Source organism: Bidens hawaiensis, unplaced genomic scaffold, assembly GCF_021521415.1.
Source record: "Bidens hawaiensis isolate Kalapana, Puna unplaced genomic scaffold, B.hawaiensis_p1.1 tig00007641_1, whole genome shotgun sequence".
Taxonomy (NCBI): Eukaryota; Viridiplantae; Streptophyta; class Magnoliopsida; order Asterales; family Asteraceae; genus Bidens; species Bidens hawaiensis.
The window spans coordinates 980,859-1,052,947 of NW_027491532.1; the positions used below are offsets into that span (position 1 = coordinate 980,859).

A 72,089-nucleotide genomic window follows, 5' to 3' on the forward strand; every position below is an offset into this window, starting at 1 on the left:
TTGATGGACATAAATTTGGTTGGTGGAAGATGCAGATTGAAGCATTAGTTTGTCAGAAAGACTTAGATGTAGTGCTTGAGGATGAAAAACCAGAAAAGTTGTCAGATGAAGATTGGAAGAAGTTAGATAAGAAAGCTAGGGCTTGTATTACTCTGTTGTTGTCGGAAGATATGGCGTTTAATATCATGAAAGAACCCACAGCGAGTGGTATGACGTAGGCACTATCCAAAATGTATGAGAAGCCTTCGGCAACAAATAAGGTCTATCTTATCCGAGAGCTAGTGACAACAAGAATGAAAGAGGGTGGATCAGTTACAACGCATATCAATAATCTTAATTCGATCATGTCCCGCTTAGTTTCCGTTGACATTAAGATTGATGATAAAGTTCAAGGCCTATTGTTATTATCCTCTTTGCCCGACAGTTGGTCGCAAACAGTGACTGCGGTTTGTAGTTCGTCAAAAAAAATTACTTTTGATGGGATTCGGGACCTGATTCTGGGAGAAGATTCAAGACGCGGAAGTTCAGGTGAATCATCAGGTAATATGTTAGTCACAGAAGGTAAAGGTAGGGGAAAACAGCGAGGCAGTGGGAGCAGGAAGAGGAGTCAGTCTAAGACTCGTAAAGATATTGAATGTTGGGGTTGTAAAGAGAAATGACACTTCAGGAATCAGTGTCCCAATGGTAAGAAAGAGGTGAACGTTACAGAAGATGACACAGATGACGGGGTCAGTAGATGAGGCTTTGGTTTGCAGTGTTGAGAGTAACGTTAATGCTTGGGTGATGGATTCTGGTGCATCGTTTCATGCCACTCACTGTAGTGAAACAATGAAGAATCTAACGTTTGGGGATTTTGAAAAGGTTCGACTTGCGAACGATGATATTTTAGAGGTTACGGGTATGGGAGATGTTGATTTAATAACTTCAGCTGGTAGTTCTTGGACTTTGAAAGACGTGAGGGTTATTCCAAGTTTGAAGAAACATTTGATTTCTGTTGGGCAGTTGGATGACCAGGGGCACGAAGTTAAGTTAGGGAATGGGCAGTGGAAGGTAGTCAAAGGGAATCTCGTGGTTGCTCGTGGCAAGAAAATGGGTTCGTTGTATATGGTCGATATGTCACCGGAAGGAGTTGATCCAGTTCCGATGAAAGACAGAGTCCGGTTCACAGAATCTCGTGGGCAGAAGAAGGTTCGTTTTGCAAGTAACAAACCGAGAGCCAAAGTGAAGATTCAGAATGAACGACCTAGGAAGGTTAAATCAGTTGGGGGACATCGTGATAGTGGGAGCACAGGTCGTGTTTCAGTTACAGTTCCAGGTCGATAGTGGATTAAGAAAACCAGTATTCCAACTGTGAAAGTCTCTCCGGTGAATTACTTGCTGAATATGGAGAGTGTTTATTCTCAGGTTATCTCGGGATCCGGTAGTTTGTTACAGTGGGAGCCAGTAGGGACAGAGAACGAGTCAGGGGCAGTTTTAGCCGTGACTGACGTGTTGGAGCTTCGGGAAGCTTCAACGAGCCTTCAGGTTAATTGATGAGAATGCGGTGGCAACTAGAAGAAGTTTAATGTTTAGATTGCGGAAGTACAATCTGGAGTGCAGACGAGAGTACTCAAGGCCTCCGAGTGAGAGAATGTTGGGTTCGTAGGCCTTGTTGGCTAGGTTTTATTATTTGAAGTCAAAGAGGAGACGGGTGCGGGCGGTTGGGCCCAAGCCTAGCCTAGTTGAGATTTCTTGTTTAATAATTTATAAACCCTAGTTCAGTCTCTATTTAAACAATGCTATGTACTTGTAATCATTTGTCACTCAATAAAGAATACCTAATTGCCACTCGTGGACGTAGGTCAGTTTAGACCGAACCACGTTAAATCCTCGTGTTCGTTTATTGCTTTCGCGTGTGTGTTCAGTTTCGTGTGTGAGTTTAATCCTAACAGTAAAGGCTAGGAAAGAACCGTAGTTGAGACCATTTTCCAAAACAAAAAATTAGCCATTGGCTACCAAGATTAAGAAAAAAAAAATTAAGTATTTTAAGTTCCATAGATAAGCAAAATTTTATCATTTTTTATCTGCACCATTCTCCGTCTTCATCTTTCTATCAAACACAGACTAAGGAAAAGGAGTTGAAAGGTGGTCAAGTCGCAAGCCAATCAATAAACGAACAAAGAAATATATCGAACCTCACTTATTATTATATCAAGGAAACTATCTCAAAACCTTAATCCAACTACTTCATTAATGCCCAACTACTTGACATTATGTCCAACTATCAACTAGCCTCTTAACTCCATACACCATAATGAAATACATAGGCCCGAACCTAATAGGTCCGACTCGGTTGGTCGAATGAAGAAGAACAAGCATGGCACGTGCTTGGATCGATGCTACCGAGAATCCAAAGAAGGATAATTTGTTTAGTTTTGGGTTACAATATTTTTTTATATTTCATAATCTCTTAAATAATGATGCTAATTATTTATTCTAAATAGGAGATAGCCTAAAGGGTGAGAAATCTGAACATCAGGGTCGTGAAAAATTTTACACTGTAATGGTCCAAGGAGAATAACAGAACGCCAACAAAATATCGAGCAAATGAACAGCAATGCGTCAAAATTTGGACCATTTAACTCTATTTTCAACCGGCTTTAAAATAAACACGTAAGAACAAGTGGTTAAAATGGCGTAGATGCTTTAGCTGAGGCGCATCAAATATAAAATAAGAGTTAAATGATTATGCATGTATCATCTCAAAACCTATCGGATGCACATTCTCATATCAATCTTACTGACACAGACGACGAGTTTGATCTCCTGAAGGAATCCTTCTTTTAATCAGGAGAGAGAAGCAAAGCAAAAAAAAAAAAAACCCTCATCTTCTTCTTCAGTAAATCTGGAGGCCGAAGTACATATTGAAAGTTTAGAGTCGAAAATTAATTTCCTTGTTAGAGGCATCTCCTATTTATTTGTGTTAGCACACTAACTTTTTCATTTTTTAATTTTGGTCCCTCTTAGTACATACAGGAAAGGAAACATCCTTTGCACCAACATTCGGCTCATGCTTTTGTTTTAAGTTGGTAAAACTGACTTTTGAGTTTGAATTTTGATGTGTAAACCGGAGGATTTTGTCTTTATTGATTTTCGTTTATATATTAAATTCTTTTCGTCTATGGGACTTGAAGGCAAGATCACCCCCTCTTAATCCAGATGTTTAAAGGCTTTGTCTTTATCAATGAATCAATGTTACTATTTATTATCTGTATATACACACAGCATAAAATTTGTCTTTTTTTTTAATAATATAGTGTGTTTCGATTAGAAATGATTGGGTAGCTTCAAAATTCACAGTTTTGCATTCGATTGAAAATGAATTTGTAACAGTTCGGATGAGGATCCATTTCAAAAAATTTGATCAACCAAAAACCGAGTTCTTTATTTAACTTTGGCTTGGTTTGAATATTTGTAAATAAAAAACCAGATGTCAGTATAAAATCTTTTGTAAAGTGCCAAAAAAAAGATGGTTAAATGCAAACCTACTGTTTAACTAAGCAAAGCAGGCTAATGCACAACAACATAACAGCTCTATGTGTAAACAAGAGCCCGTTTAGATTCGTGAGCCTAGTCAAACTCGGTATACAAGATTGTTGATTATATTAACAACTTTTTAAGCTTGAGTTCGTCTAAGTTGGTTTGGTTCGAGCTTTTAACAAGACGATCTAAAATAGCTCATGAGCGGATAGCCTCGTTTACACCCTAACCCACACGCATACCTTAGCCAACTTAGGTTCTTAGTGAAAGTCACAATTGAGAACGACAAAAGACGCAGTTTCAACCATCTCTTTTTTGCCCCCCGTTCCCTTCTGTTCCCTTCTGAAGTATTGTCAGTCAAACCTTCTTCGTTTGCTTGGCATGGCTGAAACGCATTAAAATATTGAAAAGGTCGAATCTTCTATCATAGGTATGCTGAAATGATCATCTTCACAAGGCTGCGGTGTATAACCATTGTTGTCAAACTCAATGCCGCCATCATAATCATCAGATGTCAAAGAGCTTGAATGTTGAGAGGTGGATGTAACGTGCTACAAAACATATATACACCAATTTAGACACAATAAGTTTGTTAAAAAGCTTGTTAAACAACAAATAGGATATATATAACATTATACGTTGAAACATTTGTTAATGTACATTGATCGATCGATAAGTGAGACATTTGATGATAAGTCTATTTGCATTGTCAAACTTTTAAAAGTACACAGATTTTCCATATTTGACCTGTAACAAATTTTGATCAAATGTCTCACTTATCATCAAATGTTAAGTTGTAACAAACAATCTATTTACCAACTTGTAACAAACAATCTATTTACCAACTTTAGACCCATAAAAATCAAATTTAATTTCCACAAAAAAAACCCGAAACAATCCAAGATAAAAATACTAAGAAATAAAACATGATAAACTTTGTTATGTCTGAAAGTGATTGGTATATACTATCTTTACGTTTTAACATATATATAGTTTACTAAATTAACCGAAAAATAAATGAATAGATTCAAAGCATAGATTTATAATTTATAAATTTATATAACAATTTATAACAATAATAATATCAATCAATCAATCAATCAATCATACCCAGTATAACAATAATAATAATAATAATAGATAAATTGATTGATTTAAAAAAAGATCGAATTTTAAGCATATATTTATAATTTAATGATTAAAAAAATTAATTTATAAAATGAAAGCATATTCGAGTTTTTTTTTCTTTACAACCTTCTACAATATACATAATATATTATGTTAATAATAATATTTGAAATTATATTCTTTTCAATCTTTGACAAACATAGTTTGTTGTTGACTTTTAGATTTCACCAATTATTTTGGAATATATAGTAAATAATATGTTAATATTTATTTTTATAAAAAATTATAGATATAATATAAATAGAGTATAAAAAGAAGTGAATAATTATTGATTTACTACATATATTAGAGTCAATTAAGATCTTAGTTTTAGAGGGAAAATAATTGTAACAATTAACCAAAAGATGATAAGTGTCCACAATTATTTTTACTTTATTAGAATATATAGATATGTTTCCTACTTAATTAGGGTTTCTAAAAGAAAACTTATAGAAGAAAATAACGAATTAACCACGTAATTTCCTGGAACATTTCAGCCGCCAACACACCCACAAGATTTTCACACCAAAATAAAAAATTCAAAGAAAAAAAATAATAACGGCTAACAATTAACATATTTTTTTAGGCAAATTAGAAATAAATAACCCCCCCCCCCCCTATTTTGTCTTTTATTGATAATTATCTCACATTCAAAAATCTCGGTCAACGGTCTAACCTTTCGACTATTTTTCTCTAGATAGACCTCCGTTAAAAAACACTTAACGTCGTTAAGTTTTTTTTTCGAATCTCAAACCAATGTTTTAGGACTTTTGATCTGAATAAGGATACGAGTCGACTAATGTAAAATTATCTAGTGGGTATCTAAATGACGAAACAGTGTTTCAATTCGCGTGTTTGAATTTCCAATTAACAAAAATAAGTCATTTGAATCACCGTTTCGATATAAGTTTTACATTTTTCGACTCGTATCTTTCTTCCAATAAAAAGCCCTAAGAAATTCGGAAAAACACTTAACGACGTTAGGTGTTTTTTAACGGATGTCCATTAAGAGATAAACAGTCGAAAGGTCGGACCATTGGCAAAAAATTTTAAAGATAAAATTATTATTGACCGATACTCAAAATTATGTATTTCTAATTTGTCCTTTTTTTACACCTACTTACACCGCATTTAAATATGTAATATATGATTGAGATAGAAAGAGTAATCAAATGAATGGTTTTTTACAAAATGATACATGTAGATTTTTTTTTTTTTTTTAATAAAAGGATATGTACACATAAAATTAACATCATTAAGCTCAAACCATATTTGGGCAAAACATCATTAGCATCCATCTATGGTCATTATAACTAAGTACTGCGCCACTTGTAATTTTTTTTATGCATCTTTACACCTATATATATATATATATATATATATATATATATATATATATATATAAAGAGAGGATCAAGAGAGAACTTTTTAAAGAGAACTAACAAAGAAATATTTTTAATTTAATTAAAAAATATTTTAAAATTTTTTTTTCTTTCAGCCTTCTTATTTGAATTATTCTTCACTAGAAAAAAAAAAAAAAAAAAAAAAAAAAAACTCGATGTAGTGCACATATACAATACATCGACTTTTTTTTATTGCATATGTGCACTAGTATGTATTTTGATATGTGTAGTATTATTGAATAACATATATGCAATTCTTTGTATCGTATGCATGCAATAGTGTTATATTGTATAAAAAAATATATCGATATATATAGTTCATATGTGCATTAATGTTGTATTACGTATATGCCTAACGTGTGTTGCATATAATTATTAGTGTTATATTTGCATATATTCGATAGTTTGTATTGTATAATGTAATTGTGTCGTATTATATGCAATAAAACACTATTGTATATATGCAATACACATTAGTGCACATATGCACTACATCGACATTCTTTTTTAAGAACAATATCATTTTATTAGAAAGAGGAAAGAAAAAATTTTCACAAAATATTTTTTTTTTTAAAGTTAAAAATATTTTTTTGTTAGTTCTTTAGTTCTCTCTAGATCCCACCCCTATATATATATATATACACATCTTAAATATATATAAACGAAACCTTTAAAAGCTCTCTGGTTGCTTCTTACATTTCCTCAAGTCACCATATTGCTTTATTTGTAAATGAAGACTTCTCATGCATTTGATCCGAATTTACGGGTATGGGTCTCACCAAACCCACATAACCCTTAAACAGGTTATAACATCTTATTTAATTAAAAATTAATCTCACCAAATATTTGATATTAAAATCCTTTAAAATAGGGATATATTAAAAATTAATATCATTATAGTTAAGAAAAAAATTTATAGTAAAAAAATAAGCAGGTCCTAGGTCTCACCAAACCCAAATAGCTTTTATACCGAGTTACAGCATCTCATTTATTTGTAAAACGCTTTCATCATCAAATCCTAAGTATATTATTAATTTCCTTACAATAAATAAAATTAAATCTAAAAAAGATATAAATATTATAAACAAATAATGTAAAGAAACCCCGTAACATGGGAGATAAAAGCCAGTGTATATATATATATAATATGGGAGGGATAATTTGAGAACTTTGTTGAGTTTTAAGAACTAACTTCATTCTTAATCACACATTTAATTAAATAGATTAGATTATGTGGTTAAAATTAAATGTGACTAAAAAAATAAAATATGAGAGAGAATATATATATAAGTGAATACACTTATTTAAACGTTTGTTACGCCTATGTAATGAGTCGACTCGGTACATAAATTTTTTTACATACCTGTAACTTACATATATTACGTATATGTAAAAAAAATGTTACATTGAGTTCTTTCGAGTTCTTAAAACTCAAAAGTGGTTCTCAAAAGAAATCTCCAATATATATATATATATATATTGGTATATTGGTTTTTATTAATCCTAGTTATTTCCTTTTGGTCGCTTTCAGTCCCAACTAACGAATTGGCTGTTGACGCTCCCAACTTTTAACGTATTTGTACCCAACGGTCTGCGACTAACGAAATCCTAACACTGTTAGTTGCGGGTCGCCGGAAAAACATTTTTGTCGAAAAAGTCACATTTTTTTTTCCAGAAAACACCACCCGAACACCGCCACCACCAACACTCACCACCAACGATGGAACAACCGATTACAACGATGGTTCTAGGGTTCCGGCGACCTCAATAATTGGGACTTTTACTAAGAAAAGGTTCCGAAAGGTCCTATACAAAATTACAAAGATGATTGGGACAAAAATGTTGAGTTTTTGGAAAAAAATGTGAGTTTTTCGGCCAAAAACGCTTTTATGGTGACCTGCAACTAACGGTGTTAGGATTATGTTAGTCGTGGACTGTTGGAAACAAATACGTTAAAAGTTGGGATCGTCAGCAGTCAATTCGTTAGTTAAAACTGACAGTGACCAAAAAGCGATAGTTAGGATTAATAAAAACCAATATACCAAATATATACGAATTCTCATGTGGAGCATTCACAATCTTGAAGACGGCCATGGTCATTCTTTATTCTTTGCACACATATCATGCTCTTGTGAAATAATTTCATAAGTATGTTCTACTATTTAAGACTTTAAGCTTTAGTTAGCATAAAAATATTAGTTTTATAAATAATTAACTCGCCGTGGAGCTTTAAATCTAATTTTTCATTAAAGGGAAGCAAGGAGCAGGTCAAAAGGTAAATACATTGAAATTGTCAAGAGACAAAGTTGATCTTCTTGCTCAGATTCTTTGTGGGCTATAACATGTTTTGTTCTTTTTCTTTACGCCTTTTTTTCTGGCCTACGTCAAGGTATCAGAAAAGGTAAAAATAATTAGACTTCCTTTGTGTTCTTGTTTTGAGTCATGGTACCAATTTAGCTGCATTTTCATTATGAACACATATATCATTATATCATTTTGATTAGGGAGAGGCATATAATTTAGAACTAAATCGATAAACGGATGGTTCGAGTACTTCTGTTTTGTTTATTTAGATAATTAATTTTCTCGAGGATACTACCACAGGTTATTTTGTGACTAGACCTGCCAAACATGAAAAGAGAATAAACATGGACATAAACTTTTGGAAACGAAGTTAAAAGCATATCGACAGATTTCTCACAATTTTTCCAACAATATTTTTTGGATCTTAATATTGGTTCAGTTTGACAATAGCGGTTCCTGGTTGGCGATTTCTATAATAAAATTTTAATGGATTTGAATAAGTCCTCATGATACGATATGTATTAACAGATTTTATCTGTGAAATGATTTAAGAAACCATAGTCATGTTTCACAGTTGAATACTTACAAAATTATATGTTTTTAAGAAACACTAGGTTAACCCTGGTAGGCTTAACGTAATGTCTCGAACGATGGAGGACTAATATTAACCTAACCTCTGGTGGGCTTAGCTTAATAACCTCTGGTGAGTCGACACAGGGACTGTTATGAATTTTGGCTGTCGTAACCTGCAAAACCAAACACCGTGAGCTCGTTACGAGAAGAGGAATAGGGGGGGTCTTCTCGTAACCAACCTCCAGCATGAGAATCAGTATGGTAAGTGATGAGTAATTCTTAGAGAGAATGAGATTGTCGATCCTTTATCTCTTGTATTTATAGCCGAAGGCAAGGAGAAAGATTGGGTCAGCTGTCCCACTCAATGAAGCCTTCTAGTCTTATGGTTGGGCATGGTAGTGGCTCTTGATTGGTGGGCTAGCTGGCACATGAAGATCTCTATTGTGGGCAGGTACAACGCTGGCCTTCTGTGATTGGTCCATCGGCAATCCTGAGCATTATAGGGAACTCGGCCCGTGATTGGTTTTTCCTTTCTCTGTCACGCGTTGTCCTCCCTTTTTTCACGACATGTCTTCCACTAAACTCCTTGAGTCGTTAAGTGTTTATTCCGCAGGAAGCATTCTGCATGCATATGGTTATCCTTGATAATATCCCCTCCGTGTGGAATATATATATATATATATATGTATGTATATATATATATATGTATGTATATATATATATATGTATGGTTTTCTACAAAGGTCTTTCGTGCCTACGGAGGATTTATCTTTGGGTCAGGTTATTGGTACCCTACTGTTAGCCAATAATATCAAACTGATATTATTGGCTTATACATGGCATATATATTTTGTTACTTCCTCCGTCTCATTAAAAGTGTTCATATTTCCTTTTTATTTGTCTCATTAGAAATGTCCACTTTCAAAATTTATTAGCCAATTTTCATATTTACCCTTAAGCACACACAACTAGCATTAATAAACAATATGGTGGACCCATTTTCCAAGGCATTATTGTCATTTGGTTAGCAAAAAAAATAATCATTCAATCCACCTTAAACTTTGTGTTTTTCAAACTAAGACACTTTGACCGGGATTACGTAATTAGGAATGATTGCTTTTACTTTGTTAGCTCCCTAATTGTAGCTTTCTAAGTAAGTTTTGTATTATATATAGACGTATGTAATATTGTAATGATCAAGCAAAATATATTACTTTCATGGTATCATTCCAAGGCTGATCTCGATCAACGCCTCCATCTGCTTTCCTCTAGCCTTCATTACCATATTCAAATACCAACATGGGTGACAAATCTGAACCTAAACTATAAGCTCTGCATCCCATGTACATCGTAACCAACATCCAAAACAAGGTCCGGCCACTAGATGGATCTGAGGTTACCAACCCTACATGGGTCAAACTGTTTAAGCTTCATGCCGTCGGGTACGATGTGCTTCACCACATTGACAGTTCACGGCCACCTGATAGAGCCTCTGCTGATTACCTGTCATGGAAGAAGATCAATGCGGTCATTTTGCAATGGATATATGGAACCCTCACCCATGGATTTCTCGTTCGGGTTCTTGAAGACCAATCCACCGTATATGAAGCATGGGAACGGGTCAAAATTCTGTTCTTGAATAGCAAAGGTTCTCGAGCCGTGTCTGTTTAACACGAACTCACAATCTTGACACTTGCTTCTATGCCTAATCTTGAATAGCGGATCAGCTTACTGCTGTCGATATTTCCAGTGAATAATACTCAGCTAATTCTCCATCTTGTCAATGTATTACCCCGTTGAACAACTCCAGTCAGACGCACGTCGCATCGTGGCTCGTGATAAGCTTTCCCCCACCCCACTGGTTGCTGCCACCATTATCTCCCAACCTGAAAAACCTCGTGAGAACAACCCACCATCCAACCGAGATTATCAATCTCACCGTCCTCACAACCGAGAATACCAACCTCACCGGGAATTTCACAACAATAACAGAGGTGGGCGTTATGGAAACCGTGCCCATGGTCAGAGTCAGACACAACAGAGGCGTCCCATGACTCAACCCCCTGTTTCCTCATTATTGGGCTTCACAACACCCTTACCCCCCATATTGGGCTCCACCACCTTGCCCATTTCCATCTCAAGCCTGGGCTCAACCATGGGTTCCAAGGCCCAATTCTCATTCCAACAATAACACTTCAACCCAGTCCAGCAACCAAACAGCCCAAGCCAACCTCACAGAAGTTAACCCACTAGAACCAACTCAATTAGCAGCAGCAGTTCAGGCACTCTCTATGGATCCCGGCACGGATTAGTGGCATATGGATGCGGGTGCATCTTCTCACGTGACATACAACCCATGTAAACTCAATACATTTTCTTCGTATTCACCAATATCGTCTATAATTGTAGGTAATGGCAATTGTACTCCAGTTTTGGGTTCGGGATCCACTAATATTCCTACATTCTCCAAACAATTACACCTTAAATCAGTTCTTTATAACCCCGCCTTTTTTCTGTACGTAAATTCAATATGATAATTGGACCTCTCTTGAATTTGATCCTTATGGTTTTTCTGTGAAGGATTTCAAGGATGGCATGATCCTAAGTCGTCACAACATTACGAGTGATCTTTATCCAATCACTTCCATCACTTCCACTACCGCTTGCTTTGTTTCCACTCGAGACTCTTCGTTTTGGCATGACCAACTTAAACATCCGGGTCAACCCGTCATGGAATTTCTTAGTTCTAAACATTTTATATCTTGCAATAAACATAAGTTATCATTTGTTTGTCAATTGTGTCAATTATCTAAACACAAATGGTAACCATTTTCAGATTCTACAACCTGTACTTTATTACCTTTTTTTATGTTACATTGTGATTTGTGGACATCCCTTATTTTAAGTCATGTCAAATATAATTATTATATGGTCTTAACTGCTGACTTCACTCAATATACATGGTTTACCCGTTAAAATTTAAATCTGAGACATTTTCCAAATTTATCCATTTTCATCAATTTGTTTAGACACAATTTCATTTACCTATCCATCCATTCAATGTGATATGGGTGGTGAGTTTAATAACACCAACTTTAAAAATTTTGCCACCCAACATGGCATATAATTTCGATTTTCTTGCCCACATACCTCAAAAAAAAAAAAACCGGGAAATCCGAGTTCATGATTCGCAGATAAATGAAATCATGTTTGCCCTCCTCACACACGCCAAATTACCGTCTTCATTTTGGGTTGAAGCCCTCCACACAGCCTCTTACCTTCACAACATTATTCCCACAAAAATACATAAATATCAAACTCCCACTTCTCTAGTTTACCTTCACCAACCCGACTACAGCCATCTCCGTGTGTTTGGGTGCCTATGTTATCCAAATATTTCATCCACTCGCCCTCATAAATTAGCTCCATGGTCCACATCGTGTGTCTTTCTTGGATACCCGGCTAACTTTCACGATAACGATGTCTCGTGATCTCAGCTGGAAAAACAATCTTCTCACGACATGTTACCTTTGATGAAACACAGTTCCCATTTTCCTACCAATCCAATCCCCCACCCAACCACTCCTTTCTTGATCCAGCTCCTCTAATATTCACACAACCCTTCACTACTACCAACTCAAATTAGAGGTGCAGAAAAAACCTGAACCTGGAACCGGACTCGAAAAAAATACCCGGAAGCGGTTTTTTTTATACCCGGGTTTTTAATACCCGAACCCGTACCCGACCCTACCCGTAGGGTACGGATAGGGTATGCATTTCAGTACCAAAACCTGTACCCGGAACCGGACCCGATTTATACCCGGTAATACCCGAAAACCGGAACTGGTTCCATACCCAGAACCGGGTTTTTCCAATACCCGAAACCGGGTTTTTCAAATACCCGATCTATACCCGAAATTACCCTAAAAATACCTGAAAATTACCCTAAAATACCCCTAAAAATTGTAACCCCTTAAAAATTCAATCTATACCTGAAAAAAAACCCCAAAAAAGCCCCGAAAAAACCCAAAAATAGGTTTTTTCAATACCCGAAAATAGGGTATTCAAATACCCGGTTTTAGAATACCCGGTTCGGTACCCGACCCGAACACGATGCATAGGGTATGGTTTTTAGAGAGAATACCCGGACCCGAACCCGACCCGGGTATTGCCAATACCCGATTTTCCAATACCTGGTTATACCCGAACCCGGTCACAATTCTTAGGGGTATTTCGATAATGAAATGAACCAGGTCCATTCCGATAAGTGTTGATTGAACATGTTTACGCCAACTAGAGAAGTTATCAGTGGTGAGGTAGATGTTGAAATGGGTGGAGGCAGTAATCTGAATGACAGTTTGTGGTGCCATGGTGGTAGCCGGAATTGTGATACCAAGCCCGTGGGGCCTGTTTCAAGCCCTAAAGAGATTTGTTAAGCTTGCATACAAATTTAGGATGCGGAGGCGAAATGAATCAACACTTATCGGAATGGACCTGGTTCATTTCATTACTGGAAACAAACCGGTGCCGGCAGAATTTCTCGATGCGGAGCGAACGACATCAAACCCAGATTTCTTTACTTGGTATCGACAAGACCAAATGATTTTAGCTGCTCTTATTGGTAGCTTCTCAACCGCAATCCAGCCCTTGATTGCATCTGCTGAAACATCCCGACAGGCTTGGGAACTGCTCGTAACGAACTATGCAAACTCGTCTCGGTCAAGAGTCATATCACTGAAAACTAAACTTGCCTTTAACCCGAAAGGAAGTCGTTCTGTTGCTGAGTATCTTCGTGATATGAAGATGCTTGCTGACAAACTCACTTCGGTTCAAGAATCTGTAAAGGATGAAGACCTCATGGTCCATATTCTCTGTCAATTAGGTGAAGAATTCAAACCTATTGCAACCTCTATCCACTACCTTGGTTCAAAAATTACCTTTCCAGAATTGTTTGAGAAACTCGTTGACTATGAACGAGAACTTAATCTGCCAGTTGTCCCGTCTCAACCAGCCATGACTATGGTTAACTACACCACTCGCCAAAACCTTAACTTCAACCGATCTACCTCCGACCGCCGCAATAATCAAGGACAATCCACCAACAGGAACTCTCGCTCTCGGTGGACTTCCAATGAAGGCGCTCGTGAGACTTGCTCTAATATTTATTGTCAGTTTTGTCATTTTGCAGGTCATGAAGCAAAGGAGTGTAGGAAACTCGCGAGGTTTCTTCGTGAAAATCATGTCCAAACAAAAATTCCTTTGAACTCCAACAAGTCCTCACCAACCGCTAATGTTGCTACTTCGTCATACATGTTTGATACCGGCGCATCAAATCATGTTGATCTCGACCGTGCTTCTCTCTATTCCGTCTCCGATTATGGCGAACCCGAGGAGATTGTTCTTGGCAATGGTAATACCCTTACCATCGCTCACATTGGTCAATCCTATCTTCCAATGTCACATGGTTCTCTTTCTTTAAAAGATGTCTTATGCGTCCCTCATTTCAAAACAAACTTATTTCCGTTGCTAAATTACGTAAGACTAACCATGTTTCGGTGGAATTTTTCCCCACTCATTTTTTTGTCAAGGACCTTCACATGGGGGCACGTCTAATGCGGGGAGAGAATTACCTTGATGTCTATTATGCCAATCTTCCTTCTTTGCCTCAAATAAATGCCGTTTCCACCACTTCACTTCAAGATTGGCATCACAAGCTTAAACACCCATCTATTCGGATTTTCAAAAAGATAGCCAAATGCTTAGATTTAGATTTAAACTTTCATAATTTTCACTGTAACTCATGCTCTATTAATAAAAGTCATAAAACCTCATTCGGCTTGAACTCGTTTACCACTACCAAACCTTTGCAATTGATATATTCGGATGTTTGGGGATCGATAGAAAAATCCATTGATGGTTTTACACTATGTGATTTTTGTTGATTTTCATACTAAGTTTATTTGGCTATATCCAATAAAGCATAAATCCGATGTATCTATCTTGTTTCCCCAATTCAAATCACTTGTCGAAAAAAATTTTCAAACACCTCTAATATCTCTCTTTACCGACAATGGTGGTGAATACATTGGTCTCACCACCTATCTCCAGTCTCAAGGAATCTCTCACTTCACTACTCCACCTCATACTCCGGAACAAAATGTTGTTGCGGAATGTCGTCATCGGCACATCGTGGAAACCGGATTATCTCTTCTTCACCATGCCCGACTTCCTCTTTCTTTTTGGTCACATCACTCACATGCTTTCCAGACAGCGGTTTATCTAATAAATCGGTTACCCACTCCCATCCTTGATTTCAAAACCCCTTACACTCTCCTCTTCCAAAAACAACCAACCTACACCAAACTCAAACCCTTTGGGAGCCTATGCTACCCGTGGCTTCGCCCGTATGCAAAGTCCAAGCTTCACCCATGCTCCGAGCAATGCATTTTCTTAGGCTATTCACCTTCTAAATCCGCTTATAAATGTTATGCCCCTACCACCCGTCGCCTTTATCACTCTCGCCATGTTGAGTTTGTAGAAAATCACTTTCCTTTTCGTACTCAACAAACCTCTTCTTCTCCTATTCCTACGGTGGATTCCTTCTTTGGCATACCTCCTGTTACACCCTCTGCAAACACATAAAACCTTGCACCTTACCTATCCCAACAGCCCACTTCACATGAAAACCCGTTTCACTCAGCAGCCTAGCACTCCAATTCACTCAGCAACCCACTTCACCCACCTTCTGGGCTTGACCCTGAGCCTAACAACTCAACCCCATATCCCCTACCTCAATCCTCCTCAAGTCCATCTCTTTCTACACCTCCCTCGCCACCTCAAATCCCACCCTCACCCGAGCCGATTGCCGCCTCCTCATCACCTTCTTCCGCTACCTGTGCATCATCCACCTCCACCTCCTCCTCACCAAATGTGTCCCATACCTTACCAACTCAATCTCGTCGCCAACGCAAACCAAACCCAAAATACTTCAACTCCAGCCTTGTCAACACCACTACACTTCACCCAATTCCACCATCCGTCGAACCCATCACTCACACTCAAGCCTTAAAAGATCCAGAGTGGCATAAAGCTATGGATTGTGAATTCAACGCACTTCTCAAAAATGCCACGTGGAACTAGTTCCTCCCATACATCACAAATCGATTGGATGCAAGTGGCTCTTTCGTATCAAACGTTGTCCGGATGGTTCCATAGACAAATATAAAGCACGTCTTGTTGCAAAAGGTTTTCTCCAAGAACATGGCAAAGACTACTTTGAAACTTTTAGTTCGGTTTCAAAACCCGTTACTATTCGTACAGTCCTTAGCATTGCCTTATCTCAAAATTGGTCTCTTCGCCAACTAGACGTAAATAATGCTTTTTTACATGGTACTCTGGATGAGGATGTCTACATGTCCCAACCACCCGGTTACGTTCATTCGGACTTTCCCAGACACATTTGTCGTCTTCGTAAGTCTCTTTACGGACTCAAACAAGCACCTCGTGCTTGGTATTTGGAACTCACTAAGTTCCTTTTACACCTTGGTTTCAAAAAATCTCTTGCTGATCCGTCATTGTTCATTTACAGTCACGGGGGCACCATATGTTATTTTCTAGTATATGTCGATGACATTGTTATCACTGGTAACACCGATTCCTTTGTTGAGCAAGTCGTCCGTTCCTTATCCGACAAGTTCTCCATTAAGGATCTTGGCATGCTACATCATTTTCTTGGGATTGAGGTCATCTCTATTGTTAATGGCCTTTTCCTATCTCAACATGCCTGCATTCAAAATCTGCTTACAAAGTTCCACATGGATGATGCTAAGTCTGTTGCTACACCTCTTTGCTCCACCGAAACACTTGCCCTTGTTGATGGGTCGTCCAAAATTGATCCTACACCATACCGACAACTTGTTGGTTCCCGCCAATACCTTGCCTTTACACGGCCTGATGTGTCATTTGCCATAAATCGACTTTCTCAATAAATGCATGCTCCTACTGAACGGCATTGGCAAGCCCTAAAACGGGTCCTTCGGTATCTCAAGGGTACTATATACCATGGTCTATTCCTCAACCGTGATTCTCGGCTTGATCTTCAAGCATTCACCGACTCGGATTGGGGTGGTACTATGGATAGGGGCCGCTCCACCACAGCTTACATCCTCTATCTCGGTTCCAATATCATCTCGTGGCGTTCCTCACGCCAAAAATCCGTCTCTCGTTCTTCCACCGAAGCCGAGTACAAAGCATTAGCAAATGGTACCGCCGAACTAGCGTGGCTTCAAGACCTACTGTTGGAACTTGGTTTCTCAAAGACAACCTCATCACCTACACTCTTTTGTGACAATGCGGGAGCAACTTATTTATGTGTGAATCCTGTCTACCACTCACGCATGAAGCATGTGGCGTTAAAATATCATTTTGTTCGAGAAAAAATTGCAAATAGATCACTACGTGTTCAACACATCCATTCTGAAGACCAACTGGCTGATGTGCTCACGAAACCACTAGGTCGTGGACCATTTCTTCATTTACGGTCCAAGATTGGAGTATCCGATGGCTCCTCCATCTTGCGGGGGCATATTAATGAGAATAACATTGCAAAATAATTTCCAGATTTTCAGCATCAATCCTAATAATCTTTATATATTTTTAGATAAGATTAAAGGTATATTTGACTAGCTTATTCTTTGCCTACAGATCCTCATTCTCATTTAATGAGTTGTTGTAACCTTGGCTTATTTAAGCCTTTGTATTTTTAGTGTAAATAAAGCTTTTTATTCATACAAATATGTGTTTATACTGGTATGTCTTTTCGTGCATGCCCCTCATGAACCACACTTTCAATTACTCAAGCGGATCCTTAGGTACATAAAGGGTACACTCTCTCTAGGCCTGCTCATATCATCCTCCCAGTCTACTAAATTGACCGCATATTCGGATGCGGATTGGGGTGGGGATCCTAACTCTCGTCGGTCAACTTTCGGTTATTGTGTTTACATGGGCGACAATTTAATTTCTCGGTCCTGTAAGCGTCAACCAACATTTTCAAAATCTACTGCCGAAGCCGAATATTGAGGTGTCACCAACACCGTAACTGAAATTAGCTGGATCCATAATCTCATGCTCAAACTTCACGTTTCGGTTAGACACGACACGATTATTTACTGTGATAACCTATCCGCAGTTTTTCTAGTCGAAAATCCTGTGCAACATCAACGAACCAAACACATAGAACTGGATATACACTTTGTTCGAGAAAAGGTCCGCCTTGGCACTATTAAAGTTTTACACATTCCAGCTGACTATCAATATGCTGACGTCTTCACCAAAGGGTTACCGAAACACCTATTTCAACGACTTCAATCAAGTTTATGTCTCCACTCTTCTACGGCTTAAATTGCAGGGGGCTGTTAGCCGATAATATCAAACTGATATTATTGGCAATTATATTTTGTTATTAAATATAATCTTTACGTAGTAGTTAGGAATGATTGTTTTTCCTTTGTTAGGTCCCTAATTGTAGCTTTCTAAGTATAACCTTTGTATTATATATAGACGATTGTAATATTGTAATGATCAAGCAAAATATATCCACAGTTTTATATAATAATTTTTTAAATAATCAGGCTACCACGAATGCAAACCCCACCGTCAATAACGGTAGAGAACAAACTAAAATTGTAACAAATTCGGAACTTTAGCATCCTTAAACTTTTCTGAAATTCAAATTTTTCTTTTAATTAATAGGTAAATCCAAAAGCTACAATTATTCAATTTGTTTGTTATTGTGTCATAACACGTGGTGTAGAAATCAATAGGTGCTAGTCGGGTGATGAGGTAAGGCTAACCGGCATACACTAGTGGGGGTGTCCACTGGTTTGATGTGGCAGCCTGCATGGCACCCCTCACACGAGTGTCTCCCTAGAACCCCCCCCCCCCCCCGTCCCATCACATACACACACAAATAAAAGGGTCATGCATGACCTGATGATACAACAATCCCTCCTTATCTCCTCTTAGCCAATGATATATTATTATTTGTTGTTTTTTCTTTTTCACTTATTTTTATTATCAAATAATGAAATGGTGGAGAATTATAAAGAATGGTATATTTCCTTGGTTGAAGGGGGGTGTTGAATAATGGGGAAAGCTAACGTGGCGAATGAGAGGAATGATGTTAAGGGGCTTAGCCTAAGAACTAGATTTTAACCGGGATTAATCATACCAGAATTCATATGTAATATTTCAAATATATACAGACACACCAAAGTTTATTATAAAATTTTCAATTTTGACAACATGATTACTCGGCGACTAGTCGATGGGATATCGACAGCGATTAAAGCAATTATTGAGGATTAATTGATGACTAGTTAAAATTCTTACAATCATGACCATGACAAGTGAAGATATTAATTTAAAAGTCCATCATCCATTGCGAAATTTAAATATAATATTTGAATGTGTGTGCGAACATCGTGTAATAAATTTCGCATCTTTATTTATTATATGTTGCTTACAAACTATTTGCTTAAACTTTCGAATTACACCTTTCACTACCCAATCGTTTGGACATCAGTCACAACACCAGCATCATTTGGTTCACTAACCCAAACCCAAACCCTGTTGACAGATGACAATGGTATAGCTTTATGATTTGGATTCCATTTTTCAGTCACCGCACAGGCTTCTATCACCGGATCTCCGACCAACTATGGCTCCTCCTTACATTCGTTATATGTGTTATGTTTCACATGGTGGATATAGGGCATGGCTTCTAGACTTAAAATGACTTGTAAGAAACTTAACTCAGAGCCGGCCCAACAGTAGAGGCAACCCAAGCAAGGGCTTTGGGACACCTATTTTCTAAGAGCATTCTCATCCAACCCCTCATATTATGTGATGGGTGTTTTTATAATTTAGAGAGTGATTTAGGGCGTTGTGAGTGAAGAGTTTTTATATTTTAGAAAAAGTAGTGATTTTTCTGTATATTTGAAAAGTTACTGTTCATCCCCTATAATTGTTTAATATATGTTGAAAGTAGTTGTGAGTGAAGGAAAGAGAAAAAGTAATGATAAAAGGTATAAAAAGTATTATTTAATTAAAATGAAGAGAGAAAATAAAGTGAGTTTTAATGTAATTTTTGGTTTATAGATAAGGGGTGGGATGAGAATGCTCTAAGGCCCCACATTTTTCATAAAAAGTCATATACTGAGATTTTTTGTTATGGGCTGTGAATTAATATGTTTCATCCGAAATTCTATATTTCTTTTTTATTTTTTTGGGATGTGATTATTCCACAATCAAGATCCATAACAATCGTCCATAATCAATGTTTCTATTTTAGTGGGTTGTTTTCACCTTTATTGAAAACGGCTAAATGCTCATTTGTAGTTGTACCTTACCATAGATAGCCTAAAGTGTTCTTTTATATACAGTAAACATATCTTCGGTAAAAAAAAAATAATAATAACTTGATTTTCAAACCATTAATCCATTACACTAATTCTTAAGTGACTAGTATGAAGGGTACATTTGATATGGAAACTGTTATTATGAAAAATCATATTTTGTATCAATTACAATCTGTTGGCAACTTTAAACACTAACAACTCAATTAAAGTTTTCTATTTACACACACAATCATATAGGATACAAAAATAACATCCTTTTGCAAGCAAGGCCAATAATGAAACTTAGTAAAAAAGAGGCCCAATTTTTTATTTCGCTTTAGGTCTCCAACCAGGTTGGGTCGGTCCTGACTTAACTCATCTTACCTTTTACTTATATTTGAAATATTAATGTAACTAGGATAGTACCCGTGTTACACACAGATAAAACATATATAAAACGTAATATATATTTAAAATCATATAAATTTAATAAAATGCAAATGTCGTATTTATATATAGATAATAATTTTATATGAATTAAAAGACATCATAACTTATTTTAATTCAAATACAAAAATATACGAAAACTAACAAGGATAAATGAGATAAATGAAAAGTTAAAACATTTTATAACTTATACCATGAGTACAATAAGCTAACAAATGAAATTAGTCTTCAAATCTTAAAACATAACAATAAAAAACGCATCATTGTCTTTATTTATCAATCAATAAATGGTAATCATAACCATTCTTTTTGAAACCTTCTCCAACTTAGGAGTTCAAGTTTAATACCATATATCATTTTGCCATCAACTTCATCGACACCACTAAACACATTTGTCTTCTCTTCCACATTTGATGTTTTACACTTAATTGCTGATATGGTAGATTCATCATCAACGTCAAACACGTCCACAAGTTTCCTCTTCATTTTATCAAATAATGTAATTGATAACTTCTTTAAATTATTTTCATCCTCAAATTCAAATTATGATTAGCATTTATTGACTAATAAAGGAATAATATGTTTTCATTGTTATGTTTTAATTTTTGGAGAATTTGATTTTTTATATTTATTTTTTTTATTTGGAGACTAATATCCTTTGTTTGTTTATTGTATTCAAGGTTATTGACCCGTGGACGTGACGGGTAGAAATATAAACAATATTAATTAAACACATAGGGACCGGGGGGGAGTAAGATTATTGTTAGTGAATATAAAGTATAGACAATTTGTATAATATGATTTTACAAAAAACAATTTAGATGATGATTTATATCATTAAAATTAATTATTGTAATGTTGGATATAACATACATGAGATAGAAAATTAAACTAAAAGGATTATAAATACATTAAAACACCCTTAAGATATCCTACTAACCATCAGAACATTAATACAACTTCATAACCCAAACAAAATTCCAAAAGTATTTAGAATAGTAAAACACATACATCTAGTTCCAAATCATTCTAAACATAATCAAAAAACTTTACAAGCTGCATAAAAAATAACATATCTTTTAAAACTTATTGGTTACGCATGTTTGTTGATTGAAAAACAGGATAATAGAGTATGCACAACATGTAATAAACAGATTCTATAGAGAGTTTTATGTTTATTCAACATGTTAATATGGAGGATCTCAAAAACAATTTTAATAGATGTACGTTACAAAAGTCGAAGGGATTATCAAAAGAACGTACCTTAGATTACCGATAAGCAGAATATCAATAATCTTGAGAAGTGATAAAACTTAAAACACTATTGTAACAGTGGACAAACGATCAACATCAACCAAATTGTTTTGTGGCTCCATTCCGCTATTTGTGAAATAATATGATTGTATACAAATAAATATATTGATATAAATATAAATATATGCATATTAACAACAATACATATGAATGGAACAATGAGTAATAAAAATAAAATTTGCAATGCCGTGGATTTGCTTCTTAGATCGATCGACGTTGGTGTAAAAATTCTTCTGTCATACATTTTACATAGGAAGGTAAGATTATGTATATTTTTGGTTAATTGATTAACATGAAATATTGTTCAAATTGATTCATTTTAAATTCAAATTTTAAAACTGAAAATATATATATCATATATACAAAATATTGTGAAACCTATATATGTGAGGATTACTATGAGTAAAATAAAATTGGAAACGATAATTAAAATAAAAATGAAATGTCAAACTGTGTTAATGTAAATGCATATATATCTAAACATGTAAATGGATATTCTAGTGAGATTTAAAAGTAACAATAATAATTTTATGATCTTTTCATTAATTATAATTAATTGTTAACAAATAACCTATAGTGTATTGCAAACTCAACTATACTTAAAGTTATGAATTTAAATTTAAAATGGTGTTTAAAGTTTTAAAATCCTTAATACGTAAAATGATTTTTTTTACCAAAATTTCATTAAAAAATAATATCCAATTAAAATGCATATATCGTAATTGTGATATCTAAATATAAGATACTAAAAAGTAAAAACTCAAAACTGAAGGGACTACTAATTTAAATGAAAATGCATTGTCAAACCGAGATTTTAGTAATATTTAAAAAAATAAACTTTTGTGATTATTTTGTTAATTATAATTATTTGTTACAAAATTTAACCTATGCCTTCTTGTAATAAAATCAAATTAAATGTTAAGTTATGAATTCAAAACTTTAAATATTAAGTTTGACCAATGCTTATTTTACATATTGGTTTAAATGTTAATTAGCATTAGGATTAAAATTAATTGATTAATTATATGGAAATTATAAGCATGGAAAGTGGATGACATGGAGCATTAGGTGGACACTCTAGAAGAAGGATAAGTGAACAAATTGGTTTTGCTTTAATATATTAGTTAGATTTCATTTGGCATAAGATATTAACTTTCATTGGAATTTAACGCTGACTACTATAGATAGCTAAAAGTCAAAGATTGTTAACAAACTTTCAATTTCTAATAAGATATTTTTAGAATTTTGATATTTAACTAGGTAACAAAACTCAGTTAACACAAAATCAGTTGCATTATAGCACCAGCACTAAATTAAAAAGATAAATCTGTAAAGATCCAAAACAGTATCAGCACACGTATAGCTTATGATCAAAGCGACACAAATTTAGTTGATGTCAGTTTGGCTCGTACCGGTAATGGCGGTAAACCCAAAATATAAGTTAGTAAACAGCCAGAATAGTAACACCCGTATAGCCTATGAAACAATAAAATATAACATATTTAAAATGACGTTTATCTGTTCGGTAAAACACAGACTTTGCAGCGGTGAGTGGAAACAAATTGAATCAGGATTACAGTTATGATTATAGTTAAGGATTTTTAGGGGTTGGTACTTTGCTGTCTTAGCTTTGTCATAGGGGCAGCTAAGGATTTTTAGAGACTGTACTTTGGTGTTTTAGCTTTGTCATAGGGGCTTATATTCTCTTTATTTTAGATGGATTTTGCATGTGATTGTCTCCCCCTATTTATGAATATATGTGTTCAATGATGTTACATGTGTTCTATGTTATTATATGTGTTTGTATTGTACTATGTCATTGTTTACCACTTATTTTGTTCTTGATATACGTATTCTTTGTATGTTGCCGGTTTTGGAGACGAGGGTCTTGCTAGAAGCATCCTCTCTCTTCCTATAAATAGAGGTAAGGTTTGCTTACATCTTACCCTCCGACTTTTGATATTTGTGGGATTTATTGGGTGTACTATTGTTATATTTCATTTCCATTATCATTCTGACATTCTCCATACAACTTTAATAAGTCTCGGTAAAATTTTTTTTTCTAGTTAAGTGTGTGAAATAGCTAAAAGAAAATAATAATATGAAGAAAATTATAAAATAAAGCAAGAAAAACAATTTATTCTTCATGTCCAGTATTGTGTTCTGGATTATTGGATAGGAATTCAAAGATGAAAAGAGAAACAAAAAATATTACACTAATATGTTAATTTCTAAGTGAAAATAGATAGGGTTTTTTTTATAATGGTAAACTTCTATAAACAGATAGACAGTTTATGATACCCTTAAAAGAAATAAAGTGATTTTTAAAAAACGTGGAAACATATTATATGGCGACTTAAAAGGAATATACTAAAAGTTTATGAACTTTTACAAAAGAATGTGGAAAATGATTTAAGGCCCCCCATGATTAATTGTTGAACTGTTTGCCGATAGATTGGACATGGCAAAAACTTTTAATTTTTAAATAAGGGAAAATTTTTAAAATAGGTATTTATGAAAACAAATTTCAAGTTTAGGTATGATTTTCAAATAATTCCAAAAATAGGTATTATAAACTAGTCGGGACGAGTAGATTATTTTAGTGCACGAGTAGTTTTTAGAGCCACTTAAAACATGCCACGTGGTCATAAACTAACCATGACGAGTACGTTCACTAACCATCTAGTCGTCACGACTAAAGAAGTTGCATGTGTCGTAATCAACACCCACGAGTACTGCATAAATGGTTTAGTCGTGACGAGTAGATTACAACTTTCCGAGGCACGGGACTAACCATAACGAGTTGTTTTGTTTAACAAATTCATCGAACCGGTTAGTTTTACAAAAAACTACTCGTATTGGATATGTTTACGGAACAAACTAATCATATTGGATATGTTTGCGGAAGAACTACTCATATTGGGAATGTATAAGGTAGAAATACTCGTAATGATTATTTGAGCTTTCAAACTAACCAGTCCAGTTAATTACTTGTAAAACTAACCAGTTCAATGAATTTGGTAAACAAAACAACTCGTTATGGTTAGTTTAGTAAACTACTCGCGTCTTAGAAAGTTGTAATCTACTCGTCACGACTAGATGGTTAGTGAACGTACTCGTCACGGTTAGTTTATGGGCACGTGGCATGTTTTAATTGGTTCTACAAACTACTCATGTACTAAAATAATTTACTCGTCACGACTAGTTTATAATACCTATTTTTGAAATTCTTTGAAAACCATACCTAAAACTTGAAATTTATTTTCATAAATACCTATTTTGGGAATTTTCCCTTTAAATAATCGGTCTTTTATTGACAAACGTGAGCATGCATAGTCCATAATCAGTTAGAAATGACTCAAGCACTTTTTGTGCTCTTGTGATCAATAGTCAAATACTCTTATTTCAACTTTAACCTATATGAGCCCTAAACGTTGTAACTCTTCCATTTTTAGCCTGGAGTCCCGGACGATACCCCAATGTTAAATTTATAATATATCAAGCGTACACTTCATTGCTTCAATAAAAAATGGGTATCATTAGATGAAGTCATGAAGACGGCGGATTCATGTCTTTCGTGGAGAGAGGTACTTTTTTGAAATAGTTTGGTACAGATGATAGTTTTGAAATGGGTTTTTGTGTGTGTATATGTATGTATATATATTAAAGTTTGAAAAGCCTCAATTAAAAAAACAAAAGGATTCAATTACAATAGAGACATGTAAGCTGGCAACAAGTTGCATCACCACCCCATCGAAACAAAGTTAAAGTTCTTCAGCATTGATATGTGTGCTCGACCCGCTGGACCCTTTTCAGAAACATGGCAGCATCGGGGGCAATGGACTCAAATGTATCAAAAGCAGGAGGAATAGGCGTGTTGGTTCTCGGCACATGCCTTCTCGAATTCTCATTCTTAACAATTTTTTCGAATTCTGCCTTTAATACGGTCTGTCTAGCAACAAACCTGGTGTCCCTAAGCCCGGCAAAGGAGACACTCCAGTAAGGTCCACACAAACATGCTTACATCACAAGGGACATTTATGATCAAACTATGTCTATATTTAAACCCTGAAAGCTTCTTGAATTTAACCGCATGTTCACCAAAATTATCTAAACAAACTTTACAGCAGATTGGGCAGCGCTCATCAGGAACAGGAGATTATTAAACAATATTTAAGAATGGCGGTACTTCAGTGCCGACATGTGTGGGCTAACCCTTTGATGGGATGACTGTCAAGAAATCTTAAGCCTGGGGAGGCTGAAAACATTCTAACACCGCTCTCTGGCGAGTGGATACGTCAAATTTCTCTCCCAAACTTTGAACGATGTTACTATAAAGGGTACTTGCCAAAGCATCTTGGGTTTTGGGAGGACGGTGTCCTTATTAGCGAACCAGCCAATATCAAGATTGGGAATGGGATTGTGCAAACAATACAACACACACCTAAAATCGGAATCCAACCCATCAATACCACAATCTCGCAAAATATGGTCCAGCTTACACCGTGAGTTATAAGCAAAACTTTTAAAGTAAACATTCATTTGTTTCAAAATTCATGCCATTATTTATAAGTTCCTACTTTTTAACATGTTTGTTTGGGTCATCGTAGTGATCCCTTGCCCATCTGGTGGAATTTTAGGAAAGTTCTCTGGATACACTTTCGGGTTGCAACAATTGTTCCATGGTAAAGAATTTCAAAGCCGAGTCCTCATCAAAATTCAAAACGGTCTGTTAAAACCAGAAATACAAAAATTACTAAATGTATAATCATTTTGTGAATAACAATCTGTCATGTGTTCTTGTTTTCACATTACAAAAATTACTAAATGTGTAATAATAATATAAACATACATCAACAACTCTAGACAAACGTTACATAACTCTACAAATTCTAATACACAACCATTAGACAATACACACATATGATTACTACTGGCCCATCGGATGATTATTAAATGCATCACATCTGCGTCTAACCTCTCCTTGATTCCCAGTTTTCACCTGGTACACGCTTGTCTTCTCCATCGCACGCGCGAAGTCATTGAAAAACTTCACCTGATCCCTAGCGTACTCCTCTACAAACGGTCGGGTTCTTGGGTCAGACGCCAAAGCCTGGTCCGTACCCAAGACCCCGAGACCGTTTAACACGTTTTTAAATATCATATTATCAAAATTTCCCGCCGATATGGGGTCGAGAAACGCCGACATCGTCGGGTCATTTGTGCTATTTGCACACATTTTTTTTAACCTCTCCGCTAATTTTGGGTGGACCGACGGGTCAGGTTTGGGCCCGAATAGACGACTTTGAAATTCCTTACAATGGGCAAACCCGATAGTGTGGCCCCCGCCCATGAGGGCCACCATTTCTCGGATGGTGTAATGATGAGATTCCATTATTTTAATAATGGAATCTAGCGTCATATTCGCCCGTCCGAGTTTTCCCTCTACGTTCGATGCTTTCGACTCCAACCCGTCTTTCCGCCCGAATTTAATTTCGTAATGTGGGCCCCCGACTTGGATGATCAGGTCTCGGGTGGTGATGGCGAGGACGTCGGCGCATGAGACGACGCCGGGGCATTCTATTTCGAGAGCCATTTTGACGCGTGTCACGAGGTCGAACCCATCGCCAGCGAGCGACTCGTTAATGTCTTGGTCGCGTTCGGCTTTGTTGAAGGAGTTGGAGGCGACGAGGACGGAGGCGTCGCAGCCACCGACCATGCAGTCGTGGAAGAAGAGGCGGAGGGTGGCGGCGGCGACGGTGGGGGTGGTGGTTTGTTTTGGGACGACGATGGTTTGGACGACTTGGTGGAATCGGGGGCATGTTTTCGCGTAGTAGTCAAGGGTGAGGGGTGGTGGTTGTTGGTGGTTTGTGGTGGTGGCTTTGGTGGAAGAAATGGAGGAAATTAGGAGGATTATTATGTGGAATAATAATGGTGGATTAGCCATGGTTAAGGGAAAGAGAAGGGATTAAGGTTGAGAAAAGATAAGTTAAAAGAAGGATTTTGTTTCCTTGATTTTTGCATGCATGTGTTTGATCCACACAAATTTATATGATTATGATTTTAATAACAAAAAGTGATATATTATTTTTTAAAAAATCAGATTGGAAGAACATGAGTTTGGCTAATTTCGAGTTCTATGTTCAAAACTCTGCTTAGCTCGCAACATTTTAAGCTCTGGTTTGATTAAGGCTTGGCCCACGCTCGATATCGAACTTTTAATGAGTCTTTTTGAACATTGGTATATTTGACTTTCACTTAAAAAAAATCGAACTTTTAACGAGTCTTAAGGTTCTTCGATATGGATTTGGGGTTTGGTTCGGTTTCCTCGGTTTCTTATTGCAAGCTAATGCACAAAAAAAGCCCAGTTGGGAGTTCAAATAAAGCATGTTTGAACTTGAAATTTTAGTTAAAAATATGAATTTCATAATGCAAAATTGGTTGGATTTGTACTGGTCTATGAATAATGCTAATACTTTTGGGTTACTTAACTAATGTGTTGTTTATATAAAACAAGAACTGTCTAAAAGAATTTATGTAGGGCACCAGATTTGATCTTCAGAGTTGACATATTTGACCTCAAAAGTCAAAGGGTTATGCTGCTACAGCCTGCTGGCTTTGGGTCAAAACTTCATTTACACAAATTCAAATTGGGTTTGTTTTATAAGTGAACATGCAGACAAAGTTGTTGCTTCCTTTGAAGGAGGTGCAGATGATCAATAGTGCCCACCGAATGTTACAATCCTATCATCACGGTGGTTTGCTAAAAGAAAAAGAACACAACGCTTCGTTTATTTGTCTCACTAATTACAACTCATTAGCCCAAACTATTAACTAATTACAACTTCGGAACTAACAGCGCTAAGTGCTAACTATACTTTCTAACAGAGTTTCAACTATTCCTTAATAAACGAACGAGATCCGGAATTATTTCAAGCATTAGTTACATTTGATGCGTATAAATACTTTTCAACACTAATTAATAAGAACCATAAACTTCATACAGCCATACCTGTATGAAGCATTAAAATAGATTGCTTCCTAACTATAGTACTATACTAAAGGCCTTAAGTTAACTTCACGGTTAACAGCATAATCGTACATAATATTTATAAAAAGTTCATATTCAACATAAATGATAATCTCACAGCTAACATAAGCATTGACCCGCATTGTGGCGTGTTTAGCTTTACGAATATGAACACAAATTACTATAAACCAACCGAGAAACCATGTAGTAAATCACAAAGAATGAACCAAATTTTATGTAAATCCCAAAACATTAATGTGTCAGCAGTGCAGGTTCATAAACAACAAATGCAGCCTCTCCATCTTGCTTAAGGCGCCACCCTTCTTAATGTGTGTTACTTATAAAATGTTGTCTATTATAGCTTTCATATATAATGCAGGACCATATCAAAACAGAAAGCCAACACACATTCCTTCCATACGCAGAATGATAGACATTACGCAATTTACAAGTAGACATGTTTCATCTACATATGGTATAGCATCATACATAAATAGCAAAACAAGCTGGATTAAAGTCTCCTTATGTTTTGAGACCGAATGGCCAATTTGGCGTGTTTTAAGTTATGTGTTAAGCCACTGTCTTCATTAGAGAAGCAAGTACACATTAATAGCGGACAGCTAAGTCCACGAACCTATCATACTTACGCACGATAAACATCAGCAGTTAACAAACATATGTTCTTTTCATTTCCACCATAATCCACATTCCAATCTTACATGCCAAATTCATGAATTGTTTTGGGGAAGATAGATATTACAGTTTCTCAAATTTGAAATTAAACCTATGATAACTAAAATTCAGTTTCTGAAACAAGGAATGATTAAAGAGAATACCAAATATGAAGAGATATTATTATGAAACCGCATCATCTTGGCATTTGAAGATCATCTTTTGTTGCATGATTAGAGCGCCAAAAGTGTTTCCAAGCCATTGGTGATTTGGTTCATGCCTCGCATGTATGCTTCAAAAGACTTCCTTCTTTGCAATGTAGCCTTTACCGTTGTCATAAACCGTAAATTCTGGCTGATCTAGCAGAAGTAATGTTTCCTTGTAGGGATACACAAAAAATGAACCTATTCCATCAAATCCAATGCTGCTGATGTGTTTTGAGTTGGGTCCATAAACAACAACCGACACCGAACCGTCATACGGGTCATGAGGATGTCCTGCAATTTCCATTATAGGTTCACCACTCTTCCTAAATCCCAATACGCGAAGTATTGTTGCACTCGGTGCGCAAATAGTGAATAGCTTTGTAAACGACTTTGGCACACCATCCTCCATCCTCCATACATTATAATCCCACTCACTCTCACCACAATCAAGCACAACAAGAGACTCCCTTATATTAGAGATGTACAAAGTACAGTGAGACTGGTAATATACCAGATTATCGGGGAGGCTTATTTTTGTAAATTCTTCACTTGTCAAATCAAATGAAACGATGAGATTATAAGACTCAAGTCCACCACCTGCAACGCTCATATCAGTAGCAAGCCAATAACAAAACCCTTCCACACCTTGCCTACAGCCGAACTGAATCGACTTACTAAGAAGATTGCTGCACGGACTTCTCCAAGCCCCTGTGCTTAACGTAAAAACCTCTACCTGATAAGGAATACAATTTACACTTTCCATATCCTTCCAACCACGCTTAATCTGCGTGATCTTGACAATCTTCGGATCATTAGTCTCACGGCAAACCCCAAAATCTACAAAAGTTCGGTACCTCCTTTGTTTCACATCGGCCACGTTAGGCACAACAACAGCAACAGCTTTTCTAATAGAAATATTCCAAATAACAGCCATCGTTGTTATGTCACCGCCGTGGCGATAATAACCATGCACACACACCAAGCCATGAGAGCTGCCAATTATGGCAGGAGAGGTAAGCATGTTAACTAACGCGGGTTCAGTAACTGAAACTCTCTGGTTGGGGAAGGTGTTGTTATCATCATCAACAACTGAAACATATGTTCGCTCACAAATGTTCTCGTGGGGATCATACCTCACAAGTAGATGATGCTGCAGGTGTTGTTTGTTTCGGGCGTTATATTCGGAAATGAAACGAGAGCTGTCGATGAGTGATTTCCATGTTTTGGATACCGATCGGCATTGAATCAATGGTTTGAGAGACAGCCTTTTGATGATGTTCTCTTGGACTTCAAGCGGCAAACATTTTACGGAGTTGTTTGCCGAACCAAATTCTAGGGTTTGTTCGGGTCTGTGGATGGGGAGAATTCTGCATATAATAATAGTAGGCAAAACGGCACCGTATTGAATTTGGGGTCTCTAACGGTCTTGAAAGATAAAGCTTTATTAATTTGCTTAAGGAAAATTCCCAAAACATGTCAATTCAAAAATTTTAACTTTATATTTGTCTCTATACTAACATGACGTCGCCTCTACGTTAGAAATTCGATATGACATGTTTATTAAACTCGTCTTAACGTCATGTTAGCTTAAAACTCGTTGCCTCTCAGCCATGTTAGCTCAAAACTCGTCTTAACGTCATGTTAGCTTAAAACTCGTTGTCTCCCCACCATGTTAGCTCAAAACCCGTCACCTCCCCGTCATGTTAGCTTAAAAATTAAATTTAATAAATCTTGTTATTTAAACAATATATCTAAACAAGGTACACATAAAATGATTTTTATGATATGCATGAGTATTCTTAATCATATTATTATCCAAATCCCAATATACAAGAATTTAAAAACTAATAAAATTAAAAATATTTAAATATTTTTTAAATCAGTTTAGGATCCATGTTTGTATTAAAGATAATGTAGAATTTTTTTAGCTAACATGGTAGGGAGACGACGAGTTTGAACTAACATAGCGGGGGGTCAACGAGTTTTGAGCTAACATGACGGTGAGACGACGAGTTTTGAGTTAACATGATGGAGAGACGACGAGTTATGAAACATGTCGTCTCGAACTCCTAACGTAGATGCGAAGGCATGTTAGTAAAGGGACAAATATGGAATTAAAATTTTTAGGGGACATATTTAGAATATAACTCTAAAAAATGTAGAAATTTTTCCTATTATTTATTCTGCACATAATAGTAGTCTGAGTGTCTGACTTTTACTCTTTTACCTTTTTATATGAAACTTGGCCGTGTTATTGGGCGATGGACGATCTTAAAAGATAAAGCTTTATTACTTATTTAGTTAATCCTTAGGTTGCACCAAGCATTAACCAGTAAGTCAGTAACCAATGTTCTAATTTTTAGTTTTCATAGTTACTATATTTAATGACCCTTTCTTTTGTCGACTTGTAATCTACTCCTAGGGATAGACCTAAGTGGTTTCTATGGGGTCGTCCGTACCTTATGAATTATTCTTTGTTTTTAGTATATGTAAGTGACCTAATCTTGACCGACTCCATGGTTGTCTTCATATGAATATGTTAACTTAAGTGAAGAGAAAGAATAGAAAACACAAACAAATGAAAGTTTTTCTGGTTTATTTGAGAAGAAACAATTAAGAAGACGAAAAGAGGATGGCATTTTTTATTAAAATAGTTCAAATAATGATAGTTAAGACGGTAATTGATCAGGTATTGGTAATCTCAGGGTCGGCCTTCACTCTTTCATCTTTAGGCTCCATAAAGATAATGCTTTATTACTTTTTGTTGGTTAATCCTTAGGTTTGCACCAAACATTAACCCCTGTACCAATTTTTAGGTTTTTCATAATTACCATTTTTAATAACCTTTCATAATTTCTATAAGGAAAGGGATTGTACGCTTTGTCCCTGAGTTCACCTAATGAGAGAAAATAAAAGAATAGAAAATTTTTTATTTGATATTTCATTTCTTTTCTTCTCGTTTATTTTCAAATTGAAAAGAAAACATTTTCTTTCAACCTGCTCTTTATGTCTCTGTGTTTTACTTCCATTTGTTTTCTTTTCCTCCATTTAACGAAACGCATGAACACAATTTTCTCTCATTTTCTTTATTTTCTTCCTTAAAAAAATCTCATCACAATAACTTTTTTCTTTTCTTCCATTTCATTGTTTTTCCATCCTTAAATAAACTTGGGAACAGAGTGGTAAAGAAAAGAAAATGAAGGGAAATGTAAAGAAAAAAATGATTCATTTTCTTTCTTTTCTTTAGTTGAGTGAACTCGGGAACATAGTAGATAAAATGGCGTCACGCCGTATTGTAGCATGAAATTTGGGTTGTCTAATGGTCCAATATTCAGGGTCGGCCTAGTATTACTCTTTTACCTCTTTATATAAAACTTGGAGTCTCGGACCGTGTTATTAGGTGGTCTTAAAGATAAGCTTTATTACTTTTTGGGTTAATTTTTAGGTTGCACCAAACATAATTTTTAGGTTTCATAATTACCATGCTTAACGACTCCTTTTAAAGTAGGGGAAATGAGGAACCATTTGTAAAAAAAATCATATAAAAACTCATTTTTATATGTACAAAACATGTTTTTGCTTAAGTTTTTTTAGCTTTTACATATAAACACATATAGAATTGTTTTAACAAAAAAATGTAACCAGTTAAAAATAGGTATAACAACTTTTTTTTTTACAAAATTTAGTGTTTTTATTAAAATGTATTCCACATTTATATGCATGAACTCAAAAAAAAAAAAACAAAAAAATACTAGAAGCAAAGTTATAACTGCTATAGCTTAGAATATTTAGGTATCATTCAATATTTGTTTCAATTCATTTTAGCAAATATTAGAAGAACAAAGAAAATAGCATTGGTTTATGAACAGAATTCATGAATCCATTTTTTTTTACTTAAATCCAGGTTCGTCTCTGAAAATTTAAATACCTTGGTCGAACCGAGAAAAAAAAGGCCCATAGGCCTTAACGAATAACGAAATAAATAAGCTAATTTTTATAAACGGCAACTAATGTTATAACAATAAACATATGGATTAGTAAGTGTACAGATGTGTTAGTGATGGAAACTAGGTATTCCGCTATCTCAGATGACAGAATATGACAATTAATCACGATTTAATGTTTTCAAACTAGTTTAGTAAAAAAAAACTATATATGATCATCATCTCTTAATTTATAAAGACACAATAATTAATTACGCATCAACCAGTTCCAAATATCATCCATTTTAACGTAAATTTGTATGTATATACAGATCACAAATCAGAAATCTATGCTATTATTTCCTTATAAATAAAATATAAGGGTTAGTTATATTAATTGTAAAACTTAAAGGTTAAAAGTGTTTTGTTTTAATTTATATTGAAATAAGTCAAGGACCATTCTTGTCATATGTCAAAACTTGTTTTGAAATACCTTCTGCACCTGTGTCTCCTTTCTCTCCAACTCTAATATTCCGGCCGACGAACATATTTTTCCGGCGAGTGTTAAACACCAAAATTAAAGACCAAATCGACCAATTAACGGTGTCGTTTGACTCGGGATCTCTTACCGATCTTTGGCCCCCAAAAATTACGTGCCTCGGACGAAGGTCCAGCTCGCACACCCCTCGGGCCGGCCCTGCTTAAATCATACAATAAAAGCCACAAACACCGGAAACTACGTCACATCAAACTTATGTCAATTCGATCATTTTGTAGATTTGTATTTAGACCTATTTTTGTATCACAAAAAACCCAAAGTATTTATGTCATCAATAATCTCTTGGATTTTAATTTCTTTGCCCTCAAACACCATCTCATTATCCCTCACTATTCAAATCATCTAACAAAGTTACACTCCTAGACCGCATATTAAGTAGGTTATGACTCCTCAATGTAACTTCTTAAGAAATAGGAGATATATAATATATTAGATTTATGTAAATTTGTTCGAATCAAGGATAAACCTTGTGTATTATATATAATACTAGGTTTAGTGGCCCGTGTATCACAAGGACGAAAATTAATAATTAAATTCGTCAGGTAAAGGTAAATATATATGATTTGAGCAAATATAAATTCTGAATTTATGTGTAAAGATGATTTGACATAAATATTATTATTATTTTTTTTTTGTAATTAGAATAAAATACATGAATAGAAATTTATGAGAAATGCAGATTCACTATTTAACAATTTATTGTATTTGCTAGTAAATTTATTATTTGGTGTATAAGATTAGAACATCACATACTTGTTAGACGTAAAAGTTTGTATGATCAATTAAAATATAATATTGAAAAACACTAAGTTACAAAATATAGTGAAATCATATAGTGTCATTGTAAGGCCCCGAGCTCGGTGGCCCTACCGTTGGCGTGCTGGATTTACTCATTAACATCGTTCTAGAATCAGAGTTAATTAAAACCATTTGCGGAATATAAAAGTCAACCATTCATACAACTCATCAAGTACTAATTTTAAACAGAATAACAAAAGTCTTAACGGTTAAACATAAACGACACGTAAATCTTCTTTCTTCGATGCCAGTCTTTCACTTTATTTGCCACGTATCTCCCTTCAAGCAACCTGTCTCATTCTATTCACCTGTGTGCATACTAAAAGTCAGTTACACTGAGTAAGTTCTAGTTAATCAATCAACATACATTGCATTCATATCCTTACTTATACGTATACAGAGATACATATTTCGTATTTTACTTACTAATATTCCTTTCATACATACTTACGTACATACATGCACACTTACATACTTTCTTTCATATTATATATATATATATATATATATATATATATATATATATATCATTTCTATACTTATATTACTTTCATATTACTTCTTCATTTTAAAGAGCATTTCGTCATACATACCTCAGATATTATAAGGGTCCGGTCCCTCCATACCTCGGATATTATAAGGGTCCGGTCCCTACATACCTCGGAGATTATAGGGGTCCGGCACCCTACGTACCTCGGATATTATTAGGGTCCGGTGCCCTTCATACCTTGGATATTATTAGGGTCCGGTACCCTCCATACCTCAAATATTATTAGGGTCTGGTACCCTTTTTCTCGTACCATACAACCATATAACCATACGTGTCTCGTTTTTCGACCATACAACCATACGTTTGTTGTATATCTTTCATTACATCAAGTGTAGATAAATAAATATAACCACGTGCATATTGATCAATAATTCTCTATCGTTCACTTAGATACACAAACATACAACTAATATACACTTACCACACAAGGTAAGTGTATTGACTAGCACATAGTAGTATGCACACAGCCCTGAAAATATAACACGGAAAAGGGGCTAGAACTCACCTGTAGTCTGTTCCTCTTCGAGTTAATCATAATGCCCTTTCTTCAATTGAGTACGGCTAACTATTTAATGATTTACAATATTAATTTTTTTATAAATATCTTATATTATTCCTAAGTTAACGATCCGAACTTATAACTTTAACGGAACCAAACTTTATTAATTAACGAACCAAACTTTATTGGTTAATGAAACCGAACTTCATCGGTTAACGAAACCGAACTTTATTATTTAAGAAATCGAACTTATAAGTTGAGATCTTTATAAGTTACAAGTCCCGAACTTTTAAGTTAGTGATTCCTTAATGTTGGTGCATTTTGTGACCGTCGCTATGCAATTCTGATCAGCGGAAACGAAGTACGAAGTTAGAACAACTTGGCTTTCGACTATGATAGGCTTTTTAAATCTTTTAATTTGCCTTACCTGGATTGTGCAGAAGTTGATGAGAGAATAGCTACGAAGATGCTTTATGATGAGGAAGAAACTCTTGTGCAACGACCGCAGTACGATGAATGTCAACCTTCCTCGTCAAATGCTGTCGATACCCCTGCTGCCTCTACAGAAGAGGAATTCTTCAATCCGTTTCACTCTCAACAACAATCACCCATTGATGAGCTATCTTCGAACCTGGAAGACAATCTGCAAGTCAGTTCGGTTCCGACTACGAGTGTTCACAAAAATCACCCTTTGGAGAACGTGATAGGTGATCTGTCCGACGGTGTACAAACAAGACGAAGCTTGAATGAGCACACTTGTGTTTACACAAGCATTAAAGATACATGCATCATTAACGAATGCTTGTACACCAGCTTCATAAGCCAGATTGAACCAAAGAACTATCAAATGGCTCTCAAGGACAGCTCGTGGGTTGAAGCCATGCAAGAAGAGTTAGCCCAGTTCAAGAAGATGGAGGTTTGGAATTTGGTTGCAAAACCGAAAAATGTGCATGCGATTGGCACAAAATGGGTTTTCAAATGCAAGAGAGATGAAAAAGGGATAATTATCAGGAACAAGGCGAGGCTGGTTGTAAAAGGTTTTAATCAGCAAGAGGGGATCGACTACAATGAAGTGTTTGCTCCTGTGGCGAGATTGGAAGCGATTCGATTATTTTTGGCATTTGCGGCACACAAGGAGATGAAGGTGTTCCAGTTAGACGTGAAAAGTGCGTTTCTTAACGGTAAAGTTGATGAGGTTGTGTACGTTGAGCAACCTCCGGGTTTTCCTGACCCAGACTTTCCTGATCAAGTGTTCAAGCTAAGTAAAGCGCTATATGGGCTACATCAGGCCCCTCGAGCCTGGTACTCAACTCTATCCGATTACTTGCTTGAGAATGAATTTGAAAGGGGAAAGATCGATAGCACACTGTTCGTTAAGAGAAATGGAAGAGACTTTCTTCTGGTTCAAGTCTACGTGGACGACATCATCTTTGCTGCATCAAAAGTCGCCATGTGTCAGGAATTTGAAGCCGTCATGAAAAAGAGGTTTGAAATGAGTGCTATGGGTGAACTAACTTTCTTTTTAGGACTGCAGGTTGATCAGAAGAAAGATGGGATGTTCATTCATCAGACTAAATATGTCCAAGACGTTCTCAAACGCTTCAAGATGGAGGACAGCACACCATTTGATACTCCAGTTTGCGTCAACCATAAACTGGGTGCTGATTCAGACAGTGATACAGACGTGGACCCCACCCAATATCGGGCAATCATAGGTTCTTTAATGTACTTAACTGCATCTAGACCTGATATTATGTTTGCAGTTTGTCTTTGTGCTCGCTTTCAGGCAAACCCAAAGGAATCTCACATGAAGGGTGTGAAGAGGATATTGCGATATTTCAAAGGCAAGCCTAAGCTAGGGTTGTGGTACACGAAAGGAGGAGACTTGGAGTTAGTCGCCTACACAGATTCTGATTATGGAGGATGCAATCAGAATCGGAAGTCAACAACAGATGGATGTCAGTTTCTTGGAGGCAGATTAGTGTCATGGCAATGCAAGAAGCAGACCTCAGTCGCCATTTCTACCTGTGAAGCAGAATACATGGCAGCAAAGAACTGCTGCTCCCAGGTTCTTTGGATACAACAGCAATTGCGCGATTATGGTCTGAATTTCACTCATACTCCTATTTGCATAGATAACACTGCTGCTATCTCAGTAACTAACAATCCCGTAAAGCATAGCAAAACTAAACACATTGACATCCGTCATCATTTTATACGAGATTGTGCTGAGAAGAAATTGATTGTGCTCGAAAAGGTTGATTCGTTAGATAATTTCGCTAATTTTTTTACTAAAGCGTTTGACAAAACTCGTTTTCAAAACCTTGTTGAGCTAAATGGGATGATCAATCCCGAGTAACCGTGTTTTTCGTTTTTGAGTATTTGTAAAAAAAAATAATAAAAAAAAACGTCACTATCGCTTAGAATTATGTCGGTTGCTTCAGTTTGAAGGACATATCTTCGGATATGTTTGGTCCTCATTTCTACCTGTAGAGTATGAGGATAGCCATTAACCAGATGACTGAAAGTGATCGAGGCGGTTTATGATGTGTTTTTATTCTTTCGCTGAAAATTAGTCGTTCATACTTAGTTAGAAGGACACATACTCGTATGTGGTCGGTCCAGCTGATCCATTGGATCTTCAGGATAGCCGTTTACCTGAAGACTTCAAATTGATCGGGGCGATAGAAGTTAAATTTTTTTTTAGGGAGATGAAATTATTTTTCAAGTCTACTACTTCGTAAGAAGTTTCTTTACTATGTTTAAAAGAAAATTGATCCAACCTTGGAAAGTGATAGACAAACTGATTTTGTGTGCTTAATTAGTGAAGTTATTAGGCCTAAAAGACTTTAGAACAGTCATTGTATGTCATGGTAGCTTTTTATGGTGCGTAAAAGTAGAAGTGATACAAACTAAATCTCCTCGATTTTACGTGGAAACTCCTTAAGAGTTGTGCATGTCTCCATATATATCTTTCCGAATGATAGGCAGAAAAGCGATTACCCAGTCATACACGAGCCCGTGAGTGTTCTGATTCCCGTGAAAATAGCGTGTCAAGAAACTGCAGTGATCCAGATTCGGGACTTGCAGTTGTTTACGTCTCTGAAACTGTGTAAATCTTGTTATTAAAAAAAAACTGAGACATTCTAGAGCTTATAATGTTAATACTTCTCAATCAAGATGCAAGAAAGAGAACGGGAAGAAGAGTCTAAAGATCGAAGAGTACTTACTATTTAATCAGACACTACGGGTCGAGGTCAACTCGGGGTGACTTGGGGAAAGCCAAATACGCTTTGAGAATAAATAGGAGACATCACAATCTCTGATGTGTTGCCCATTTAAATTTTGAGCTTAATTGAACCTAACCCGTATCACAGAAGCGAAGAAAACCATTTTAAGTTATTTACCTGCTTACAACCTGTCTCTTTATGTCATAATACAGCTGAACATGGATCTATGTGACAGTCACGTAATTAGTATGATTCCTGTTCGGATCTTTTCTAAAACGTGGTAGTCCCTGTCGAGACTGAAATTTGATCCCGTGTACCTTATTTCTAAGTTTTATCCTACTTATGTAGTTGTATGATTTTATACCTGGTTACTTGGTCTTGATCGTATTATTTAACTCTTTAAAGGATGTTTTAAAACTTAATTGCAAATTGTTCAAATTATAGGGGTTTGTTTTGTTAATTTTAACATCGGCGAAGTTATCCCAACTTCGCCTGCAATAGGCGAAGTTATCCATAACTTCGCCTGTATAACCTTGACCCTATGATGACAGTGAGTCGGATTTTGAGGAAGATTTACATCAGTTGGTCCATAGATCGAGAAGGGAACGGGCAGGTGCAGGTTCGGGAGCTGGTGAGAGCTCAAGGGTGGTTCGTTTCACTCCACCCGCACTGTCTGGTATGACTATAGTCCCTACACCATTGCAAGTTACAGGGCCAATCGCCACGGATGTTCCAGTGGTAACTACCTCATCTTCCTTCGGCATCCCACCCACTACATTCCAGCTCTCGGCTCCGGAGATTGTGTCCCTGCCACCTCCAACTCTTACTCCAACGGAGGTCGTAGCAAGGTTTGTTGAGTCGACAGTTGTTGCTACTGCAGGGTTGTCGGTTACGATACCACCTGCGGTTACGTTTCCACCTGTTTCTGAGGTGCCGGTTACATTGGGAATCCCTCCTCCGTACGCTCAAGATATATCATATATGAGGTTTGATTTCGATGCAACCTTATCCGATTCGGAAAGAATAGCAGCGCTAGAAAGGGTCGTGGCAGAACAATCAAGGGTAAATCTTATCCAGACTCATGCTATTCAGCGCCTCGTTGCGGAGAATCAAATTCAGTCGTCCCTCCTGATCGAGCATGGTAAAATAATTGATGCCTTAAAACAGTTCTTGGCATCTCAGGGGGAGACGGGCTGTAAGGGTGATGAGCTGAGGACGAAGAAGCGTAATGATCGAGACGATGATCCCAATGCATCGAAAGGTGCAGGTGGAGAGTTGCCAAGAACTGAACAAGCTCTTGGGACTTCCACATCTCAGGGGGAGTCAACGAGTGCAGCTGGCGGTTCAGGGGGTGATGATGTGGTGGTTGTGGATGCTGAGGAGGTGTTAGATGATGTTATAGGTGATGAGGATGTGTTACCGATGGAGGAGATAGAGAAGATAGGGGCTGAGATTGTCATTGATAGTGAGATTGAAGAATGAGAGATTGTGGAGGAGAACGTTGAGCACGAGATTCCGGAAGTTGATAAGGCAGATATGGGTCAAGATATGGGAAGCGATGAGACGGAATGGGAGGAGCAGCCAAGATAGAAAGAAGGCTACGCTCAGTGGTTCGTAAAGACTAAGAAACCGGCGGTCCCTACTATGTTCAAGAAAAGTTACAACATCAGGGGTTATGCTGAATCGAAAAAGGGGATTATATGCTGGTTATATGATGAGCAGTTGAGGCTTTTTGTGATTAAAAGGTATGATGGGGTTCAGTATTTCAAGAGGCTGTTGAGATCGTTGAATACGTTTCCTGAGTGTGAAGTGAAGGACTTAGCCAGGTTGGGGTTGATAAACAGGAGTGATGATAACATGGCTAGGGTCATTGGGAAGATAGTCTGGAAGGAAAGCATAAAGGAGAAAAAGTTCGAGCTGTTGAAACCACAGAAAGGAAAGCTTGTTGAAGACAAAGACAGAGGAATGAGAGCAGATGGCAAGCCTTGGATGATCATGAAGTATAAGCCGATCCGGTGTTTAAAAGAAGTGCCGATGAAACAAATGCCTAAGGATGTGCTCAAAGATCTGAAGTGGTGGTATGTGGATTGTGAAACAGCTGAAGCAGTAATGGAGGATGAAGATGAACAAGAGCTGATGAGAGTTTATGATCCTATGCATCTAGTGAATCTGTCTCAAGCTGATCTGCAGGTGCTGAACGAGAAAAAGATATTTTATATTCCTGCTTGGAAAGAAGAAGCAAAGAAGTATCAAAGAGTTGTTTCGGTTTGTGTACGAGAAGGCGTTCATGCTTGAAGATGAAAGATACAAGATTTTTGGGATTACAAGACACGTGTTTGAAGATAGAGATATGAAGCTACTGCCAAGGGGGAGTCTGTTGGTACATGATGTCAGTAGTTCAGTGTCTAGTGTCTGTAATCGAGTTAGTTGGATTTGTATTTTGTATTAAGCGAAGTTAGCTCACAAGTTCGCTTATATAGGCGAACTTGTGGAACAAGCGAAGTTAGTGACAACTTCGCCTAAACATGTTAGGCGAAGTTGTCGTCTGTTATATACGGCTAGGTTACGGCTGAATTAGGTGAATCAGTTTATGAGTTGTTCAGAGTTTGTGTAATCGGTGATCAGTGAATCACGTGTTTCCAGTTGCAATACAACATGTCTTTGTTTATTGTAACGTGTGTTTGATTGTGTTAACGTGTATCGTCTTCTACGCTCGTATCGTCTTACATAGGGATTCCGCACCTACGTAGAATGAGATATTCCGTGTAGATCCGGCTGGGAACCTACACTTAACGAATTCATAGGTTAACGATTTCTTAACAAACATATAGGTTATGATTCCTAAACGAGTCGGGTCACGGTCCGGTTTATGTTTTCATTTAAATAGAGTTGGGCTAAGCTCTCATATCTTTATCAGGAACCGGGTGCGGGTTCCCTTTAATTCTAATCGGGTCAACTTCGAGTCGACTACCCTTGATTCCACCCAAGTGGAATTTCGGGTGGAATACCTCATGCTCCAATCGAGTCGAGCCTTTGGGTCAAGTACCCATTTAGCTTCATTCGAGTTGAATGGGAATCAACCCCCCTTCATTCAATCGGTTCGAATGGGGTCGATCCCTATTCTTCAGTCGATCCAAAATTCCAGCTGGTCCCTTATAGGGATGGCAATGAAACCTGAACCCGATGGAAAAACCCGAAACCAGACATAAATAGGACGGGTAATACCCGATCCATTAGGGTTTGGGATTAGTTTTGAAATTTTTTGTGGGTTTGGGACGGGTTTGGGATTTGTAATATACCCGATAACATTAACCCATTTACCCGATTATATACCCGATGTACCCGACATAACTTTTTCTATATTTATATATAGTATACTTTAAATATTTTAAATATATTATTTGTTGAAACTTGTTATAGCAATTATTTGAGACATTTTATTTTATGGAAATCATTATTTGTAGTAGATTAGTTATATTTTGTCAAAATTCGATGGAAACCCGATGGGTTTTGGGCCTGGTATACCCAATGGGTATTTTGACAAAACCCGATTGGAACCCCGAAACCCGATGGGAAAACCCGAAACCCGTCGGGTAATTACCCGATTAAAACCCGACGGGTTTGGGATGGGTTTGGGACAAGCTTTCATAATCGGGTATGGATTTGGGAATGGCTAAACCCGACCCAAACCTATCTCATTGCCATCCCTAGTCCCTTTTGCTTCTAATCAACTCCCCTATTCGGGTCGATCTTTAATCCACTCGATTCAATCAAGTCGAGTCACTTGTCTTTATTCGAGCCAAAAACTGCCCCTATTCGACTGAAATTTTGATTCGACCTCTACTACCCCATTCGACTCGATTGGCCGAGTCGACCCGTTAATTCCAAAACCACTCGAATCAGATTCTGGTCGAGCTCCCTTCACTTCATTCAACTCATTTGAAACCCAAGTTTCAATCGACTCCTTTTTGAGTCGATTTATTTTATTCCATTAGATCCGATTGGAATCCTGATCCCCATAACCATTCGGTCCTGATATCACTTGAGCCAAGCTTGGTTTTTATCAAATCATTTAAACCGAACCCAACTCATTTACATGGTTCAAATAGTTTTCATTTGAGTCGAGTATATTGGTTTGTTTCGTTTTTAACTTACAAGATACAGTGGTTTATTATTACTTTATACTATTAAGAATGAGGTGAAGACGAATAAAAAGGATTAACTTGTTAACATAATGTAACACCCCGGCTTTAAAGCGGAATACGCCAGGGTGCAACGTACAGATAACTCATAAGCTCGTAACACAATAAATAGTGACAATATATTTATTTTATTCCATAATTTCGCAAGTACACAAATAGTTTGATAATAAGCAAACAACATTACATCTAAAAGAAACAAATATTATTTATTGAAATAATCCTAAGTTATAACTAGTTTTCATGTCCTGGAACTTTATCGTATCAACCTGCAGCACGTTTAAAATAATATATTTTGTCAACAACACATGTTGGTGAGTTTTCATAAGCTTGTGTGTATATGAATATATATAAAATGCGCGATTCAATAATCGTAATGCAATAAATATTAAAACATAACGTAAATGAAATCAAATAGTGTCGCCCTCCCCTTCATTTAGCCGAAGCCGTAGAAGTTGGGGAAATGAGAACCACCTTACGTAAACAACCGAAGTCGTAACGTTAGACGGCGCAGGTACGTCCCGTCGGACCCTCCCACTATGTGTATGCGTCTGCGTAACTTCCACCATAAAAACAGTAAACATGTTGTACATAATTAACATATAATCACATACAATATGCAAGAATAATTTTAACATGTACGATAAATGTGAATCGGTTTGTGAACAAGCGCATAACTAACGAAATAAAACTTGTGACATGTTACACCCAAAAAATATTAAAAGCGTTAAAAAGGAGTTATGAAAAACTCACATGTTAAATAAGCAAGAATGAGTAAATAAGCGAAGATGTCTTTAAGCGAGTGAACCGGCAGGGTTCGGTTCAATGAGCGACCTTAGATAAATAAATAACTAGGATCAAAATGAGGTTGAAGAAAATAAGAAAAAGGTGGCCGACATGTTCGGTTTATAATTCTTAGACGAAAAAGTTTGTTAAAAATATATTTTTATTTTATTTTATTTTTATTTGTTAAAAGAAAAAGGTTAATTCTTTGGTTTTAAAGATGATTTATTTTAGCCTTAGGAAAAGAGTAGGTTATAATAATTATTAGTTAATTTAAATGGTATCGGTTCGTTTCTGAGCCGAATATTATTTAACAAAACAAGTTTAACGAATGGTTCATGCTTTTGGTTGGACATGAACTCGGTTTGATTCGGATTTATGTCTAACATGCTTGAAATGATAAGATGACGTGACTTGTTGGACAATCTTAGTCTTGTTTATTAGTTTTGCAAAAGTTAGTTTTTAACATAAAACTGTTTTTTTTTAACCGAGCATTAACGTGTCGACGAGCGATAGTGAAAACACAACCACGGTTGTTAATTTAGAGTGACAACATGATGATGATCACGTGATATGTTGTAAAGAAATAAGACAATAATTACCCGAGGATGGAATATCAAAGAAGAATGAAGAACTTGAAACTTGGATTTTAGCACCATTTGAAAAGCAAGAACACAATTGAAAGTGTAAAGTGTTGTTGTAAATGATTTGTAGAAGTATGAGAGCCTTTATATAGGCTTCAAATCGTTAATAACAAGGTGAAGTGGTTAATTGCATAAGCTAGTCATAAGGCTAGTCTTAAGCAATATTAATCACAAAATTAATGAATTTTGACCCAATTTGGTGAAGGAGGAAATTAATTATCAATAAAAAATAGTCTAGGTTCATTCAAGACTTGCAAAAACGAGTCAAATTGCGGGAATTTAGAAAGGATGAGAAGAAGGCGGTTGACCCGCCTTGAAGAACACCAATACTTATAAACAATTAAGTAACACAATCAAATACTCAATAAATGTGGAGATTTTATTAATAATTAATTATCCGAAAAGTATCAAAATTTTAAAATGGTTTAGGTTTTTAAAAATGACGAATGTCACAAGATTCACAACTTTTAGAAATTTTGTCCCGAAATTAATTTAAAAATAAATTAAAAAAAACTACTACATGGAGTTGTTAAAAGTTCTAACAAATTTTATATACATATGAAAAATAAATTCGATAGCTAAATAAATTAATGGCATTGATCTTTAAATGACCTGAAAAACGCCACAAATGGGATGTATGGCAAGGGCACTTATATATTGGATGTACCAATGACGTATCCACCATATCCTTGTCATACTGCATTTGTCTTGTTTCCCAAAATCATTCCAAGTTCCGAGTTATTCCACACAACTGTACTTATTATGTTTTCTATGCGAGAACTTTGATAATTACGTGTCGACCCGTAATTACCTTTATCGTCGGATGATCTACATAATCCATCCCATTGTGTGGGATTTAAGATAAACTGTCACACCCTCAAAATCCACTAACGGAGTTTTACCGTCAGAGGGTGTGAACTAACAGGATCGGATTCATTAGTTATAATCAAACCATAAAACAAAGTTTCAAAACCATGAAAACGTTTACGAGTATTTAAATGCGGAAGCGTAAAAACCATAAAAAAAATGTTGCGTCACGCAGGACGACTTAAACCCAATGATAACAGTTTTAAAATAGTTTGCATAACAAAAGCGTTTTCAAGCAATGCATGATCCTATACCGCGCGCCCGCCTCGACTACCTGAGAATAACATACTAAAAGTGTCAACACGGGGTTGGTGAGTTCACAAGCTTATATCAATAAAGCGTTACGTTTGCGTTCAGCGTTTTACGTTTAGCGTTCAGCGTTTTGCGTTACCAGATAGTGTTATGTCAATTATATATCTATAGGTAGCTAGCCTATAAAACAAGTATTACTAAGTGTTCGACACCGAAGCTGACTGTTTATCATTTGCCTTGCCACCAGGTCTATCCCGACCATGGTATGTGTTTAGCCAAGATTACACCCACTCGACCTCCAGTCGAGTTTAGCGTTGGGTGGGGTTTGTCAAACCCAGTAGTACTACTCAACAATGACTCGCTATTATCCAATATTAAACGGTTCGATGTGAATGAAGGACTTTAGTTATTGCGTTTGCCACTTAGTCTTTACAAGTGATATATAATTTATATTAACAAAATCTTAAATGCGTTTTCGGAGTATGTTATCTCCCCAAGTGAAAAGCGTTTGAAAATAGTTTAGAGGGGTAAGTGAACTCACTGTTTGCGAAGAATTCCCAAAATAAATCACCAAAGGATGCGCGTCACAGAAAAACTCTCTCTAGCGTTCTAAAACAACAAAGAGATTTTTCTAAGTGTCGGAACTATTATCGAGTCTCTAGACTCGGCACATAATACCTATGCACACAATGTGTTTCGTGTTTCGTTTGTGAATAGCGTGTGACTTTAACAAGTACATTCGTGATACATTACATGTGTGAGCAATTATTTACGTGTCATGTATTAATAATGTACATCACTAGAAATTACTCCCCGTAAGGGCAATTTGGTCACACATAACAATTAACTAGCAATTATTCCCCGCAAGGGCAATTTGGTCAAAACACGACAACTATTTAGCAAGTATTCCCCACAGGGGCAATTTAATCAAAACATAACAATTATATAGCAAGTATTCCCCACAGCAATTTGGTCAAAACATAACAATTATATAGCAAGTATTCCCCACAGGGGCAATTTGGTCAAAACATAACAATTAACTAGCAATTATCATGTTTCATGCATTTTCACAAAATTCAGCAGCTAGTTTCACCGAGACAGAAATTCTACTTGAAAGATTGTACTATTCCACCGATCATAGCATCTCAATTAATTTACCAAAAATCATCACAAAAGCATATATGTGTTAGGTTTCCAGAACATATTTTGTTGTATTTTTATTCCATATATATTTCTCATAATGATCAATTTACCACAGCAAACTCATAACAGTCAAATTTATGCGCAACAGAAAGTTATTTGCAATTTCCGTTAAATGAAAAATCCAACAAATGCAAGACCACTTGGGTTAGGTTCCTAACTCAACAAGTCAACTTCCAGAAGTGGAAACAACCCAATTGGTCTCGTAGTTCATGAGATATAACATTTACAAAACAACCTAACAGCAGGTCTAACAACTCAGCTTTGCACAACGTTTTTGTAAAATCATAAAGGTTAACTTTTACACGTCCAAAAATTGCAAATTTACATTCTTTAGAAACTAGACTCATCCTAGTTTACTGTAGTATCAATAATCTCAACCAATTTTCACATTTACACCCCGTTACAGTCAATTGAACATCAGCAACACAATCTGTCCAGAAACTGTTTGCATCCAAACTCAATATATTAACTATCTATGGACCATAATCCGTTCATAAAACATTCTAGACACCATAACCATCATCCATGCATATCAATTACACCATACATACATGGTTAGGGTTTTATTTGATCTCAAAATCAAAGACACAACAATTAACATGTAATAATATCAATTCTAGTTATCAAATCATCATCAAATCAAACAAAGATCATATGAACACAATATATGAAATTTCCAGATTTTAGGGTTTATAATTATACCTTCAAAAGCACAAAAATAAGCAAGAGGAAGGTAGAAGATGATTAGAATCGGGTGTAGGAGGCTTCAATTGTGAAAAACAAGATCAAGAACCAAAAGATATGTGTGTGTGTGTGAGCCGATCGTGAGGAGGGGGGAGGGGGGCTGGCCGTCGGTTTTGGGAAGAGGGAGAGGGAGGAGAGGTTAGGGTTTATATTTATTAATAATAATAACATGTTACACTTTAGTCCCTCAACTTCTAGTTTGTACTTTTCTAGCTTAAATAACTAGTTCTAGCACATTGAGTTAACGTTTATAACAATGTTATCACATAACACATAAGTCTAACCCATAATTATCACATAATTATTGTTTTGACGTTTTTCGTTTATTCACCAATTGTTTGCGTCAACTCGTTTGCGTTTTGGTGCAATTCCCGAAAGACTACACATGTAGTAAGTGTCAAGCGTCATTTAAACCCTAGTTTAAATGTAATGAGGTGTGCGTTATAGATTCAGTGATCTTTAAGTTTAAATTGACGGAGTTGAGTTAACGGAGTTAACCTGAAATTGACGATTGTCACATAAACAACTAAATTCTTATATGAAAACTTGAAAATAAAGAACAATGAACCAAAGGGATCAAAACTTATATATATATATAAACAAACCCTTGAGGTCAAGGATTACGTGAAAATATTAGGTAAAAATAAATAAATTAAACTATTGAAGTTTAAATAAAATAAACGATGTTATTGGGGTTTAAGACGAATAAACTATGTTATTAAGGTTGAAACGATATAAATGATGTAATTGAGGTTTAAAACGAAATAAAGGAAACTATTGAAGTTAAAATGAAATAAGCGAAACTCTAGAGTAACACAAAATAATAAAAATAATGAATGTAAACATTAAGGTCATGAACGTCGCAATAATTAAATAGAATATCGGGGGGTCGAGAATAACTGGGCGACTTTAACTAACAAAATATATCCAAGTAAGTTGATACAGCCTTGAGCTCAAGAATAAAATACATAAACGACACTTTTGTTGTCAAAATATCAAAGTAGATTAAGTTTTTGTGGTCAATTTTGACACGCTTAAACAAGTGAAAATTTCATATAAAATAAAGTATCAACATGAATAAGGTAACATTGAGATTAAGAACAACAAAACGAATAGTTGAAACTTCAAGATTTATAGTAACAAGGTATAACATTGGACTCAAATTGATGAAACATTAATATCAAGAATAACAAGATGATTCGATGAAACATTGAGCGAGAAGAGAACCAAACAAATAACCAAAACAATTCATGTAAAGTAAATATAAAATGAGCACGTGTCTTATACTAGATAGCTATAATCATATTCCTGGTTATAAATAAACTAATCCCTTTAGAGGTAACCGGTAATAGATAGTCAAAAGTAGAAATACGGTTTCTATTAGATAACTATGCACAAAACAATGTTCATAGTCCCAACTTCCACTAAACGATTACTTTCATGGGAAATCGGTCATAGACCGTGAGATTGAGGTACAAAATTAAGTAAACCAATTCAACAATACGACTATGTATTATAAATGACGCATGTATTTGTGTGTTTCGTGCTTTGAGAGTAAATATGAATGAAATTAGGTCAACAATCGACAAATAACCAAACCCAAATATAAATTTCATAATCGAAGAAATTAGATACATAGGCTTATATCGATTATATCTAAATATAAAAAAAATACATGAAGAAGAAGTTAAAAAAAAAAAAACAAAATGCAGCTTGCGATACTTGTCTTCTCGAAGGCATGTGGGTTTGAGGTATGAAGGCTAGGGTGAGGGCGGTGCCATGATTTCTTAACTGAAAATCGTTGGTGTTGATGAAAGGGGTGGGGGGAGAAAAATGAATTTTAAGATTCATTTTAATTTGTGAAAATCGGTTGCAAAACGTAATGATTTATAATTCAAAGTTAGATTTTTTTTCTTTATGATAAATGAAAGTCCTGAATTAGTGCTAAGGCTTGCAAAACTTTATTAAACTTTTTCATGTAAAATAAAGGTTTCCCTTTTGGTGGCGTACTAGGAATTTTTAGAAGAAGATCGTCAAATAAAATGACTCATTTTGATTATATAATAGCCTAATGGGCTTGGGACTTGTTTGAAACAAAAGATTTTATTTAACTACGAAAAAATATATTATATATAATAATAATAATAATAATAATAATAATAATAATAGTAGTGGTAATAATGGTAGTGATGAAAAAAATAATAAAATTAACAATATTAATAATAATAATAATAATAATAATAAACCATTTGATTTGACTTAGAGTCTTTTAGAAGAAAATCCACTTGATTAAATACTTGTTAATTAGCTATTTAAAATAATCGAGGATTTAAAATTATAAGTGTAAGGTGCTCATAAAAATAATGAATGCGGAGAAACATGCATGGTTTTAAAAAAAGATATAGGTATGTTTGATGAGTATGAAGGGACTAAGTATTGGTGCAAGGCTAAGGGTGAGCTTCAAGTGGCCAGGGAACGTTGTTTAGGTTATTTCATGGCAGAAACAAGTTAGGCCTTCCTGAGCATAGTTGGAGTGTTTGGTTCACTACAATGGTACTAGGCTAGCAACATGAGCATATGGTAAAACATAAGGTGTGGTAAATGGTTGAGTAATGGGTCATGGGAAGCATTCCGATATTGTGAGGCGATTGAGTGGTGACGCATAAACGAGCCAAACAAAGGTTGTGTTTCAGTCTAGGGCTTTTTCTTTTTAATGGTTAGGTTGGCTTTGAGTATCTTGGGTTCGTGTTGGGTTTTAGATTGGTTAGGGCATAGATTTGGTGTTTGCGCTTGTTATTGTGGTTGGTGTTGATGAGTTTTGATGCATTTGTGTAACACCCCGGCTTAAGCGGAAACAAGTGTGACGTACAGATTGCTCAAACACACGTGGCACTATTAAGTGACCATAATAACATTAATTCATTAAATAGCCAAGTACACAAGTTCAATCAAGTAAACAATACGAGTTTAAATCAAAGATAAACAATAATCAAAACAAATGTCTCGTTTATTAAATAACCTAGGTAATCTAAGTATCTTCAATACTTCAACCTCTAATCAGGGTACCTGTAACATATGTATAAAATATGGTCAGCTATAAATATAGCTGGTGAGTTTCCACAGTTTAAATACGTACATAAAAACCATACAATTCATAGACATGTGGTAAACGAGCAAGTAAGTCCTTTCCGGTTGGTACAACCAACGTACTTGGATAATCGCGCAAGTAAGGTCCTTTCCAATTGGTAACAACCAACGTACTTGGATAATGAGGCCCTTTTTCACTCGATACAAATAGACCGGAGTGCAAAGGGGGGCATATGATCATACTTAATGAGGCTTCCCAATCGTGCAAGTAATATTCGTGCAAGTAATACAAGTAACACACAAGTCCATATACGAATTGTAGTTTTGTAATAGAAGAAATAATACTTGAATCTTTATAAGAATACATATGCTACCCCAAAACATTAAAACATTAAAAAGGGGTGGTGAAAAACTCACCTTAGTAATTGAAGTGAAAAAGGAATAAGAATAACTTGAAGGCGTCAAAGGAAACCTAAGCGGTCAATCCGTACGAACTATAAATAAGAATAAACACGACTTTTAACGGCTATTCTAACGGGATTTTAAAGTTGATTAATTGCACGAATAATTTTTAGAATTTAGTTATTATTTTATAATTTTATTACGAATCTTATGTCTCTTAGATTATTAAATTATTTTTTATGTTTTAACGGGAATCGGTTATTAATATGATTTTAAGTATTTTAACGGCGAGGATATGAAGTTTAAACATTCAAAATATTTGAACTATTGTTTACAAGTCGAAAATATAATTATTGCTTTAACGAAACGATTTTTAGTAAATTAAAGTTTACGTTATGATAAGTAAACGATTTTTAATAATGGTTTACGAAAAAGAAAAACTTGATTTTTTAAGCGTAAAATGGTGAAATATATTTTATAGTTAATTTACATAATTTTTATTTAATTTTAAAAGGTTTTTATAAATTTGTTTTAATTATTGTTTATCTTTGATTTAAACTCGTATTGTTTACTTGATTGAACTTGTGTACTTGGCTATTTAATGAATTAATGTTATTATGGTCACTTAATAGTGCCACGTGTGTTTGAGCAATCTGTACGTCACACTCGGGCATTTCCGCTTAAGCCGGGGTGTTACAATTTGGGTAAGCATGGTCGAAATCACGACACCTTATTTTTTAAAAATCTAGGCTGTCACTTTGCGGGTTGAGTTTCAAGGGCGACGTCGAGGAAAACGAGAATAAATGCTACGAAGCGGAAATGATTCGCGTGACATGGGATGTAAATAAGAAAAATTTGAATTACCAACCAATGGAAACACTACATGAAACATTCCTGAAATCAGAATTACTCTATATAAATAATTAAATAAAATCGCACTAAGCAAAATTTGAATTTGATATTCAAATGTCCATGACCCACCATGGGTTTTCGGATTTCAATAAGAATTTCGTAACTAATCAAATGAAAACTATATCAAATATGAAATAAGAATATTGGATTTTCGTATCCCAATCTAAACTTAATATAAACAGTGAAATCAAATTGAAAATCGAGGGCTCATGTATCACCATGACTTTTCAAATTTTCAATTAAAACAAAATAATAATCAAATATCATAAGGGAAACGAACTAAAACTCGACTATTCATGTATCACCATGAATTTTCGAATTTCTAACTAAATCCATAATAATAAATGAATATATAACTAAAAAAAATTGAAAACTCGACTATTCTTGTATCACCATGACTTTTTGAATTTTCAATTAAAACCATAAATGAATATATAACTAAAGAAAACGAACTGAAAACTCGACTATTCATGTATCACTATGACTTTTTGAATTTTCAATTAAACCATTATAATAAATGAATATATAACTAAAGAAATCGAATTTAAAACTCGGCTATTCATGTATCACCATGACTTTTTGAATTTTCAATTAAACCCATAATTATAAGTGAATATTTAAAGAAAACAAATTGAAAGCTCGACTATTCATGTATCACCATGACTTTTCGAATTTTCAATTCAAATCATAATAATAAATGAATATATAACTAAAAAGAAAACGAATTGAAAACTCGACTATTCATATATCACCATGACTTTCCAAATTTTCAATTAAAACTATAGCATAAACAATTGAGTCTTTGAAATCACACGTTGTATGAATTATCATAACTTGTCTGTTCCAATAAAAATAAAAATGCGTAATCAAAACAAACCAAAAGTTGGGTATTCGTGTATCACCACGACTTGACAGACTTTCATTTAAAACACACCAATCAAAATCAAATCGAACCAAAAGCTGGTTATTCGTGTATCACCACAACTTGTTAGACTTTTAGTTAAAGCACATTATAAAACATTGAGGGTTGGAGTCACACGTCGCATGAACCACCATGACTTGTGCGACATCTTTAGGAGTGTTACCATATTCTTTTAACAAATAGAACATGGTCACATTTGAAAGCATATAGTTGTGGTTCGTATGGCGTTTGGTGTGATATGCTTTGGCTTAATAGGTTTAATGCCCTTTCCGAACTCTCCAGGTAAGCAACCGGGTCCGCGTCTGATTGGATTTGTACGCATTCCTTATCCTTAGGTTTCAATAACGTTGGTGTCAAGAGTTCGGAAAACAAGCACATCCCCTTTACAGTTTACTACATATCAGCCACGTAGAACCATCTTTAAAAGGAGGAAATATCAGAAAACCGAAATAAAATCGATTGAAAAAATGTTTTGAAAATATTTGTTTTAGGCATAAGCCTTAGAGTTTGTGTGTGAATATGTGTACAGGCGACGTTATAAAATATTATAAATATAAATTCAAGTGTACGAATGAACTTTTAGTATAAATGCGGGCACATAGCACATAGAGTATACATGCAGTTTGGGCCCTAAAATAAACTACAACTATACTAGGCCGATACGTCTAACAACCTATCTTATAGTTACGGATCTGATACCAATCTGTAACACTCCAGCTTTAAAGCAGAATACGCCCAGGTGCAACGTACAGATCACTCATAAACTCGTAACACTATTAATAGTGACAATATATTTATTTTATTCAATAATTTCGCAAGTACACAAATAGTTTGATAATAAGACAAACAACATTACATCTAAAAGAAACAAATATTATTTATTGAAATAATCCTGAGGTATAACTAGTTTTCTTGTCCTGGCACTTCATCGTATCAACCTAGAGCACGTTTAAAATAATATATTTTGTCAACAACACATGTTGGTGAGTTTTCATAAGTTTTTGTGTATATGAATATATACAAAATGCGCGATTCAACGATCTTCATGCAATAAATATTCAAACATAACGTAAATGAAATCAAATAGTGTCGTCCTCCCGTTCATTTAGCTGAAGGCGTAGAAGTCGGGGAAATGAGAACCACCTTACGTAAACAACCGAAGTCGTAACGTTAAACGGCGCAGGTACGTCCCATCGGACCCTCCCACTATGTGTATGCATTTGCGTAACTTCCACCATAAAAACAGTAAACACGTTGCACATAATTCAGGTATAATCACACACAATATGCAAGAATAATACTAACATGTACGATAAATGTGAATCGGTTTGTGAACAAGCGCATAACTAACGATAAATCCATATCACAAGTTTTACATTCAAAAAGTTAACAATAATGCTTTTAAACAAAAGTTGGGTATGTGGTAATTGGTTACCACATACTCAATTACCATGGAACTTGTAAAATAACTTATAAATAATAATACTCAAGTTTTACATTCAAAAAGTTAACAATAATGCTTTTAAACAAAAGTTCGGTTTTTGGTTCGGTTCTCAACTCGGGATGAAACCGAGGCTAGTCACCACATACCCAATACCATGGAACTTGACAAATATGAAAAATAAACTAAAATATGTAGAATTTAAGCAAGTATAACAAGTTATATGGTTAGATTTGTTAAATATATAAACAAGGACTACAAAGTCCTCCATGTAACCTTGCCTTACTAGTCCGACATTTCAACCGGCCGAGACCGGAGAAATGAAAGACCGAAGGTAAACAAGGAGTGTATATTATATATATGTTGTAACATCAAGCTTTAAGTATTGAGAAGTTAGTTAAAATGAAAGATTAGCTTATGAAGAACAACCTTAGAATTCAAGAATTTGATAGAGAAATTAAGAAATGAGCAAGCACAAATGAAGAAGATGGGTGTGTATATATAGGGTAAGTTGAATGGGTCTTTCATAAAGGGTGTTTCATGAAAATGGGTTGGTTATAGACCCAAGAAAGCACAAACTACAAATGGGTCCTTCAAGTCTCCATTTTGGTACTTTTAGTCCCTGGAGTTCGTTTTGAGCGTTTTCGGAGAATTTTAAGAACCGAAAAGGGTGTTTTTTTTATCCAACAACTATAAAACAAATATTTAACATACAATTCATCATTTTGATAATATCGAAAGGTTCGGGATACAAAACGGGTCGGGTTTACATTAAGAATACAAGTATAAAATAACCCGAAATTGACAAATGTCACACATCGGACCCTCCCACTATGTGTATGTGTTTGCGTAACTTCCACCATAAAAACAGTAAACACGTTGCACATAATTCAGGTATAATCACACACAATATGCAAGAATAATATTAACATGTACGATAAATGTGAATCGGTTTATGAACAAGCGCATAACTAACGAAATAAAACTTGTGACATGCTACACCCCAAAAATATTAAAAGCGTTTAAAAGGGGTTATGAAAAACTCACATGTTAAATAAGCAAGAATGAGTAAATAAGCGAAGATGTCTTTAAGCGAGTGAACCGGCAGGGTTCGGTTCAATGAGCGACCTTAGATAAAATAAATAACTAGGATCAAAATGAGGTTGAAGAAAATAAGAAAAGGGTGGCCGACATGTTCGTTTTATAATTCTTAGACTAAAAAGTTTGTTAAAAATATATTTTTATTTTATTTTATTTTTATTTGTTGAAAGAAAAAGGTTAATTCTTTGGTTTTAAAGATGATTTGTTTTAGCCTTAGGAAAAGAGTAGGTTATAATAATTATTAGTTAATTTAAATGGTATCGGTTCGTTTCCGAGCCGAATATTATTTAACAAAACAAGTTTAACGAATGGTTCATGTTTTTGGTTGGACATGAACTCGGTTTGACTCGGATTTATGTCTAACATGCTTGAAATGATAAGATGACGTGACTTGTTGGAAAATCTTAGTCTTGTTTATTAGTTTTGCAAAAGTTAGTTTTTAACATAAAACTGTTTTTTTTTAACCGAGCATTAACGTGTCGACGAGGGATAGTGAAAACACAACCACGGTTGTTAATTTAGAGTGACAACATGATGATGATCACGTGATATGTTGTAAAGAAATAAGACAATAATTACCCGAGGATGTAATATCAAAGAAGAATGAAGAACTTGAAACTTGGATTTTAGCACCATTTAAAAATTAAGAACACAATTGAAAGTGTAAAGTGTTGCGGTAAATGATTTGTAGAAGTATGAGAGCCTTTATATAGGCTTCAAATCGTTAATAACAATGTTGAAGTGGTTAATTGCATAAGCTAGTCATAAGGCTAGTCTTAAGCAATATTAATCACAAAATTAATGAGTTTTGACCCAATTAGGTGAAGGAAGAAATTAATTATCAATAAAAAATAGTCTAGGTTCATCCAAGACTTGCAAAAACGAGTCAAAGGGCGGGAATTTAGAAAGGATGAGAAGAAGGCGGTTGACCCGCCTTGAAGAACACCAATAATTATAAACAATTAAATAACACAATCAAATACTCAATAAATGTGGAGATTTTATTAAAGATTTATTATCCGAAAAGTATCAAAATTTTAAAATGGGTCGGGTTTTCGGGTTTTTAAAAATGACGAATGTCACACATAACACATACCTTATAGATAGGTTAGTTTGGATCTTGATTTACTTGAAATCCTAAATAAGTTGTTATATGGTGAATGGATAGAATCAACCTTGCAGCTTTCTTAGATCTTGGATGAAATATGAAGGAGGAATGTTTGTGTGCACGGGAGGGTGAAGTGTACGTGAGTGTGTCTGGTGATGATGAAAAATGATAGAATTAGAATCGTTAGAGTTTTAGAAATGTTTAGGACTTAAATACTCTCGGCCCATAGGCTTTAGGCCCATAATCATCCTTAACTCCTTGAACCACCCTATGCTTATCCTTTCATACTACTATTAGTTAATCGAATTATATAACGACACATGACATTTAATTAAATAAAACTTATTTTACTTTATTTAATAATTTCAAAACACAGATGTTACAGTAATGGAAGTTATTGGTCGGTTAATATATGAAATTGAATTTTACAAAAATCTATGAAATCCATTATGTTTGATAATATTTTGTGAAGAAGTTTGAAAATAGAGGAATAGCTTATCAATATCGATTGTCTTATATGGTGAAATGGCTTTTGATTTCTATTTTAGCTATTTAATAAGGTGTTGTTTGTTTTTTCAGAGGTAAAATGTCTGCAGACTACGGAGCACATCAGCAGGCATTTGTAGAAGAAGAAGTGGACCAAACCTCTAGAGTCTGCAAGACGAAGACTGTTTGTTTTTTAACGTCTATAGATTACTAAAATAAACTGGTGGTGGTGTACGAACGGTGGTAGTAGGTGGTGGTGCTGCTGGATGGTGATAGTAGTAGTGATGGGTGGTGGTAGCAGACGATGGGTGGTGGACGGTTGTGGTGGATGGTGGCAGTAGTGGTGGTGGTGGTAGAAGGCGTGGTGGGTGGTGGACAGTGGCGGCGGTGGTGGTGGACGATGGTGGTAAACGGTGGTGGCGACAAACAGTAACCAAAGCTTCGCCTTGTTCACATCAGGGGCTGGTTGGTGGTAGACGGTGGTGCTAGCAGACGGTGGATGGTGGACGATGGTAGTGGCGGACGGTGAGTGTGGTGGTGGACGGTAGTGATGGTGGACGGTGGGTGGGTGGTGGATGATGGTGGTGGTGGTGGATGGTGGTTGTGGTGAACAATGGGTGGTGGTGGTAGCCGATAGTGGGTGTTAGTAGAGTGTGGTATTTTAACCCTCTGCAAACCTTAGAAGATCTCATAAGTGGATGGGCCAAGTCTGCACCAAGAAGAACTAGCGCATACCTTTTTTAACGAAACATCTTCGAGAAAACAAATAGTCTGCAGATGGCAATGTCTGTACGTGGTCTGTGCGACGCAGACAAAAGTGCATGCCCAGACCTTTTTTAGAAAAGCAAAAAACACCTAACATAACTTAGTAAATTATAAATAATTAAATATAGAAGTTACATCCATGTAATTTAGGGCTGACAGTTTATATCCGATACATGAATACATGACACGTACCCACACGATTTTAACAGGTACCAGGTAAGGCCTTAACAGGTGTCGTGTACTAAACAGGTATACACGAATCTACCTGTTAATTTTCGTGTCTAAACAGGTAAAATACTTGTTTACCTGTTAAGTACATGTTAAGTACCTGATTAGATTTTTATAATTAAATATACATAATTATACGTTATCCTAAACCCTAAATTCTTAAAACATCCTCACTTTCTCTCAGCCGTCACATTCTCACGACATTCCCAATTAGGTTAATACGAATAATTTGACTGTCGTAGGATCGATTTCAGCTCTTATTAAGTATACCAGGTATTAACAGGTTCGTGTTTGGGATACAGGTACACGATAAGTTTCGTGTCGTGTACAAGTATACACATTTCATGTTCTTGTCTTATCATGTTCGTGTCTTATCATTTACGGGCATACACGATATGCCAGCCCTAATGTTATTAGCTGGCTAATTATGGATGGAATAACAAACAAAGAAACATATTAAAGCATATTTAAGTTTAATTCTAATCTAAATTACTTAATTAAATAATTGTTAAAATTGGTAAGAGTCTATGTTGCATCCTATGTGAGACATGTAAGAATGGTGTCATGTTTTGTTTCAATAGTATAGCAAGATTACATGGTTCTTATGGTTCTTATGGACATACTAACATGAAGAAAATATATCATTTAGATACAAAATAAAGAATTGAGTTTGTATTCAATGCACTAAGAATCAAATAAATCATTCGAAATCAGCCTGTAATCAAACTTTGATTCTAAATAAATCCTTATGAGCTGTCAATTTTTAAAACCATAGCTTGCAGTTAGGCCTTGAAATTCACCAAAACGAGTCAGAATAACCATAAACGTTGTTATCGTATAGTAGAGTAGTGGACTAGTAGAGATCGCTCTGTCACAATAACTAAGGTCAAACAACCTCACACGTTTAAAATAATTATATGCTACGTATAATGTCAATTTGATTGATCTCATATTTTTTTTAACAGCTGAACTATACTTTTTCGAAGAATAAAATAAATGCTAGTAACTTTGTTTCCACCAAGTTTGAAGGTGAAGTGTCCAGAACCCCACATGGACCACGTTTTCATCTCTCTTTTTTTTTCTTAAGCCTCCTTAAGTACCGACTATCAAGGGTGTCACAGTGTCACACACATAGTAGACTAGTTAATCTTGTATTTTCTTAATCAAAGGTTAGGCGTTTGAACCCGACGAGAGGGTTCTCTTTTTTTTCCTTTTATCCAGTTTCAAGCCTCTTAAGTTAGTTGATCTTTTTGTGTATTCTTTTTAAGTAAATTCTAGCGAAAACGTTGTTCAATCCTATAAAAAAAAGTTTGAAGTTAGTATTTCAGCAATCCGAATTTTAAAGAGTAAAGAAAATTAGGACAACCTAACTATCAAGCTGGCAACTCACAAACACCACATGAAGCAAAATCCATCGATGTGGAGGTAATGATTGTATTTCAAAGGTTGCGTTTGCAAGCCTACAACAGACGAAACATGTGGGCCCCTCACCTATGGCCCGATGGGCATATTGAAAAAAAAAATTAACGTATTAAAAACATTGAAACGTTTGAATTAATAATGTATTTTTTGGTTAATGTATTTTATTTTTTAAATGATTTATTTTTAAAAGTTATATTTTTAAATGTTTTTCTTTTCAAAAGATACATTTTTTTAAATGCTAGCCAATGAGCATGTGGGAGACTAGACGAATAGGTGACATTCACTAGTTGGATCATTGAACTAAACGGGTTTTATCTCAAAATACTATCGTGTCTTCGAGCGAATGTTCATGAGCATTGGCCTTAGGTGAGGGTTTTTCCCGGATTCAAAGGCAAGCGTATCCCGATGTGATGAATTAACCACCGTTTAGAGTATATATATTTCTTAAATGTTTAATGTATCATTTAAATATATACAAAACATAAAAACTAAATTTGTTATAAAATTTATTTAATTAAATATAAATTACTTGTAAAGGAATGCGATGATGTGGAAGTTTGTTGTTGTGGAAAAAAGATGGAGGGTTTTAAGAAAAGTTTGGAATATGATATGACGCTGATATGATGATTTATAAGGATTTATTATTAGAGATGCTCTTACCAAGTGTATGAATATCTGTTTTACAAGTCCACTCATAATATCTTGATTTCGGGATAATCTACAGGGAATTCTAGGGACACTCAGTCACCCACTAAAAAGTCAACCAATACGTCTCGTATAGGATTATTTACGCATCTGTTCGGTTGTAGTAATGCAGTGTAGCAATGATCTTGAAAGATATGACCTAACACGTGGGAGGCACATGTGCCGTAAGATCAGAATCACGATCTTCAGATGTACCAATCCATAAATCCATCTACACTAATTTTGTTCGAAGTTTTTTACCAAGTAGGTCTAGATACAAAAAGTATTTATTTTTTTGGTGTACTTTGAAAAATATTTACCTATTTGGGTACCTTTTGTTATTTTATTATTTTCTAATAAAGAAACTAATTTTATTATCTTTAACAAGGAAACAAATATCATTCTTCCGTAACAAACAAACGATTTATACTCCCCTATACCAAAGTGTTGCCGATTTCATCAGGCGATTCATCAACGATTCGATTTCGGCGGGCGATTCGATTTCAGACAAGCTTGGAACGGGCTGTTTTAGACGACAACGGTTAGAGTGAACCATTCGAGCGACGGCTTGGATTCAGGCACCTTTGTTTGGGTTCGATTGGAGTTCGATTTGAACGGCGGCTCGGTTTCTTGTGGACGACGTGCGCATCTTAAATTTATTGTAAAACTCTTATTTCCTAATTAATGAATTTTTTGTTGAATTTTATTTTTACTTTTTTAGATTTATAGCTTTTATGTTTTTCAGATTTTTTTATTGTTTGCAGAATTTTATTAAAATTTTGCAAAATTTTGATGCTGGAATTTTTGTAGTATTTATGCAAATTTTTTTGTGAAAAATTTAAGCAGTAAACGAGAAAAATAAAGTAAAGCATATTTGATTTGATGAATTTTGTATTTATCGGAAAAAACTAAATGAAAAGTATAATTTAGTTTAAAATAAAGAGGATAAAAAAAAGTGTTCAAATAGGTAAATACTTTTTAAAGTATACTAAAAAGGTAAATAATTTTTGTCTCTGCACCTGTTTGTTAAAAAACTCAATTTTGCTGACTAGTGGACTCCAGTAACGATCACTATCGGAGATAATTATTTAAAGCCTTTTAACATCACTGAATCAGTCATCAGAGTTGATTATCGACTACACTTTACACACACACACACTTACTTGTGTGATGGCGATTACGATACCGTCACGGCAGTTATTCATCGACGGCCAGTGGAGACAGCCGGCTAACAAGAATCGCATCTCCGTCGTTAATCCTGCCACCGAGGACGTCATCGGTATTATTATTGTAGAATATGTATTCGTAATTAAGCATTCAAGTATTTCAGCTTTCTATAATTGATCGAAATAATAATATTAATAATAATAATAATCATAAGTTTTAGTTAATTGCGTTCTTCAGATCTTAGCATCTTCAGTCATCTAACAAATTAGAAACCGGTATTGTGCATATTCGTCGTTATTGATATTGATTTTAGTGATTTGTATTGAGTAATCTGTTTGAGTTTTGTACTGTTTTGATCGAAATAATTATAATAAGTTTCAGTTTATTTCATTCTTCAGATCTAAACGTTTTCAGTTAGGTCTAGATGTTTATTATGGCTTGAATAATCTAACGAATTAGAAATTGGCGATTTGCGTATCCGTTGTTATTGATAATCAGTGCTTTGTATTGAGTAATCTGGAGTTTTGTACTGTTTTGATGTGTTTACTTTGTCAATTTTCTGTTATTGATCAAAATAAATATAATAAATTAATAATAATAAGGTTCAGCTTATCACATTGTTTGATTCTAAGCATGTTCAGTTAGGTCTGATGTTTATTCTGGCTTCAATTATCTAACAAATTAGGAATCGGCAGTTTGCGTATCCGTTGTTATTGGTTTCAGTATTGAGTAATCTGTTTGAGTTTTGGTCTGTTTTGGTGTGTTTACTTGTTTAATTGATTGAAATAATAATAGTAAGTTTCAGTTAAACATTTTCAGTTAGGTCTAGATGTTTATTCTGGTTTCAATTATCTAACAAATTAGAAATTAGCGATTTGCATATTTGTTATTGATTTCAGTGCTTTGTATTCAGTAATCTGTTTTAGGTTTTGATGTGTTTGCTTGTCACTTGTCAGTTTTCTCTTATTCATCGAAATGAGGAAATATTAACGATAAGTTTCAGTGTATCGCATTCTTGAGATGTTAACATTTTCAGTTATTTCTATATGTTTAATCTGGCTCCAATAAGCTAACAAATTAGAAATCTGCATTTTACACTGTAATCTGTTGAGTTTTGGTGGTGTTTACTTGAATCTGTTTGGAAAACTGTTGTGTTCAGGGGATATTCCAGCTGCTACAGCAGAAGATGTCAACATTGCTGTTGAAGCTGCTCGCAAAGCTCTTAAATGTAATGGAGGAAAAGATTGGGCATCAGCTTCAGGAGCTCATCGTGCCAAGTATTTGCGTGCTATTGCTGCAAAAGTGTGTTCATCATGAGTGATATTATCTGTTACTTCAATTTACAGTTGATCAATTTTTCGAAATCTTCTGAAATTGATGAGTTCTTTATCATTGTGCAGATATTGGAGAAGAAATCTGAACTGGCAAAACTTGAAGCCATTGATTGTGGAAAGCCACTTGAAGAAGCAGCATGGGATATGGTAATTTTGTTGCAAACAAATTAAAAACCCAAAGTTTTTAATGAGTTAACTGCCTAATATTTATGTTGTTGCCATTTAGGATGATGTAGCTGGATGCTTTGAGTACAATGCAGATCTTGCTGAAGCATTGGATAAAAAGCAAAATGCACCTGTTTCTCTTCCAATGGATACATTTAAATGCCATCTTACTAGGGAACCCATTGGTGTAGTTGGGTTAATTACTCCATGGTATACCTACATTTAAACACCATCTTATGATTCATTATTGTTTTAGTATTGTGTTTAAAGTTTGGTATTATTAATCTATAGGAATTATCCTCTTCTGATGGCTACATGGAAAGTTGCTCCTGCACTGGCAGCTGGATGCACTGCCATACTTAAACCATCAGAATTAGCATCTTTGTAAGTTGTTATTGATAGATAAATGATTTCTGTGTTTCTGAAATTAGGTAATCTTGCTTGTATTAATGACATGCTAATTATCCAATTTCAGAACTTGCTTGGAATTAGGTGAAATATGCAAAGAGGTGGGCCTTCCTAATGGTGTTCTCAATATTTTGACGGGATTAGGTACAGAAGCAGGTGCATCATTAGCATCTCATCCTGATGTTGATAAGGTCCGGTTCTCATTTCTTTTGCTTTCACATGTTGGGTCACTTTTCATATTGGGTTCTGGTCAAAACAGATGGGGCTGGGTTGAGTTGACCTGACTCAACTTTTGCCTGAAAGTATTAATGTACTATCCTGTTTATAAGTAGTTAATGTGCCAAAACGCTATTATTATTTTACAGATCGCATTTACTGGTAGCAGTGTCACTGGAAGCAAAGTTATGACTGCTGCAGCTAGAGGTGCACAAATCGGTTTTTTTGAAAAAACCGGTTCGGTTATTAACCGGACCGGTTTTTTTTATCCAGAAAAAAACCGGTTCGGTTAATAACCGGACCGGTTATTAACCGGTTTTTATTGCTGAAAACTCAAACCGGCCAAACCGGTTTGGACCGGTTTAAAAACCGGTTAGAACCGGTTATTAAACCGGTTTTTTATAACCGGTTTTTAATAACCGGTCTAACCGGTTAACCGGTTTTTTTTTTTTTTTTTTTTTTTTTTTTTTTTTTTTTTTTTTCTTTAGGGTTTAGGGTTTAGGGTTTCGTTGTTAGCATTCTTTGCTTGGAAGATTAAAAACACATAACTTTCATTTATAGCTTTTACATTAAAAATACAAACATTAAATCGTTATCGCATATTCGTAACTCAAAAATACAAACATTAAAGAATGCTTAGACACGATTACATTAACAAGTTGATGTTTGTTACTCATTTTCTTCGCTACCCGATCCCGAGCTATTCCTTAGGTAATCGTCGTACGCGGCTTCTTCATCGGTCATTGGTTGAATGTGTCCTTGATTGACCTCGTCTTCATACAAGGCCGCCTCATAGTCCATTTCCCCCTCGAGTGAGCGTTGATGTTGTGCCCTGTCTAAAGAGTCCAAGTAATCCTTGTAGCAAATCGACATCTCTACAGCTGCTGGAGTGAGTCGAGTCCTCCTAATCGATATAACCCTGCCAGAAACAGAAAAAGCAGACTCCGAAGCTACCGTGGAAGCTTGGACCGTTAGTAAATCTTTGGCCATGGCGGCGAGGATCGGAAACTCATCCTCCTTACCTCTCCACCAAGCCAGCAAATCAAGACTTCTAAATTCATCCGGAGTCATGTGTTTCACAAAGTTGGTACCACCATACCTTCCAAGTTCACTGCTTGGGGTGTTTACCCTTTGACGTTTACCGGCGTCTTCCCAAATCATGTAGTACATCCCCATTTCAAGGTCGGTTTGGGATTGGGATTGGGCAACAGCTCTTAACGAGTCATGAATTTGGGAAGACGACCCGTGTTTTGTAAGGTAAACATCATACATGTTTGCCAATGTGGTGTTGAAATCATTCTTTAAAGTTTGGCTATAATAGGGGTTTTGATCGTCGTTTAACCCTAGCTCATCACAAATTTTTTCTATTAAAGCTTCAACACCACCAACATTGATGCAAGGGTTTAACGCAGCCGCACAGGTCAAAACAGCGGGTAGTTGTTGAAAATATTTTATAAATTTTTCTTTCATTTTTGCACCCATATCAAAATAAGGTGCACCCCTACAATGAATTTCAGTCAACTTTGTGCACATGACAGCAATTTTTGGTAAAGCAATGGGGCTTGTTGGATAGTAAACCCCGGATAAACTAGTTGTGCAAGATTTAAAAATTTGAAGAACCTCCGTAACGATCTCAATCAATAACCAGTTTCTAGGATCGTACGGTGCACATTTACCCCTACTTGACATTATTTGATGAAACGCAACTAGTGATTCTTTTTGTTGGATGGCTTTCTCAAACATATCACAAGTCGAGTTCCATCTTGTTGGACAATCCCAATTGGGCCCCAACCATTGACAATTAGCTTCATCACAAAATTTTTTGTATCTTGAAAATGTTTTATTGTTGCTAAAAACATCTCGTAACATTCTTTTAAAATTGTTTCTTTGCGTTTCGATCACGTTTAACCCATCTTGCACGGCCAAGTTGATAATATGTGCAATGCATCGGCTATGAAAAAACGCTCCATCACAAATAGGTTTATACTTTAATTTTAAATGGCCAACCGCGGCCGTATTGTTGGACGCGTTATCAAACGATATTGAAAAGATTTTATCTTCAATCTTGTATTGTCGAATGACTTTATCCAAGAGTTTAAAAATATTTCTACCCGTTTGCATCTAGCTTTTTGGGTTCCGTTAGACATTTCGCATAGGTCGAAATGTTGCCAAATATCTTGGTTTCGTTTCGTGGGGATGACCCGAACGACGGTTTCTCCCGTGTTCGAGGCACCCATGTTGACCGATGAAGCAGCACTTTGGGAGGCCATGATAATCGACTACGAATTAAGAGTGGTATACTCGAGTATGAAATAAACGACTACGAAAGAAGAGCGTTTGGAGTTATAATCGCGTATGAAATAAACGTTTAGAGCTTTTGGAGTTGTATAATCAAGTGTGATCTAACCAATACCCAACCTAAACTATATATAGATGTTTGTGGGGGTAAAAAAACCAAAAAAACGGCTAAAAAAACGGGCAAAAAAAAAAAAAACGGCTATAAAGCCGTTTGGTAACGTTCGAAAACCGGTTTAACCGGTTAACCGGTTATTAAAAACCGGTTAACCGGTTTTTTAATAACGGCTATAAACCGGTTATTTTAAAAACCGGTTAACCGGTTTTTTAATAACCGGTTATTAAAAAAAACCGGTTTTTTTTATAACCGGTTATAAAACCGGTTTTGGCTCCAAAAAGTATAACCGATACGTAAACCGGTTACGTAAACCGGTCAAACCGGTTTTTAAAAAAACCGGTTTTTAAAAAACCGGTTTTCCGGTTAACCGCCCAAACCGGTTCCGTAACCGGTTTTTTTGAACACCTCTAGCTGCAGCTCAGAATATTAAGGTATCATTCAATATCTGTTTCAGTTCAATTTTGTGTGAGAATGTGAAGGAACAAAGGATATAGCATTGGTTATATAAACATTAAACATGTATCCAATTTTTGACTGAAATCATGTGGTTTTTTAAGTCTTGTGGTTAAACTTGAATTCCGTTCTTATTATATTATCTTCATACTCTGCTCCAATTGCAGCCTGTTACACTTGAACTTGGGGGAAAAAGTCCAATAGTGGTATTTAATGATGTTGACATTGATAAAGGTTAGTCAAATTTGTTTTTTTAAGATAGAACAAATGAAATATTGTCTCAATCTTGCATTTATTATGAAAAGATTAATTAAATTTTCTTGATTATTATTCGAACAGCTGTTGAGTGGACTCTCTTTGGTTGCTTCTGGACAAATGGTCAAATATGCAGTGCCACATCTCGCCTTCTAGTACATGTAAGTTGATGAAAACGTGTTAAAAGTAATAAAAAAAAGTTATTAATATTGTTTATATGTTCCAGGAAAGTATTGCTGATGAGTTTGTAGACAAGCTTGTTAAATGGGCTAAAAACATCAAGATTTCAGATCCCCTGGAGGATGGTTGCAGGCTCGGCCCCGTAGTTAGCAGTGGTCAGGTAATAATATATGGATCACTAAAATATACTTTTAATTATTCTAACATGATTTTGTCAAGCCTCTAATATTTAACATATTTTCAGTATGAAAAGGTGTTGAAATTTGTATCAACAGCCAAAAGTGAAGGCGCGACTGTTTTATGTGGAGGTGAACGTCCTCCGGTATGGACCAATTCTTTATTCTTATTTATTTTCTCTGAGCGTTAGATTAAAAAGTTAAAAGGGTAATTATTAAACGCAGCATTTGAAAAAAGGATATTATATGGAGCCAGCCATCATTACTGGTGTTAACAGATCTATGCAAATCTGGAAAGAAGAAGTTTTTGGACCCGTGCTTTGTGTCAAAACATTTGCATCTGAAGAAGAAGCCATTGAACTAGCTAATGATACTCAGTAAGTTAACTTCATTTTATTTTTCATATTTAATTTTTAATCTTGATTTTGTAATTTTATCTCAATGTTTTTTTTGCAGTTATGGATTGGCTGCTGCGGTGATATCTAAGGATCTGGAAAGGTGTGACCATGTAACAAAGGTAATGAAACGTTATTAACTTCCATTTTTTCCTATAATTTAAATCCAATTTATTGACATCAATTTTTTTATATATATTATTTTCATTATGCAGGCTTTGGATGTAGGCATTGTGTGGGTCAACTGCTCACAGCCATGCTTCTCTCAAGCTCCATGGGGAGGAAAGAAGCGTAGCGGTTTTGGTCGTGAACTAGGAGAATGGTGAAAAAAATTTAAGAAATACGTCTACTAATTTAATAATTAAATACCATAAGATGTGATTAATATATACCGTCTTATTCACTTTTTTATTTCAGGGGTCTAGAGAACTACCAGAATGTGAAGCAGGTGACTCGGTATCTTTCTGACGATGCTTGGGGTTGGTATAAACCTCCATCTAGTTAGGGGTAAGTGTTAAGTTTATTAGTAACAATCATGCGAGCTGGTATAATTCTATAAATAAAAAGCTAGTTTACCAGAATAACGAGAAAGGTGGACTGATATTTGGATACAACCTTATAAGTTGTATGCGAAATGTATTGTATTTGACATGTGACGATCGTGTTGTGAAAGATCTGTTGAATGGATGAGTTTTTGGTGTGCTGGATTTCTCTGCCTTACTTATTATGATAATTATTTGTTTTTTGGTTTTAAGAGGTGAGGGGTCATGCAGTTAAAGAATAAGAATAAAAATGCTCTAACAAAGATATCTTTTAAAAAAGTGAAAAAGTTAATTTTGGGACTAGCTTTTTGGGTGTAAAGACATTTGCTTTGACTATATAAATTTAGTTAAAAGAGATGCAAATCATGACTTATTAACTGAAACAAGTTATTAACTGGCATACTAGTGACTCACATGTTAGGGACCGGTTAGGCATATTCAAGCAAGAACCGATTAGGAACTTGTTAACCGCAACCGGATTTCAAAAAGATTAATAGCTGGTAACCAATCTATTACCGCTAGATACAATAGTCACCATCACCGTTTACAGTTTCTAGTCGTTAACCGGTCTTCCCTTAACCTAGTATAGATAGGTATTGGGTGGATTGATTTGATTACACCACTTTTCTATGTACCCTCTCAATAATTAAAAAAAATTCAGGAAATGCAAAATTGCAAACCGCTCAAAAATCTCAAGTGTCGAAACACTTTAAATAGGCATCTCAATGTTGGTGATGCCACCTCATGAATTCCATCGGGTTTTTTCGGATTTCGGGTAGGGTACGGCCGGGTATTGGCGGAACCGGTTTCCCTGGGTCCGGGTCAGTTCCGGGTACAGTTTCAGAGGAAAACCCAAAACCCGGTCCATACCATGGGTCGGGTCTGGTTCCGGTAGGAACCGTCGAGTCGGGTCCGGAACCGGTTGTTTTGTGCACCTCTAGATGAGCCCAAACAAGAGATCCCCTCTGGCTGGGGGTAACGAACCAACCGTTCCAAATAGGAACCATGAATTTTTTGCCAAATACAATTTATGTATTTGCATTTATTAATGCTTTTCGTAAGGTGATCATTTTTTTGGATCTAAAGTTTCAAAAACAAATTAAAAAATTATTTATTTAAATTAAATCTTTTTCAATTTTTCGTTTTTTAACTAGTTATTTTAGCCCAACTTGGTTATTAACCTAACCCATTAAGAACGGTAAATGTTTAGCAAAACTAGCTGGTAGCTGTAGCTGGAAGTTGTAGCTTTTAGATATATTTAGGTGTTTGGCAGAGTAGCTGGAGCTTTTAATAAAATGTATAGAATGACCAAAATTGGTATAACTAAAAAACAATAATATTAAATATACTTATTTTGGAAGGTTATTTAAGTAATTAAAATACTAAAAGCTTGTAGCTCTTTCTAAACGCTACTAGTTGGAGCTTTAAGCTTTAAGCTTTTTCTCATGACCTAAAAGCTTTAAACTCCTTCAACCAAACAAGGCTTTTAATTGAGTATGAGTTTTTTCTTAAAAGTTTGAAGCATAAAGCCCCTAAAAACTCCTAAAAGTTCATTGCCAAACATACCTCATAGGAGCTACTATTTAGACATACATATAAGTTTAGAGAAAGTGTATTTAAAAGAAAAGGTGTGTTAAAATAGAAAAAAAAATGTCTGGATAGTCAATGCCTTTAGCATTTGATCAAATACTAGTTCAATTAATAACCAAAAGCTTAAATTTTTAAAAGAATTGCAACAAAAAAAACCTATGGCCATCATGCCATTCTTGTAATCAACTCATTAGAGTTATTACAAAAATCGTCATAGGCCTCTTTTTTTTTCAAATATTACAGATTTGATAAATGGCAAGGACCAGCTTCATGATTTCCAAAAAAAAATAATAATAAGTAAACTCTAGTATAAGCATGTCATATAAACACACTCACACAGACTATTCATATAATTCAAAAATGTTGTAACTAGTAAATTCACACTTTTATGCGTATTTTCTAAAAAAACAATCCTTTTTAAGAATACCCATTATGGTCAAGCGAGCAGGTCCTTCACCGGCCAACGCGAGCCATATCACTCGCGAACACCGCAACGCCCTGCTGCGAGTGGCGCCACGAGCGAGCCGCCACGACTATGGTTGCTTGGCTGAAGTTGAACGTTGGCCATGGGGAGTTGTTTTGTGACCGTTGGGCATGGGTAAAAAAAAAAAAAAAAACCTTTTTTTTTATTTTTTACCTATATAAGCCCCCCACAAACCTTTAACAAACTACCAACACTCTCAACTCTCTCTACACTACATCAAAAACAAAGCATATTCTCATCTACATTTTGTAAACAGTATGGATCCATGGGTGGTTGTTATCGACCGGAAATGCCTTATGGTCAAGACGGCGATAACGTGTTTGGCGCTACCGAGATGGAACAAAACTTGAGTCCACCACCGCCTCCTGACTTTTTTGTTCCGGAGACACAAGAGGCTCGTAAAGAGGCCGCCAAGGGCAAATGAGCCCAAAAAAAGAACCAAGGAGGGGAGGGAGGCTCAAGCCGAGGAAGTCGTTCCAAAAAGAAAAACAACTCCTTGGACAAAAGAGGAGAAAAAGGCTTTATGTCGTGCATGGGTTAAAATATCCCAAGATCGAAAAGCCGGTATTTTTAATTTTTTTTTTTCGTATAAAATTTTAAAAATATGTTTGTAACTTATCTTTATTTAATTGTAGCGGACTATCAAAAGCACCGCATATTTTGGACAAAAGTGAAAGAGTTGTTCTATAGTATGGTGGGAAGTACGGACCGTACTGACAATATGATATAGGAAGATAGTCCAAAACTTGTAAATTTGTCGGACTTTTTACAAATTTGCATAACAGAAACAGTCGCCGAATGCAACCAAGCGGGAGCGATGATCTTCAAGTCTCATCTAGTAGCTCGGATGCTCATGTAGGGATCGACCTAAACGTGTCTGGGCAAGAAGATTAACCACAAGTCCTACGCCGACCACCCGGAAGGGACCAGGGAAAAAGATCAACCACAAGTATCGAGTTTGATCTGGCATTTGTCGAAGATGTACACAAAATATCGACTAGTATTGAGGCAGCGGCCGGGGTGAAAGTTTCGAAAGACATTTAGAAAGTTAGACTTTCTTACCAAGGACTTTAGCAACCTCAACCCCATACGCCGACAGACATTCGAACAAGAACAAGCGTTTGTTCTTGAGGAAATCAAAGCAGATCAAGAACAAAGACGAAGAGGTGGAGGCGGAAGAGATCGGGAATAATTTTTTTATATTTTTAGGATACTTAATTTTTTTTTAATTTGTATTTTTTTTATTTTATTAGGATGTTAATGTTTATTTTATTATATAAATTTGTTTTTAGTTATATTATTATGTTATATTAAAACAAATAAAAAATCAAATAATTTGTTAAAGCCACTGATCGCCTGAATCACAACAGGCTCAGGCGGCTTCAGCAATGACTTCAGCGAGGGTCTAGTCAACACTGCATGACACAATATTATTGAATGAATTCGAAGCCCAACTTCAGTAACAACA

At 35.5% G+C, this 72,089-nt stretch overlaps 3 protein-coding genes and 1 pseudogene across 3 annotated transcripts; 2 read left to right on the forward strand and 2 right to left on the reverse strand.

Annotated features, from left to right (window-relative positions):
- The first annotated feature begins 10,307 nt into the window (after nt 1–10,307).
- Nucleotides 10,308–10,637, forward strand: LOC143635646 (uncharacterized). Its single transcript, XM_077103424.1, has one exon. The coding sequence runs from the start codon at nt 10,308–10,310 to the stop codon at nt 10,635–10,637; it is 330 nt and encodes a 109-aa protein (XP_076959539.1).
- Nucleotides 10,638–27,056: 16,419 nt separating this feature from the next.
- Nucleotides 27,057–28,073, reverse strand: LOC143635647 (peroxidase 41 pseudogene; annotated as a pseudogene).
- A 1,984-nt stretch (nt 28,074–30,057) lies between these two features.
- On the reverse strand, nt 30,058–31,646 carry LOC143635648 (F-box protein CPR1-like). The gene is made up of 2 exons (XM_077103425.1): nt 31,636–31,646; nt 30,058–31,401 (listed from the first exon to the last, which is right to left on the reverse strand). Exons 1-2 carry the CDS (start codon nt 31,644–31,646, stop codon nt 30,123–30,125), a joined length of 1,290 nt encoding a protein of 429 aa, XP_076959540.1. The 3' UTR covers nt 30,058–30,122.
- A 30,354-nt stretch (nt 31,647–62,000) lies between these two features.
- Nucleotides 62,001–68,716, forward strand: LOC143635675 (betaine aldehyde dehydrogenase, chloroplastic-like). Its single transcript, XM_077103447.1, has 16 exons — nt 62,001–62,122; nt 63,170–63,312; nt 63,411–63,491; nt 63,571–63,719; nt 63,801–63,893; nt 63,985–64,108; nt 64,283–64,327; nt 66,957–66,977; nt 67,167–67,233; nt 67,339–67,415; nt 67,481–67,594; nt 67,679–67,756; nt 67,836–67,987; nt 68,067–68,127; nt 68,221–68,327; nt 68,423–68,716. Exons 1-16 carry the CDS (start codon nt 62,014–62,016, stop codon nt 68,508–68,510), a joined length of 1,509 nt encoding a protein of 502 aa, XP_076959562.1. The 5' UTR covers nt 62,001–62,013; the 3' UTR covers nt 68,511–68,716.
- Nucleotides 68,717–72,089: the final 3,373 nt, after the last annotated feature.

Bases quoted from the DNA above. Each gene is read 5' to 3' on its own strand.
- LOC143635646 (XM_077103424.1), top strand. From the start codon at position 10,308: ATGTACATCGTAACCAACATCCAAAACAAGGTCCGGCCACTAGATGGA.
- LOC143635675 (XM_077103447.1), top strand. From the start codon at position 62,014: ATGGCGATTACGATACCGTCACGGCAGTTATTCATCGACGGCCAGTGG. The intron at 63,720-63,800 runs GTATACCTACAT...ATTAATCTATAG, and splicing joins GTTGGGTTAATTACTCCATG to GAATTATCCTCTTCTGATGG. The intron at 67,595-67,678 runs GTAATAATATAT...ACATATTTTCAG, and splicing joins CCGTAGTTAGCAGTGGTCAG to TATGAAAAGGTGTTGAAATT.